At 49.5% G+C, this 59054-nt stretch overlaps 3 protein-coding genes across 3 annotated transcripts; 1 reads left to right on the top strand and 2 right to left on the bottom strand.

The window, feature by feature from the left end:
- Positions 1–293: 293 nt before the first annotated feature.
- Positions 294–16047, bottom strand: LOC149364770 (Na(+)/citrate cotransporter-like). Its single transcript, XM_089568753.1, has 14 exons — positions 15934–16047; positions 14727–14876; positions 13772–14044; positions 12881–12887; positions 12137–12382; positions 10278–10350; positions 8584–8703; positions 7422–7541; positions 6463–6543; positions 4988–5095; positions 4337–4538; positions 3181–3342; positions 2097–2234; positions 294–521 (listed from the first exon to the last, which is right to left on the bottom strand). Exons 1-14 carry the CDS (start codon positions 16045–16047, stop codon positions 294–296), a joined length of 2022 nt encoding a protein of 673 aa, XP_089424879.1.
- A 1122-nt stretch (positions 16048–17169) lies between these two features.
- LOC149364771 (uncharacterized) lies at positions 17170–24985 on the top strand. Its single transcript, XM_089570189.1, has 6 exons — positions 17170–17344; positions 19677–19912; positions 21400–21559; positions 22514–22633; positions 23923–24035; positions 24911–24985. Exons 1-6 carry the CDS (start codon positions 17170–17172, stop codon positions 24983–24985), a joined length of 879 nt encoding a protein of 292 aa, XP_089426315.1.
- A 1532-nt stretch (positions 24986–26517) lies between these two features.
- Positions 26518–47797, bottom strand: LOC149364772 (uncharacterized). The gene is made up of 4 exons (XM_089568754.1): positions 47569–47797; positions 40906–41049; positions 27453–28553; positions 26518–26708 (listed from the first exon to the last, which is right to left on the bottom strand). The coding sequence occupies exons 1-4, from the start codon at positions 47795–47797 to the stop codon at positions 26560–26562; spliced, it is 1623 nt and encodes a 540-aa protein (XP_089424880.1). The 3' UTR covers positions 26518–26559.
- Between the last annotated feature and the right edge of the window lie 11257 nt (positions 47798–59054).

Raw genomic sequence — 59054 nt, forward strand, 5'->3', positions numbered from 1 at the left:
CATGCATAAATCGAGAAAATCCAGGTTGCTTCTGCGAATGCGCAAGACCACGCCTAAAATGCATCACGAAATCATTTGGAACCCAGTGTCTAATCGACGCGCACTGGAAGTCCTTGGGTGATGCCGCAAGCACACGTAACCACAGGTCGCACTAGCGAAGGGGGATTTGCTCTGCTGAGACCACGTCATAAAGTTAGCATTCCACAGGTGGCACAGTGAAAGAATAAGATATAAAGCCTCTAGGAATAAGTGGCCTCGATGTCCGTGCCCCTGTCATGCGCCGCAGCGCAGAGTCACGCGCTCTTCTGGTCTAGCCGCGGCGGAGGGAGTGGAGACCGCGGACGTTCAGAGGAGCCGAAGAGCCGCGTCGCCTCCGCGACTGAGGAGGCGTTGGGCGCCGACTGGAGCTGCAGTGCCCAGCTGGGCAGCTCGCTCCACGAGAACATCGTCTCACCCAGCGTGTTCATTGTGAGGATGAGCGACGTCAGAGTGACCACCTTCACCAACGTGCCGTGGATGAGCTACGTACGGCAAAGAAAAAAAAAAGAGCGTCAGTGAAATGCCTCTAAACGAACGAGTTTCTTAGGAACAATCGTGCGAAAGGCCAGCTGTAGAGGTAGATATCACCATCCCCACCACCGTTACCTCCACCAGCATCATCATCAGCCGGATAACCGGATAACGTCCACTGCAGTAAACAAGACCTTTCCCAGTGCTCTCCAAGAGCATTCCGCTCCTGCGACAGGCGCAACCACTGTACATGCAAACTTCTCAATCTCACCCTTACCTCACTTTTGGCCGCCCTGGGTTACGTTTTCCTTTGGCTTGAATCAACTCTGTTTGCACTAACAGACCATCGGTTATTCGTTCGGCGCATTACATTTACAGCGAAGTTCTTAATGACCCACTTGGGGCCTGAGCGACGTTGTTGGCGTAACATATCACGTGGCGTCAGCGCCTCTTGAACTGGTCACGTGATGTCAGGTGACGTCATCGGCAGCGAGAAGCCGTCTGAGCGGGCTCCGCACCGATGTTGGCACAGTCTCTTCATTTTATTACCAACAGCAAAAGCCCGAACGGCATAGCTGGTCAAACACACAATCGCAGTCATTTTCTTTTTGCATAGTATGCTGGCGCTGCGATGTCCTCAGCCGCTTCCAAGCCGCTTCAAGCCGCTTCCTTATACTTAAGGATGTAAGGAAATAATGACGGACTAGGATCAGGATAAAATGATCAGCACTCGTCCCGATTTAATACGTGAATGGATCCTTGCGCCTCCCCCTCGAGCTTTCCACGTTCGCGTCCGCTATATAAGCTTCGCTGTTGCTACACGCATCCTCGTTCCTGTATAGATCCTCTGTCACTTGTCGATCGGAGCCAAGACCTGACATTCAGCATTCCCTATATGCATGATAGATGGCAGCACTATGATGGCCACAAAGAACTGACGGTTAGGTATTCTTAGACAACGCACCATTGCCTCGACAGACAACACAAATCTACAAACAGACATTCACGTTTCATAAGAACAGAGATGCTTGCGAGTTCGACGCTTCAAACGCCTCTAATACTCTTGGTCCGCGCCTATCAAGGGGTTACAAATAGAGAACTGGTGGGAAGCGCGTGATCGTAATACTTCTCCAAATGCTTCGAAACGATTTTCGGATGATCTGCGTACGACTGTGGTAGAGAATATAAGTAGTTACAGGGAAAGGAGCGATAGCAGTGCCTCTCAGCATTGCTTGGGAACACGGACCGCGCAGTGAAGGCAGGGATTATGGAAAGGATGACAGGGGTAGAGATAAAAAAAAATGCAGGTAACGCTTACGCTACTTCCTGCTAAGTTTCGCGACTTAGGCAGGAATTCGCGTTTTTCGAGAAAGTTGCGCAAGCTGTCTTCACACTGCATTTCTGCATCAGTATATAGCTTCAGCGATGCGAAGACTTTTTTTAATACATCTTGACCGCCGTGCTCTCGCTCTGTTATTCAGAAGACAGATAGGTCTGGTGAAAGAAAGACAGCTGTCGAACTAAGACGGAACACGCTGCGGCACACAAAGAGTACTCGTGGGCTGCGAGGCGAACCGGCGTCTTACCAACTTGCGCCGGCTCAGAGTGACAACGTCGTCAAGTATGGCGATCGGCATGGCCGCCGTGGGCAGGATGAGCGTCGTCGACGACGCCACTGTCACGGGAATGGCGAAGTAGAGGGGGTTGCACTGTATCTTCAGGGCCTGCGCATAAACAGTGGTCTTCAGGCAGGCGTCCAGAATATTTGATGTTTCTTGGCAGGCTTTACGCTCACATTGCGAGCATCCCTACAAAGAGTTTCCAAAGCGTATCTCTCACTTTCATGATTTACACTGCACAAGGGAAAGACCGATGGCACGAAAATGCGTGCTGTAAAAGTAAAAGCAGGTGTTTTAAAAAATAGACGAAAATAAGTCTGAGCCTTCCTATATTCGTGCCGACAGTAGACCACCGTTCCTGAAATTTTGCCCATTTATCTTGGTTCACTTTCCTCTTTCCCCATTTTTTTTATAATTACCCCTTCTGCTTTCCGAGGCCCATTTACCTCATATTTTTTATCTCTCGTTTCCTTTTCTCGTCTTTTCTTCCTTCCTACACATGCCCGCATCTTCCATCCTCCTGGCCACCAGCGAGCACGTCTGAAGCTATTGGGCACGCTGGACCCAACCGAGTTTCCATTCCTCCTCCTTAATTATTAAACCTTTTGGGGCTTCTCTGCACTACAAATCACCATTGCCCGGCTGTCATTTGTGCCTTTTTTATAACTGGTTTTTCTTAAGTTTTCTCCTGGGCGTTGGCCTCTTTTCTTTACTTTTCAACTGTTTTTGCCTGCGATAACCTCTGGTTTGGTGCGGGCTTCCTCTCACTTTTTTTTTGTTTTGTGCTTAAGGGGTAAGCCTCCTTACTGGTACACTTTGATGACCGGTAGAAGAGGTATATAGAAACAGGCCATGGAGTTTATCCAAGAGCTATCGTTCGCCTCTTGAGAAGAGGAAATCTACGCACTACGCGGTCCAGAGCGTGGCTGCGTCACGACTGGTACTGAGCGTTGCAGACGAAACGGGGTAAGCCGAAAAAAAACATTGAAAGAAACTGAAAGTAATTTAGAAGCACTGTACGCGCATATATATTCACGTGGAATGTACTTGCCAGGTCGACGACGATGGGTAGCAGCGTTGTGACGGTGACGTCTATGCTCACGAACTCGGTCAGCACCGAGGACAGCACGGTGAGGACGATCTGGATCGTGGTTGGAGCGAACGGCCTGAACTCGTTGAGCAGGGACTGGACCCAGAAAGTCACGCCGTTCACCTGCGCTTCGAGATGGCGCACCTCGGAGGAGCGTCTAACACAGCATGTGCGCCTATTCACCAGGGAGGACAATCGGTAAGAAAGAATCGAATCTCCCTGCTCGCGACAGAAAGGTAGACCTAGAAGAATAGCCGCGAAAACTAATCAGACTTTTCATTCCCAGAGAGAACATGTGAAGACGTTAGCTGTAGCGGTCCGGCAAGGTGCGATATCGGTAGGGTGTTTTTGAACGACACTAAGTAAGCCATTGAAAGCCCAGTCTCTTAAGAAAGATTTGCAACAAAGCCGCGTTATCATTAATGCTGTGAAATCTGCATCTGCAGCTGCCACCTAGCATAACGCTGGTGTAGTGTGCGTTACGTAATGTTAATAAATGCGTTAATTTCAGAAATGCTTCGCTTTTTCAAGCTCCGAATGCACTGAAATAGAAATGCCATTTAAGGTCCGCAGCACAGATTTGTCCTTGGAAGTGTGTTGCAATGTCACAGCTGTGCATAAATTTTCCTGAAACAGATTGATTGAGTGTAGACACAATGAAAACGAGATGCTAATTCCGTCTCAGCGCTTACGCCGTTTCGCCAGCTATGCGAGGCAATAGCGATTTGTGCTTGCTGGCTCGCACTCTCCTCCCTTGCTTTCCTCACCAATGCACTCTCTTCTCACTTGATTACCTAACTCCCTCATCACTCATTCATCACACTTGCACACCTCACTCGTCCTGCTCACTTACCGCACTCGATCACCTCACTCACTAGCCCGCACACCTCACTTGTGCTCCTCACTCACTCATCACACTCGCTCACCTCACCCACTCACCGCACTCGTTCCTCACTCACACACTCGCACACCTTAAATCATACCCTCCCGCTAACTCATCCTCACTCCTTAAGTTGATCCTTTTTCGTTAGCCACCACGTTTCTGCCACATATGTGAGTACTGGTAAGATAGCCTCACTCAGTCGAGCACGGCACCTTTACCGCTACCGCCACCCACCTGCATTGCGCGTGCGATGCAGGACACCGAGCCCTGGATCACGAGCGGTCCCCAGTGCATGTGGGGACACAGGGCGCGCCAGTCGACGAACGGCGGAGTGGACGACGGTGCCGCTCTGCCGGCGCTGCCCCCGTGCCAACCAGCAGCAGCGGACGAGAAAAAAACTACCAGCATGTAGTCCAGCACCACGAGCTGCTGCTCGCTGGGGGTGAGACAGGTTAGGTATACGTTATAACGCTAGCCACCTCGCACCGAGGCCGCGTTTACGCGGGCACTGCGGCGCTAAACGTCAACGCGCGCTGCAAAAGCCGTGCGGTAGAAGGCGGCACAGACAACGATGAGCAATCATTCCGTGCGCATGTCTCTCTCCTTGGCAACGCATTTCCTCTGGTCTAAGTTGGAGAAAATGAAAGGCCACAAAAAACAGAAAACTACAGCAAAACACCTCTCGTGGTCCAGCTGAGGCGCGGTGGACGCGGGTGAGGACGCGTAATAAGGCTGCTGAATTACCACAATAGTGAGTCTACGACGAAACATGGGAGGTAATACATATGACACCGCTGCCGAATAGAGTCTGGAAACTAACGAACGGTGAAAGCAAGAACTGGAACGGGCAGCGGCAGTGTAGGAGTGAGACGCGTGTGAACGAACCTGAGTCCCACGAAGCGGCCGCCGCTGGTGAACGAGAGCGCCGCGTTGATGACGACCCAGAGACCAGCGGCGACGACGGCCACGGTAAGAACGAAGCGCTCGGGATGCCTGCGAGGCGCAAAGGTGGCGAAAAGAAGAGGGTTCGTTAGCATGAAAAAATAAGTCCCATGCTATGTAAGGCACCCACTGTCTCCCTAGCGTGGTGAGAACATCGCAGGTTTGATGAACAAAAAACTTTTAAGAGATGCTCGCTGGATCGTTTGAATGCGTTAGAATTTTCTGTCCCTGCTGATTGTTGTCACTAACGCTATATCATATATGAGGAACTGGCCATTCTCTCCTTTACACTCATAGATCGCTGGGAGTCCTGATAACACTCCAGGCGCAGCGGTGCAGTGGTTAAGGGGGTTCGCCACTGCCCTGCGACGGCAGGTGCTGCCACCGGCGGGGTTTGCAAGACAGGTTGCTCTCCCCGAGCAACCTCTCGCGACCAATCGTTAGTTTTACTGCCACCCGCCATGGTAGGCAGGTTTCAATGACGTCATAACGCTCGCAGCACGTCACGCGTTACGGAGGTCGCCATTGCTGCTTGCCCCTATTCCTCTAATATTAACGAATTTATATGATGAACGAAAGGCACAATAAGCGCCTCTCTCTGTGGACACCTCAACGCCGCCGCGAGGGAAGCTATAAAGCGGAGGGCGAGAAGGGGAGTGAGAAAGTCGCCACAGTGGAGGGCTTCGGGAAAAAAAAATTGATCACCGGTCACTCGTGTCGCATTGATATCGCACCGATATAGACAGATTCGATCTCGCTACCGCATGTTCAGCAACCTAATGGCATGACTACAGAGCTACCGCAGTGGGTGACATTTGAATGAGGATTATGATCCTGGACAGGCCGAGAAATCACGTGAAGTGTAATACGCTGACAAAGCCGCAGCACAGGGGTTCTCAGTTAGGTTTCAGAAATTTCTTCAGCCGAAAAAAAAAATTGTGGGAGACGAGTGAACGGGGCTTAAAAATATGGTTGAATATTTCCGCGATACCGCGCGTACGAGTGAACTACTTAGTAAACTGTAAGATCTTAATTCGATCCATAGGTGTCAAACGTAGGGTGTTTATATGCACGAGGCAGCAATTGCACTGAAAAGGAAAACATTTTTCATGTTTGGTCTAAGAAGGTCCCTTTAGTGATGCGTTGCCAGAGTCGTGACTCATTGCGGCTAATTTGCACCCACAGGCGTGAATGTAAGTTTGAAGTTCTTTCCCAAGTGTGACGTAGTTCATAGCTTGCATGGCTGCTTAGCGTTCCCTTAACGATATAGCTATGCATGTTATATAGGAACGTTGCTGGCAAATAAAGAGCTCAACTGCTCAAAATTCATGCGCAGCTCAAGAATTGTCAGAATTTCTTCAAGCGACATGTAAACTGCACCAAGCTTAGCACCCGGATCACGACACGCGGCCACTCACGTTAGTGCTCCTAGGCCCTCGGTCTGCCTCTCGATGACCCTGAGGATCTCCAGGCGCGTGTTCTCGTCTTCCTCGGCGTCGCTGAATGCGCAGAAAAGTGATTGATGAGGGAATCCCGCTTGCATGTACACGCCTCTTCCCATAACCAATTAAAATGTACATTTCGGCTTGGCTGCGTATGTAACGTCTCAGCTTTGAGAAATACAGCTAGATTTTGCAAAGTCGTCATCACCATCAGCCTGACTACGCCCACTGCAGGGCAAATGCCTCTCCTGTGTCTTTCCAGTTAACCGTGTCCTTTGCCAGCTGCGGCCACCATGTCCTGTAAACTTCTTAATCTCATTCTTCCACCTAACTTTCTGCCGCCCCCTGCTACGCTTCCCTTCCCTTGGAATCCACGGTTATCTTGCGTTCGCATTACATGCCCTGCCCAAGCCCATTTCTTCATACGGTCTGCCAAACAAACCAGCTATGAAGCAAGGAAACGGTATCGCTAAATATAAGCGCGGAAGTGAATTAAGGAAGCAAGGTAAACTGCTATAGTATCATGGCTGAATGAACAGTGGCTCGCTAGTTGGCTTGCCAGGCTTCCTTGCAGGTACACACTGAAGCATGCTGCATTGTGTTCCAAGCCCCTGACGTCTTAACGTGTCAACCCTCTCTGAAGGAGACGACTGTGGTATATCAAATTAAGGCACGCGTACTTGCCTACTGTCCCTTGCTACAGCGTTATAAACGCTGGCCGAACGCTCGACTATGAGAACTGGAGCTACGTCTACTGACACGATGGCGATGACTGCAATCAATAATTAGCGCAAGGGCTAAGATGATGGCAGCTGTGCCTCGCCATCCTCATCAGGCTGCTGTTGACATTACACAGCTGAACCTTCTCCGGAGTCGCATAACGAAGTCGCAAGAAGCCTTACGGCAGATAGTAGGGAAAACCAAAGTGGGCTTACTACTGTCGCACCAGGTCGAAGTACATGATGGAGAAGCAGGCCAACAGTCCGCATCCGACCACGGGAAAGACGATCGTCACCCAGCTGGTGACGTGCAACGCGGCAGAACGGGCGAACCTCCTGCAAATGCATTGGCAGCCTCGTCGATAGGTCTACCCCCTACAGTATGCTCAGTTAACTCAGCATAGGCATCTACATTTGTTTCTGCTCTATTGAGAGTAGGTGTAGAGAAAGCAATGTGGTTGCGAGAAGTCAGATACAAACCAGCTTCGTTTTCACATGCTCCCGGCAACCAACACGTTCACCCAGAGGGTGATGTCAAATGCTTTTCGCAAGCTGCAGGAGCTCATAGGGGGCTGCTGCAGGTGCACCGTGGACGGCAACGCATGAAGAAGCGTGATAAAAATGGGAGTAGACAAAGAAGCATGTCCATAATGGCGCACGCCTGCGGAACGCCGACTCGGTCGCCCAAGTAAAGGTATGTGAGCCGCTTTTTAACAGTAGCTGGCTCTATACGTGAATACAGGCTTTCCACCGTCGCTGAGGCCGGCGATAGTCCGATAAGCCCCCGATACGCCGAACTGCCATCGGTAACCGCTTTTCTAATGTTTTCTAATTTCGAATTTTTATTGCATCCTATAGATTTTCTACGGCCGTCGGAAATAACTGGCGTGAGCGCAGGAAGCATTTAATAGACAAGACATTACGTCTAGGAGTAACAGTCGGCCATGGTAATCATGTTCGCGCAGAATCCCTCGCGACACACTAGTTTTCTCAAAATCAGAGGTTAAATTATCCCCATCCCATTAGTTAATCGCTGTTCCTTTTTACTGGCGTCCAACATATAGTGCTAGTTTGTAATGTCCAGGAATGCTTGACATGTGTCGTAGTGATTCAGCGGTTGTGACGCTTTGATGTTCGTAAAGAGGTCGTTTATCCCGAGTTTGACCGCGTATGAAGCATTTCTACGGAGATAAGTGCAATAAAGTCGCTCTCACGAGTTTCCAGTGAATGTTAATGGCCTCCATGAGGCCGAAATAAATCCTAAAATCCTCGTCATGGAGGTCCTATACAGCACAGACGAAGTGCCACGATTGACTCCTTTAACTATAGTGTACAGACCCGACCCACCAAAGTGCAGTGGCAGTGCAAGCGCACTCACATGCGTAGGTAGCTGAAGAGGAAGACGTTGGCCATGTTTCCTCGCGTGCTGACTATGGAGCCGATGACCGCCACCATGACTGCACCCTGGAGGAGGTCCCGCTGTATGGACAAGCAGCGCCTGCGAGGCACGCGCGGCGATTAGCCATCGCTGTATCCTCGTGCCTTGTTGCTCGGACCGCGGTTGAGGCACACAGACTGATACATCGATGAGTCTACGCTTCATTTGCTGGAGGCAGTCCTCACTGGGACAACACTTGACCCTTAAGGAAAGGACAGAGGACTTGTCCGCTTTGTTTTAGGCGGTGACAGTCTTAAAATGACACTGAGTCCAAAAATAAGTAGGCCTGTAACGATGGCATGCCGCGTTCTAATAACAAAGAGAGCACTCTCACCAAAAACGGGTCTTTGATAGGCAAGAAAAGAGCAGAAAACAAAATACAGGTGTCGCCATCATCGGCTGATTTCGGAAGTAAAGTGCTTGCGTCGACGCCGATTTTATTCGCGGATCTCAGAGGCTACGCTACACCACCATTCGCTTCAAAACAGTGGCAATTGTTCTTTTTCGGTAAGAACGTCATGAGTTTGAGTTGACTGGTCGAAAGATTTTTGAAGTCTATTTTCTCGCCTATAAATGCGTCTTTTGCTGCCAGACAACCGTCAACGTACATACCAGATAGCCAGCGAATCACATTTTACTGAGAACAAAAATTGTATATTATTGTCCTAATACTTGTATGGAGGGGACGCTCATGACGAACTGAAGTTTGCCTGTATCAATAATTACCGCATTCTAATGACAAAGACGCTGCTTTCATAGGAAATAGAGCTTTTGTAAGGTAGAAAACGCCAAAAATGATATTACAGATGTCGCCATCACCGCCAGATTTCTCAAGTAAACTGCGGTGCGTCGACAGTTTTCGCGTGGATACTAGAGGTTACGCTACGCCGCCATTCACTTAAAAACGGTGATCACGGAGCCCTTTTAATGCGTTAGCAGTAGAACCCCCATTTTGGAAAAATGTGCCCGTTCGTCCGAAGCCTCGGTTGGCAGGTGGCATAGTAGAAAGTGAGGAGTTCTACTTTCCGCTTGCAGATGTGACAGGGGGATTGAGGAAAAAGGGGGAAAGGGAACACGAGGAGGAACACTGATGCGAACGTATTCTCTGCCGAATCAATTGTATTGATAGTCTAATGTTTTTGATGTTGGCGTCATGAGTTTGATTCGAGTGATCGGAAATTCTTAAGTGCAATTTTCTCGGCAATAAGTGTACCTCTTGCTGCCGGGCAATTGACATAGCCAGAATGAGTCACAGAATCGATTTTTAATGGGAAGAAAAATTGTATCGAGATGTACTCGTTGTCCGTTTAACTATTGTTTTCTGCAGTTTACATCAGTGCGTTACTTGGAAATGGTCAGGAACACTAACAAAGAACACATGAAGTTTGGTGAGAGCAACTTCGCCAGCAAAAACATTTTTTTCGCGTTGTGACGAATGAAAAGGTGAGCAGGTCATTCGAAACAACACGACTGTTGCAATGACGTCATATAGGTCCCATCCATAGGTCTCATAAACGTCTCACGTCAGTTCCGTCAGGCGTCATGCAGAAACAGCAAAACCGACTATAGGCAGCGCACTTTCGCCGAAAGACATTCTGCATCAACCACTGCGTGTAGAACGAAGGTAGACCTACTCTTTTTCCCAGGAGGCGAGTTCCTTGAGCCCGACAGTGTCCAAGGCTGAAGTCATCAGTGTCATGCGTCGTGCTGCCAGCCGAAAAAAAAAAAGTAGTAGGGGTTTAACGTAGTTAAGCCCGGTAAACGTGCGAAAGCATGTGCTAATTCTTCGCCTCTTCTTCTTCTCCATCCATTGGCTACATCTGGCGCGACGTTCCTCCTAACTTTCTCGAGGTTCCTTCTATTAGCTACAGCTGGCGCGACGAACCTCCGAACTTTCCCGAACTTCCTGCCATTGGCTACAGCTGGCGCGACGCTCCACCGAACTTTCCCGAACTTCCTGCCATTGGCTACAGCTGGCGCGACGCTCCACCGAACTTTCCCGAGCTTCCTACCATTGGCTGCAGCTTACGCGATGCTTTTCCGAACTAACCCGAGCTTACTCGACAAGACAAGACAAGATTCTTGCTCGGGGTTGGTAGTACGTCTGGAGTAGCGCTTTCGCGCTAAAATGAAAACTGTATTCCCCCTTTATTTTCTTTCTTTTAGAGGGCACACACGAGTAACACCGCATCTAGGTTGTGCGTAACCATTTTCGGGCCGATGGTTCCTCGGGAAGTAAAGAACAACTGGGATCTTAATAAAAAATTTTAAAATGCATCACGCGGAAATGGGGATTCGGATGCCATACATCGCTCTGTAGTGTTTTGGAGTTATGTGAATTTTTGCCGGCAGGGTAATTAGAGCGCCGGATATCCGGGTCTTCATTTGCTTGCTCGGGTCTCGTTACACCCGAAGAAGGGATTTTGTGCACGAAAATAAGCGGTCATTTACTCAACTGAGACACATACAGAAGAAATCTACCAGCGCCAATACAGGATCCCGGACAAGCCGGGCGCATGTGAGCATGCGCAGCGGCAGGTGCGCGTCACCACCCGACAGAAGCGCACGCGCAGAATGACACCCGGCTTGTCCGGTATACGTCTACGCTTGCTATCTCTGTACGAAGAACGTAAGCACTCGGAACCCTCACCTCCTGTAGCGCCAAAAGAGGCTGTCGTGATGCTCGGGGCGCGTTTCTTCGGCGGCGTGGGAGAAGAGATACCTGGCAGCACGACAATACCACGGTCGATTATCGATATCCTCCGGGGCTCGGCGTTGTTGCCGTGCAGCCGGGACTGTGCAGTGATACCAGAAGAGACATGCATCGATTATCAGCGCCAAAACCGTGAAAATAAGGACCTAATCACGCCCTCTCCTGACCATTCTTTAACCATAGTGGATCTAATGAGAGATGTTAACCAGAGAGGTTGGATACTGGATCGGCAAGCTTCAATGTTAAGCGATATAATTCCTCGGCATGGCAGAAAGCACACACCTAAATACTGAGAGACGTTGTAGACTGTAAAAGCAATGAATGCAAACAAAGCTATTTGCTTGGGCGCGAATTGAAGGAACCGCAAGAAGCGGCACCTGTGGTGTTCGACGCGTTATCCCACTTAGGCCTAACGCTCTGCACAGATGCTGAAAGTAGGCGGCTTCTTGGTGCATCCTCGCGTCCGCATTAAAAGCAGGGCATCATTCCCTCTAGGGATTATCCTCTAGATTTTAATGCTAAAATCGGTAATCTCGGTAATCGGCAATCGGTAATCGGTAAAACCGGTAATAAATAGGTAACTGGGGTTCACCACGATGACCGTTTATCCTGCAGTGAACAAATGCGTATTTAATTATTATCTGACGTACGACTGTTTTGAGTGCACTCATATTCATCTGTCTGCTCAGTCTGTGCACTGTCCTCGCTGTCCGCATCTGTCCTCATCGAAGGCGTCGAAACTCCTCCACAAACAGCAAGCTCCGGGGCTACGCCTCTCACCTTGGACGCGCACTGCAACGATGACTTGCGCGCTATCCTTGAGATCTGAGGTGGCGAAGCGCACTGTTTGACGGGCTGCTCGGGCATTTCCGAGAGAGCCTCGGCCTCGTCGTCGATGGCCACCGCGGCAGGCGATTCCGGCTGGCGAAGCGGCTGCTGAGACGAATGACAGTCGGTTTGCTCCGTGTCTCTGAGCAGCAGGTCCTCGAGCGTCTTGCGCCGGTGACGGGAGAATCCACGCGTAGCCTGCGGTTACAAAGTGCAGAACGCATGAGAAGGACTCAAGGAATGCCGGAGAAGGCCTTCGCACACCAATTACGGCCACCATCAAGAAAGGAATATCCTGCTTCGTGAGGATATGGGCACCATAGTTTGCCAAAGTTTAACTTCTCCCTCTGCACTCCAACGTTACGATTTATACGAGTGACATGCTGTCGCCTTATACGAATGGCATGCTTTCGGCTGTCTGAACATTGGTTCGGTGTGTTGTCATCGCCATGGTGAAAACCTCGTCTATGATACACCTCGCACCTCGTCTATGCTACAGTTCCTTCTATATGTCACGTTTGTATTCAGATTAAAGTAACCACGCACAGGTCCCTCCTATGTGAAAATGTACAACCAGTTTGTACAATAAGAGTGATTTTTCCCATCGCCATTCTACGCCTATTAGCCCCACTGCCCCTCCTGAGAGGTATCCAGTTTAAAATAAAGAGATTTTGCCTATCGCTTTAGAGCACATACCTTTGAGCTAGTGGGCGCATAGCAGACACGCTTGTACGTGCCTGCTCTCGCTTTCGCCTCGTGTCAGCAACAGAAGGGCTTTGTTCCTATTAAAAATGGCCGTTAAATTGGTTGAGCGGCTAAAACTTGGGCTGCGCTTTCGGAAACACTTGCTGCCCAGTGAACCACAGATAGCGCCTGATAAGGCGCCGCCCGCCAGGTTTTCAGTGAATTAGAGCCGAATAAGGCCGACATTCTGCTACTATCGGAAGACGAAAGTGAGGGAAAGCGTTCAAATCAAACTCTATTTCAAACTTCTTTATTTTTGCCTTGCAGAGGATGTACAGAGGATGTTGAAAGCTCCGCATCGTGCTAGTTTCAGACGCAAACATGTTTTTACTGGGTGGTTTAACGGATCATAGGTGCGATACGTATGCTGTATTCCATTAGTGTGTAGGCTCTATGTGCCTTGCCTTCAGGCACTACGAAGCGTAGAGACAAGTCAAGGATGTAGCCAGTTACAGATGAATGCTCTGAGGACTGCAGTCCTTTGTTCCCAAGCAGCGTCACAGATACCGAAACGTGCATAACCTAAGGGCTTCCCACATAAGTAAGTAGCCAGTGCCCCTAAAGTACGCCAGAGACATCCGGTCCGGCCCGCTGAGTGTTTCAGAAGATCTGATCAACACCGCAGACGGCAGGGGCTGATGTTGTGGTGTTGGTTTTGTTTTGGTTTTCTTAGGTTGGGATTTATTAACAAAAATATAAAATAAAGCTTGCCTGCCCGTGCCACTTTAGTATAGGGGGCTTAAACCAATCAAAAATAAAGGAAAGGCGATGTCTTCAAAAAAGAATTTCTCACAGCAGACAATCGGAATAAAGCAAATTAGTAAATAAAAGGGAATAGCTTGCCTTGTTGAAGAGCGCCTTCTTCTGCTGCGTCTGGATGGTGTTGTCCTGGAGCGCCCTGGTGGCTCGCTCGATGAGCGCCGCCATGAGCATCGTGGTGACGCCATTGTCCAGGAACAGCGTGGCCAGCAGCGACAGCGCCGCGAAGCCCAGCACGAGCGAGCGCACGCGCGCCCCCTGGCTGCGGATGACCACCATGGCGGCGCGGTCGAACAGGCTCAGCGAGTGCGCCAGCCGGATGAGCAACATGGCGGCCACCGCGTGCAGCACGTACGGCTGGCAGGCAGAGGTAGGCACGAACAGAGGTATTAATGCGGCAGCATTAGAACCCTCACCGAACGAAAAAAACGCTGGAGGGAAGTGACGTCACCAGACCGGAAGCAAATTCACTTCCTGTAAAGGCCTCAAAAGCTTCAAATGCTATCGCATTGCCAACACACAAGGAGTCCCTGTGAAATTTTTAGTTGACTTGGGGAGAAGAGTTACTGCGGAGGTGACGTCAGTTGTGAACCTGTTCGCTTCTGTAGCCCACGGAAATGTATATCCGGCGAAAGTCGGCTTCGATGCACAGCGAAACGGTGCATTGAAGGCGACTGTATGTGGTTGCATATCGAGGTATTATAAGGAACTACTTTAAGCAATATTGGTTCATTAATTCAGTTCGAACGTCCCATAGCTTCACTTGGTGGAAGCTGGAGCAGCGTTTCTTGGAAACTATATGAACAAACAAGGGAGAAAGGACTGGACTTGCACCAGTTTTAGAAACCAGCAACGAATGCATATAAGCGACGAACGTTCGATCGATATTGCTGGAACTACATGTCACAAACTGCGCAGATTATCAATTCGCAGCTGTAGGAAGGGCAAATAAGCTCGTCTTTTAAAACGAGAGCCACAGAGCCTCTCCGTTGATGTTGCCCGCCCCGAGGACACCGAGCGGGCGAAGCGTTCGTCGTACCGACGTGTAACCAGCGAAGGCGTCGTCTTCGCCGATGGTGTCCGACGCGGCCAGCACGAGCGGAGGGAACATGCAAGCCACGGGCACCGGCAGCACTTGCATCAGTGTCCACACCACCAGCACCAGCAGGCAGTACGCACAGCGGGCCTCCTGCGTCGCGCAGGTGTGACTCGACCGTTTCTCTGCAGGCCGGCTCGCAAGTCACACAAAAGAACATCCTCAGCATAATCGCGCAAGTACTTTCCCTTTCCTTAATATCACCGTCACAGAAAAGAACATCCTCAGCATAATCGCACATATACTTTCCTTTTTCTTAATATCACAGTGTAGGCACAATGCAGGAATCGGAAAAAGAAAGGCGAACACAACACACTCTCGCGAGTCCTGTATAGTCTCTACAGTGCAGCTTGCCCAAGGTGAGCCTGCATGAGATCTGTACAGCTGAATGGAGAAAGCTTTGAACAGGACGTAAGAAAGGCTAAAGACAGGACCCTTCCCTCATTTGAGCAAGTGTGAAAAACTGACCCGCAGCTCCACTGTTCTAAAAATCTGCGGTTTTGTACAAGGCAGCACTCCAAGCGGGCTGGGTGTAATGTTTAGTTCGTCAAGAGAGAGTGAGAAGCGGGCAAGGGTGGTACTGCAGTTCATAACGACAGTCGTTCGGGAGAAAACGCTCGCAAACCATAACGGTCTGTAAGACGGCTCGAATGTGATACACCGAGCAAAGGTTCAGAGAAGCTTTTTATTTTTCAACCCAACAGCGTTACTTTGGCAGAAACTCTGGTTATGTGAGACCGAAATTCCCATTAGTCGATCACGATGTGACGTCATAAACTGATGATCTAGAGCGGGCAGCACTCCAACAACCCCACAACGGTTACAAAGTACAACATTGAAGGCGTCACTACACAATTCGTGATTGGCCTACAGGGTCCTGACGTCATTCCACCGTAGAACATCTAAGGAAAAAAAACCAGTTACGCTGAAAAGAAGGAGTTCGAGCCCCGGTCGAACCGGGGCTCGAACCCCTGCTCCTTCGGTTGACCACTCAACCACAGAAAGCTTGGGTTGAGTACGTTACAGAGCGGCCAACAACGTCTAGTTAATTAAGATGACCAATTAACCTTACCAATTAAAAAGGCGTACTCGTACGAGCAACCGAAATCCGCTTTACGCGTCATAAGATAGCAATAAATGTGGCGCTCACTGGATAACGGCTGCTGTAAACGGGTAGAGCGTACAACGGTGCCGTGTAACCGAGCAGCACGATGGCCGCCGACAGTGCCTGGCTTCGCAGCGGAGCGGCAGACGTCGACTCCATGCGTCTCAACGTCGATGCGCCGCGCGGAGTAGGAGACAGCGCCTCTAGCCACGCTGACGACCTTATTTATAGCAGGCCTGGAAAAGAAAAAAGGAACTACTCGTATCCTCAGGCAAATTATTTAGTTACTTCGCGCTAAAGTGCCGGGAAAGCTGAGCGCATACGTGCGGCTCGAACTCTCCCCTCAGCGGAACCGAAACTCGCCTTGCAGCTAGCCAAGTTGCTAGGAACAGCCTGACGGTGTACTCAGCACGATGGCTTTGACGAAAAGACGCAACTAGCAAAAAGCCTGACCACGAATCTGGGCGTTTACGGACGATCAGGCTGGAGGAACGAACGCTCGAGAATACTGTGCGACTTCTTCTTCCCGTTCGCGAGATGATAAAGGCGCGAGGCAAGTGCAGGGGACGCCCCCTTCCTCATATACAAGAGAAAAAGACATACCCAACAATTATGAACGCCATTGTTTAATGCATTGTGAGATTTCACTAAAGCAATCAATATATCCGCAGATATCACGTCGGCAGGCTTGCATTTTTTTTTTCTTGCTGCTAAACGTTTTGCTATCGGCAAAAGCGTTCCCCATTCGTTATATATGACAGACTTAACTGCTAGATGGGAGCGGTGAAAAACAAAAATTATAAGAAAGATTTTGGTACACATCGGAAGAATGGACCAAAACCTTAAATATTTCCACAACAGTACTTTACAATTTTCCAATATTCAGCATTTTTGTCCAAGAATGTTGGACGTGAAAGTTACAATAAAAACGTATCAAACTCCTGATGGCCTGAAAAAAATCATGCAGCAAAACTGCAACTGTTCTACTGCACGGCTACAATCTGTCCCGATGGGTTTCCCGCGCTTAGCTGCAAGTAAAGAAATACCATCCACGTCATATTTTTCGACACCATAGGGGCTGTGGGACGAAGTCAAAAGCCACCAGTTTGGTCTTTCACTGTCTTGTTTAGCTTGAAGATGTTGATATAAATTCGAATCTATAGGTCAAGATGATGTCATAGTATGCTGGTGTTTTATCGGTGTTGCTGATGGCGCTGTGGTCGCGACATCATCATGATCATGTGGACCAGTGTTTTGTAAATAGCCTGCCGGGCACCAAGCATGGAGTCCGGGCGGCTCCGGGCGACCCTACCGGCATGCGTCGCATGGTGCTTGCTGGCGACCGCGGTCGGTCTGCCCGGACGCCTGCCCGGAGACTTCCTCGGCCAGGTACACCGCAATGGTTCCCAGCGGAACGCCGCCCAGAAGCCAACGTACACGCTGTCCTACCGCGAATGTGGGTACCGCTTTGCCTGCATCTACTGGACAGACAGTCTTTTGTGGTGATTGACGACTCCCTGTCACTGCGCCGTTGGTAGTGCTTACTGTATCCTGTGATGAGAGAGATAGCGATCAGAGTTTCGTTAAATCTTGTCAGTCAGAGCTTGACACACTGCAGTGCGGTGTATGCAAGTGTCACTGCAGTGTGGTTCTGCAAAGCTACGTCAGCAGATACCATGTAGGCGTATTGTAGGTGTGTAATAAGAGAGTAATTACTCGTTAGCGAACACCCAAGCACAGCCATACAGCTACAAAGGAAAGCTAAATAGGTTACACACAAACTTCGTAGATTACTGCTTTAACACAAACTTTGTAGTTGAAGAAAAAATTGTCTTGGTCCGGGTTTCGAACCCGGGCCAACCAGCTACCCGAGCTGAGCAGGACGGCTGGCAGATCAGATGGTAAGGTTGGTTCGAATTCCTACTCTAAATGGGAACGGTGCTGGTCCAGTGATTAGAATCCCACAAGGTGGAGTAGATTTGTAACAGCGGAGTAATTGCTCATTCAGTAATTACCCCTTATTTGGAAACCTACTTCACTTTGCGGGGCTGCGCTAAATGTTGAATCAATAGTTGATGTGGGTGGTAACGTAACCGGTAGATTTGCAATAAATGTGGTCAAAGTCACTCTGCGGTCGTGCTTCACGAGTACACATCGCACTCCGGTACTATGACAGTTTCTTGAGGACACAGGCCTGTATGCAACGGAATAATTATAATTTACATCCACCAGAACGCAGCCTAGGCTACAAAGGACAGCCTACCTACACTATGCATGTTTCACGCGCACAGCTACCGTCAGTAGTAGCTCTGCAAGACGAACATATGTACCTTCCTTTCCTAGTGGCTCTCCGTGCTACAGAAAACTGGGGTTACCGACCTAAAATGTCACGGTACGCTTCTAACGCACCAAAACACGGATTGGGAAAGCATGGATGCCAACAAAATTTCGCCTCAGTCATCCTAATGGCCTTTCAGAAACAGTCCCGATAAAATAAGAGCTCCCTATTTATTGCCAGTAAAGCGACGATCCAAAGTTGCGAGATCTACCTCATTACAAATTATACATGTTTTTAGCGCAACCATGACAGGAACACAAAAAACGAAAGACAAACACGAGCGCTAACTTGCAACTGATTTATTGGGGGAAACACGACGGCATATATATCCACAGGCCTGCGCGGGCGCAGTCTAAAAGTCACTTGAAAACAGCCAGAGACAAATGTAATCGCACTAGACGTGATAGAAAATTCACCTCAGCTTTGTACATGACAACTGAAGCGTCACTCACACAATCTGACCTTGATTTCCTTATGGAAAATGCCTCCAAGGTTTCACGAGCGGTTTTTTCATTACTTCTGCCTAGGACTGACACGCAACGGAAACGCGGTTCACAAGCTCTGCAAGCAATGCAGTGATCAACAATATTCGTGCGCTCCCTATTAGCCAGGTCTTGCTTTTCATGCTACCTGAGTCGGTCGTTAACGCAACGCCCCCGTCTACCAGGTAATGGATTGCTTCTACCGCAACAAATACCAACTGAAGTTCATTCTTATCAGTACCCTTAGATACTATTGTCATCAATGACACCAGAAGTTTTGTCAAAAAAATCCAAACCGTCACGCCGAAGGCGCTTCTCTCATCAAGAAAATACATGTCTGAACAAGCATGAGAGGCAATGAGTTGCAATGAGCAGCTCCACCTTCTGATAGAAAATCAAGTAATCCCAAAACCGTTTTCAGTGCCTCTATAAAAGCATAAAGTGGGGGCCGCCGAATACCATAATTAGTGACAAATACACAAGGCGAGCCCGGTCCCTCACTCTAAGCACGAAATTCCCTATAAGGGAGTAAACAGGGAGCACGCGGTTCTCTAGCGCGCTCCCTAGTGGTGAAGAATATGCTGGTCAAGCCCCGGGGTAGATTTGCATCACTGAAAATATACTTATAGGTTGGCAATGGAAACATACTCCCTTTTCAAAACATGCAAAGCTCTTGCAGGTACCAAGGTTTTAACTGAGGTTTCAATTTCCTGTAGCTACTAACCTCAAAAACTTCGGTTCCACGTTTAAAAGACACCTTCCATTGCAGACTTTATCAAGTTACTATGGTTTCCAGCTTGGAATTCGCCTCCGTTGCTGACAGTAAGCATAGTGATCGAAATTTTCCGGGGTAATTTGGCAGCACACCCTGTCCTTTAAAGAGAGTGCTCTAAAGGGCTGTTACTCCCTTTTTACTCTCTTATAGGGTAATCCACGTTTATATCGCAATGTTCCCGCTCTGCGCGCAGTGTACCTGGAAGAGGCGTGCGGCGGCTTGACGTCCAAGGTGCAGCGCTCGCACTACTTGAGCCTGCGCGACCAGAAGGCCAGCATGGCCATCTACTCGCACCGCTCGGGGGTGCTGCCTCGCAGCGTGAGCAAGTGCCGGATCCAGATACAGACCGAGTCGCACGCGCGGCTCACCATCTCCTTCATAAAGCTGGACACCGTCGAGCAGCCCTTCATATGCTACATGTACCTCAAGGTATCTTCTACACGCATGGCGCGCCAAGCAGACTTTCAGTAAGGTTCAATTGGGAACATAAAAAAAAAACACTTTTGCACGAAATTGCGGGCCACATGAATAAAGAAACTGGTAGAATGTGAGCAGCTTGACGAGATTGCAAACAGTTGCACTCTAAACACAAAATGAACCCATATGGGACTATAAAGGAATTAAGCTGTCCTCTAGTCGACTTTCTTAGGGGCAGGGTATGCTGTCCTAGTCTCGGAATAGATTTCGATCACTAAACATAAAAAATGCTTGCTCTTGGCAACGGAGATACATTGTCACTACAACGCATAGTAACTTGATGCAGTTAGCAATGACAGGAAGCTTTTAAACGCGGCACCGGAGATACTGCGGCTCTCAAATAGAGATGGTTGAAAACTTGCTTAAAATCTTCGCAACTGCAAAAATTTGGCATGCTTTGCCTCTCCCAATTGAAGAGACTTGGGAGAGGTCTTTGCCCTGTGCGTAGTTAGGCTGATGATGGTGATGATGAAATCTTCCCCAGGGCTTGGGGTAGATTTCATCTCTAGAGCACTCTACAAGATGTTTAAGGGAGGCGTAGCGCGAAAAAAGACAGGGACGAGAGAGACACAAGACACAGGACCAGCGCTACAGGACCAGGTAGCGCTGGTCCTGTGTCTTGTGTCTCTCTTGTCCCTGTCTTTTTTCGCGCTTCGCCTCCCTTAAACATGCTTTACCAACTGGCTCAGAACACCACCATGCTCAAACTCTACAAGAGAGTGCTCTAGAGGACAGCCTATACCCCTTTTTACTCCTATAGAGGCTAATCGGTTTTTAGAGTGCACGACTTGTGTAAGGTGTGTAGCCACTTGCAAGCTCATGAAAACAGATCTGGTCAGTCGTCATGAAGGGTACGTCGGCAGAGATTCCCGCGGTTACTTTTCGCTCTCGACTTCAGAAACTTTTCGGTCAGAGGCCCTTCCTGTCAACCACAGGGCCAGCACTCTAAGTACTAAATACTCGGATTCGGTGCTCCACACGCTTCGAAGACAGTTGTTAACAATACTAAACCGAAAGTTGGTAGTCGATGGAAAATTAGCCCTGAAAATCGCTTCTAGATTAGCCGAGCATATAAGCAGATAAGGTATGTTTATGATTCGGCCTCATTTTAATACTTTTGCACATTCATCGGGTGTCGGAAATTGTGGTGGTATGTGGTACGAGTTGTTTAACTAACCATAACGACACATGAGCTACGAGTGACGCCGTAGTAAGCGGCTCTGGATTAATTTCGACCATTTGGGGCTCTTTAACGTAACGCTGAACAGTGTCCAGGCACCTTGCATTTTGCCTCCATCAAAACCCGGCCACCGCGGTCGGGGTTGAACCCACGTTTCCGAGATACCGGGAACAGTGCACATATTAAACAATCTAAAGGCTAGCCGCTGATAGGAGCACATTGCTGGTCCTTTTATACATCTCCCACCTGTGCCTCGCAGATTTACATGACCGAAAAGCCGGACCTGGTGTGCGGCAAACAGGCTTCGGGCAAGAGCATCAGCACGACCACATCGCAGATGACCCTCGAGTGGGTCATCAACGACGGGGGCGAGAAGCCCGGAAAGATAGAAATGGTGCTCACCAGCTACAAGGACAGCGGTGAGCTGAGGCGCTTTTGTACAGGCGGCCATCATCTTGGCTGTCGCACATGCTGAAGAGAGATAGACGCCCTTTTACAGAGACCATAGTCAGCGAAGCATCACTCTCTTTGAACTGCGAAACTGTCACTCGATCACCATCAGACTTCCTCGCCCCAATGAAAAGTTTTGCGAGACTGCGGCGAGTATCGCCTCTACAGGAACATCTTATCTGTGGTATTGCGGTCGAACAGAGACACTCAGGCACGACTCTTTGCTGGCGCATGAATTATGAGTGGAGAAGAAACGATCAGGAGTACGCATTGCCACCTTGTGGCAGGGCGCGAGCAGCCATTGTGCAATGAAGAATTCATCTCGGATGAAGGTTAATACTTTTCCGGACGCTTTCTTGTAACAAAGTTCAGTGTCTCTTTAGATGGAGTATGTTGCACATACGGAAGCTGTCAGAAAGAAAAAAGGCAGGAGAACAGCTTTATTGAAGGCTAGTATACCTAGGCTTTGTGAAAACGAGCGCTTGCTGCGCTAAGACCCCTTGGTGATCGCGAGTCCGGAAGGAGCAAAACCCTATAGATTAAGGAGAGCTTATGGGATACAGTGAGAGGTAATGACGTGGTTTCTACAAGCAAGGTAAGTGACAATGATAGCGACATTTTTTTTGTTCTTACTGATACTGCATGCGTAAATACTTGAAGCAATAATACAACTTGATTTCAAGAGTTCTTACGCGCATCTCTTAACAACATACGCCGTTCCAAAGTATTGCGGACTTCCTGTGTCTGCATCCAGTCTAGGGAATACGTTGAATTTATGTCAATTCAGGGTAACTTGTAATGAGGGCGATGATTTTTTGGGTGCGGTCTTGAGTGAAGGCCGCACTCAACTACCTGTGTCCAGAATTGTCTGCGAGCTCCGCGTTTTGGTTTGTTTCCATCGCTTGTCACTACTCTTGCTGCAGATCTGTCTGGAAACTGCGAATCCGGCATGTACGCCTGCAGCAACCGCCACTGCATCTGGTCGGGATTCGTTTGCGACGGCATCAACAACTGCGGCGACGGCAGCGACGAGCGCCTGTGCAGTGAGTTTTATCCGCGCCCCATCGGGGACGCCATTAGAGACATTTAGAATTATGCCCCTCGGGTTACCTTTTCGCGCATGCGCAATGGCGCCTCGCTATTCCCGTATCTCCCAAATCGATAGGTCCTCCTATTCCAAATGCCCCTATTAAATCCACGTTTACTGGATATACGCAGTACTTGTGCGGCGATACTTGTGAGACCCGCGATCGATTGGTGGAACAGGTTGAGGCAACTTATGAGCTATCCCGGCCGCGGCGGCCGCATTTTGGTGGAGGTGAAATGAAAAGACTCCCGTGTGCTGTGCCATGCCAGTACATTTCGGGTAGTCAGAAGTCCTCTATTGTGCATTTCTGAAAGACCATGTGCAGCTTTAAGACATTAAACCCCATAAGCCTCCATACCACCAGTTAATAAAGCTACTTGCGGTCACTACTTAAGTGCATGCATGCGCAGCCAGGCACGAAAAAAAAAGAAGTGCAGAAACTGAGCGATTGAGCGACAGAACTTGAGTCCCAAAATTATCCTAATACTCCACTCCTTTTAAATGCGTGCGTTTGTATCCGCTATGCACCCTGGCCAATCCCCCGCCGTGGGTATGTGCCATTAAACCTGGGGATATCATCATCAACTTGAGGCTTTAACGGTAGGTTTTTAACATTTCGGCTTTTCCATTCCCGTAGCACCGCGGTGGCTTAACAGCGCCGAATTTCTTCTACTGAGCGGAATGTAGCAGGGTTGATTTCCAGTCATATATTCAGAGGTGCAGCTCGTACTGTGCAAGGAATCCACAGCCCCCTCTACAGCGAGCCTCATAGTGAATACATCGACTTTGACCCATAAAACCGGATTAATTAGTATCTTACATATTTCCAGTCTTTCCTGCAACTCGATTTTAGCTTATTCGGACATCTTCACCCATCACCCTGAGATGTGCTACATCCCCTAATATTTATTTTTTAGATAGTGGACATTCACCGCTTCCACAAGCATGAAAACAGCCACGCACTGACAGGCCAGGCATCAACCATCGCCAACACTCGTGTACTACTCAGCGACTCACTTCTTCGTCCCTAGATGGCGACACAATATGTAGCACACCAAAATCCTTGACTAACGAGCGCCCTGGTTGTTGGCCCTTGTGCAGCTAATTGCGCTAGTGAAACAATGAAGGAAATTATAATCTTTGCGATGTAGCCCTATATGGCGGCTCTAATGTGTGCATCACACGGAATTCCTGCGGTAGTAGTGGTGAACATGGTGCAGTACTTTCTCGTTGCGCACCTCGCAGTCGGAGGCCGCCAGGACCATACTCTCATCTTGGCCATCGTGGTACTGGTGGCGCTGTTCGCTGTCGGCACTGGTATCGTCTTCCAGATCGCCTACAACCGCTACAGCGGCAGAGTAAGTGCTCAAGCAGAGCAAGCTTGAAGCCTTGTGAGGCCTTAACTTGCTCACCAGTCCTATTGGTCAACCCTCAACCTTGTTTCTGAAGTAAGAGACGAAGAGATTCGCTTTTGATAGCGTGAAACTTCTGTTACACACGCCAGCTCTGAACTGCTAGCAGCCACAAAGTACGAGCTTGTATCACGGTGAAATTTTTTGCTGCGTTAACATTATGGGCGACATTCTCCGAAAGCGGCGACATTCGAAGCCTTGGTAGCTTCTCGGTGACGTTCGAAGCCTTGGCGAGTGAAGCTTCTTTATGCCTTTCAAAAGCCTCACCCACCTCCATACACCACACTCCTATCTAGGGGGATGCCCACCTATTCGCATACACCATCCATAAGCGTCGCTACCCCACCCACCCACCTGCTCACCCAGTGTTCAGTTCATTATATTTGCTCAGTGTAGACAGAGGTATAGTTTCAGGGGCAGATGTTGTAGATTTCAGATGTGATTTCACCGCATTGGCTCCAAGAAATCAGCCTACTCTAACGCCATCGCCTATGAATAAACAGTGTTGTAGTTACTGCTGACGTTTCTGTACTTCGCGTGCTGATTTCAGAAGTTCATCATTCTGTTTCTGTTCTAGAACTTTGCCACACCAATGCGCACGAGCGTACTTAGTTAATACTTCTGTTTCAGTTGACTACGTACTATAGTATATGAAACGAGACATTAACGTGTTCTGAGCCAGTATATTTTTTCTTTATCGTTACCGAAATCTTGTGTCCCTTGGGTCGTTTTTTTCTCTCTTAAAGCTCGCAAAACTCCTCGACATGCTTTTATAAGAATCTTAATTGAGCAATGCGTTTCGTTTGCCTTGCTTTGTGCAGGACATCCAAACACAGTATGTCGTGGGCCCCAACGTGGACCAAGCTGGTGTGGTGCAAGTGCCGAAGCCTCGGTGACGTCACAATTGTGCAGTCAACGTGACGTGGATTTCACTGCCGTGGACACCGGTGGCAGGCGTCATTTGTCACATGAGAATGCGGTTATCATTGCTTTTTTTCTTTCCTTGTTTTAAGAAGTGTCAGCGCAATATGAAATGACACATCTTTGCCGGGGGTCTAAACTGGAAGAAAGAGAGCTGACATACAGCTCGTTGCGGCCACGCAAGTACGTGAGGATAACAAAAACAACAACAACAACAACAACAAAAAAAAAAAACCGGGACAAGTACGCATATAGGCTGACTGACTCATGCTGCTTGGTATTGGGCGCTGTGCACGGTGCTGTTAGAGAACTCATACAGTGAGAAATTCGGTTTGCATGAAGAGCGAATTTCTTTTTTTTGTTATACCCCTCATAGCGCACTGTTTCGCGCGCTCGGAAGCTGTAATGAAAAACTTAATCGTCGTATAATGTACGGCTCTTCATCAATGCGTTCCGTGGCACTATATGGAACATTGTTTTGAACAGTGCACAAGTAAGCTGGTCATAGGTAAATTTAATAAGTGCTAATGAAGATATTGACGACGTTCAGGTAGGGGTAAGGCGAAGGCTGTCATAATAGTGTTTTTGGCACAACAGCCGAGAGACCAACACCTAGTTTTAACTCCGGAAGTTCCTGGCGATGTGTGCCAGATGAATTCTCGCGCACTTCTAGCAAAATAAATGGACGAAGAGCTGAAGAGAGATATTACTCTTTCTAAGTAAACAGTACTCTCAATATTGATAGTCGTTTGTTATAACAGATATTTTAATAAAATCAAGTGATAATGGGCGTTCGTGGATAATGAAGCATGCACGTTACTACTTCGTCTACGTCATGTTTCTGCTCATTTAATTGCAGTACGTTAGTTTCTTCCTCATAGGTGAATATGGATAAGATACATCTGTTATATATTTGTCTCTTGAGAGATATTGGTAAACTGCCATTCATGACCTGAAAGAACCTGCCAAGTGCTCTCCACCCCATTCTTCTAGTTATTTCCCTCTCGTGATCCGAATCAGCAGTCACTACCCGCCCTGTGCTCACACATGGGGAAGAAACGCGGAGACTAACGAAAAGGGTTCAGCTTAAGTTAAGGACAACACAGAGTTATGGAAAGAAAAATAGGAAGGTGTAACGTTAAGAGATCGAAAGCGGGCGGAGTGGGTGAAAAACAAACGCAGGTTTATGATATCATAGTCGAAATCAAGAGGAAAAAATGAGCTTGGGCAGGGCATGTAATGCGAAAGTAAGATAGCCGCTGGTCCTTAAGGGAAACGGAGTGGATTCCAAGAGAAGGCAAGCGTAGCAGAAGGCGGCAGAAATTTAGATGGGCGGATGAGATTAAGTTTGCGAGTACAGGGTGGCCGCAGCTGGCAAAGGATAGGGTAAATTGGGGAGATATGGGAGAGGCCTATGTCCTGCAGTGGGCGGAGTCAGGCTAATGATTATGATGACGACGTTATTTAGTGGAACTTTGTACAGTTTTTCTGAATAGTGCAGTTCAGGTCACCGAGCTGGCATTGAGGGACGTTAATTCACGTTTGTACGCTATTTGTGCCGGGAGGCATTTAAGCATTGTTTATTCCTGTGCAGTGAATGTACCACCCTGAACATCCATATGGCAGCTAGAAGAGCATTGAGAGACGCGAAGATGTGTTGAATGCCAGCATAGGAGCCCAGCACGTCCTTGAAATAACCTGCAGTGGAGAAAAAAAAGAAAGAAAAGATGTTTAGCTCAGTGAGGAAAGCTTCAGGCGACTAAGATAAAAGTGAGCAGGAAGCCTCGTAAGCCATAAAACCGACCACCCTCAGATTTTTGCCTGCCTACAGTTAATGACCAGGGGGTAGGCATGTGATATTTCACACGAGGGGTTTAACGTCTCGCAATGCGTGAGAGACATCCTAAATTGGAAGGCTCCGGATTAATTTAGATTATGCGCGGCTTTATAACATACTCTGCATCGCATAACAGACAGGAGCTTTTGGATTTTGCCTTCATACAAATGCGGTCCACGTGGTTGGGATTCTATCTTGCCATTTTGTCTCAGTAGTCACAGTCCACAACCACTGAGCCATCGCGGCGGGTGCGCAGGGTGTATAGAAAAGCCATGGCCAGAAAAAAATAAAAAGTATATTTGAAAACACAAAATGAAAGGAAAGAAGAGTAAACTTGCGCAATAAATGCAATGTGGAGAAGATAAACAGCCAGTTCGTGATAAAAAAAGTTCAGGTTAGGCGAACACCAGGCTTGTCATCGTAACTGTGGATACAGTTATGTTAGTTCATAATACGAATAACTCAAAATGCACTTTTTTGAGCAAAAATTTTGCTGGAGCCTTGTGCACATAATTAGTGTGTGACGGTCGTTAAGTTGGTTGCGTAATGGGTCGACATTTTAGAAGCACAGTGAAACAGAGAGTTATTAGTGAATAAAAAGTTACCTATGAGTGGAGGTCTGACGAGTAAAGAGGCGCCCATTACAGTGTGGCACCCACCCAACACGAGGCCGAGGCTTTCGTGGCCTAGGTCCTTGATGATCATGGGGCAGAGCAGGGGGGCCATTACTCCGCAGCTCAGGCCTTGAACGACGGCAGTTGCCAAGAGCTGGGCGCCGGATTCGGACCACACAAGACCTTCGCATGCTGCTGCGTTGCCGCAGAAGCCCAGCGTCATTGTGGCTTTCGCGGACAGCCAGCGCCGATCCACCACGTATCCGATGGCGAGGCACCCCAGCACGACGCTAACGTTGAAGGCGAGCAGAAGGTAGGCCGCAAAGCTGCCATCTATGCCCCGCTCTAGCGTCACGTCCAAATGGAGAAGAATGAAGTTTGCTAGAACGTAGTTTTGAATTGAGAACGATAGAGAATTCAAGAAGAAGAGCGGATTTAGGAAGACCTTCCAGTTTACTTTGGAAAAAGATGTGGCGGTCATTCTCAGGAACTCGAAAGCTTTGTACTGACGCACTTGGGATTTCGAAGAGCTGGCAGTGATAACTCTAACTGTAGTATGATGCGACTTATCATTAGTAAAAATGTTACGAGGAAATTTGGCTGCGCACACTAGGTTTTGCTCTTGAAGAGAGTTCTCCGATTCACCAGCATCCCGTGCTTCTTTTGATACAATGTCCTCCGATACCTCTGGCAATAAGGATTCGCTGACGCTTGCTACGTCAGCGTCTGCGGAGTTGTCAGAACTCTTCTTTACAGACCCTATCTTCTCGCTGTGGGCGCGTCTTGAAGGGTGCTGTTGGGGTCGTCCCAGCTTGGAGCCAGAGTCACCGCCCTCTTTATTCCTGGGATGCAACAACCAGGGTGGTATCTCCACAAGAAGCGCGGCGACGAGTCCGTTGAGGGCCAGAGCGCCCATAAGGAGGAAGATCTCCGGCGTGCCGTACTCGACGCGAATGTAGTTGGCCAGGAACGGAGTTAAGAAGTGCGAGCTCTTGGCCGCACTGGAGCTGGCACATGCCGTGGCGCGCCAGCGGACGAAGTACGCGCAGAGCAACACGGACGTCACCACGAAAACACCACTGGAGGCCATTCCTGTAGGGAACAAACAAACCGCCAAATGGCTGCCATTGGTTGGCTCAGAGGACTTGAAGAATGTTCATGAACTGCAGCAGCGCGGACTACCTGAGCGCGAACTACCAAACATGGTGTGTCCTGGAAAGTCACGTTCTGTGTGAGTAGCGAAATGTAGCCAGCAAAATATTTTTCGCCTGTTTGAAACATTTACAAGTCGCACAAAATGTAAATGAAACAAGGAGTGAGGTTAAAGAACGCTGATATGAGAACTTGTTTTAAGAGAACACAAACCAAAGTGCACAAGGAAGAGGGGAGCTTCAGGGTGCTTAGCTCAGCACCTTGAGGCTCCCCCTTCCCATGTACTCTGTTCTGTATTACAAGGAAACCAGTCTTCTTGCCCTCTCTCCACTACGGATTTTTATTATGAAGTGTACACTACCTCCACGTTTGTTTTGCAGTGGTTCATTCGCGGACTCAGTGATTTCCCTAATTATAAACGTAGTTTGACACACAACGCCACCTAATTCCGAGTTCCCTCCACCTCATGACCGTTAAATTTAGTTTGGTTCTGACTGTACTGGCACGAACACAATGAGCGTTATTCTGATTTTAGTTCTGTCATCCATCGGCCATGATGGCTCCCTGGCTATATGACTTTTTGCCACTGCGCGAGAATCTGCTGGTTGGATTCCCAACAGCGACAGGAACATCTCACTGGGAGTACAGTGTGTACTTTAGACTTAGATTTCGGTGCGCAGCAAAGGAAGCCACGTTATTGGAATCATTGCTTGGCCTTTCCCAAAGGCATGCCTGACAGCCGTGGTACAACTTCGGCACACAGAATTTATCATTCTAGTCTCTATAGCTGCCTAGCCTCTTTTTTGACGACAGACACCGTGTACACTCTACTAAAGGCCGCACTTTTTGATCGCGATTTTGGCCGGGTGAGGTCCTTGCACGAGAGCAGCAATATTCAGTTCAATTTTTCGTATATATGGCGAAACTACTTTATTTTATTTTACAGTCGCAACTGGCAAAGGACAGGGTTAATTGGAAAGACATGGGAGAGGCCTTTGCCCTGCGGTGGGCGTAGTCAGGCTGGTGATGATGATGGTGATGATGATGATGACGACTATCATGATGATGATGACAGTCGCACGTTATAACCGGAGCCTTGTTGCATGGTCCTTTAAGATTCTTGATCGAAACAGGTGTCACCGCTGCTCTGGCCCGGTCCCTCACCACCTTAGAGAGTGAAGTAATATTTGATTCCATGCATTGTACTCATGGAATCAATGCAACTTTAAACTTTTACGCCCAATGTCTGGGCGCACTTCACGCAACGAATTCAGAATCGATGAGCAGACGAGAGGAAGTGATACATTAGCTACGTCGCCGCGGTGGTTCAGTGGTAACGGTGCTCGGCTGCTGACCCGCAAGACGCGGGTTCGGTACCGGACGCGGCGGCCGCATTTCGATGGAAGCGAAATACTAGATGCCGTTGTACTGTCTGATGTCAGTGCATATTGATACATGCATTCGAAGAAGAGACAGAAGTAGTGCATGCGCTAGAAGAGGAAGAAGTTAGTTGGCTCTCTCGCACGTGCTCGAACCACTGGGTGTCCGCCGCAGGTTTTTCGTCTCTGCGCGGGTGTTCTTTTTGGCGTTGCACGCTACAGTTTGGTGGAGGTGCTGGGTACGCTTCCCGACCTGAAAACTCCGTAGAGCGTCACTACGGACCTCACACCGGTTCACCAGCGACCCAGCCGCCGTCTCCGCGGAGAGTCGCCTGAATTTGGGCCCCTTCCCCCGCCAACAAGGACGACGCAGCCTCGACCGCCGAGTCCAACCGACATGGCCACTGACACCAGGACCCAGCCGCCGATCCAGCCTCTACCGTCGAGTCCAACTGCCATGGCCGCTGACACCAGGCCCCTGGCGCCGATCCTTTGCCACCCACCGCGAACACCGCCATATTTTCACGGTGACGTGTTCGAAGACGCTGAGGACTGGCTGGAGACGTTCGAGCGGGTCGCACGCTACAACGGCTGGTGCGACGAGCGCAAGCTGAATAACGTCTACTTTGCCCTGGAAGAGTCTGCTCGGACGTGGTTTGAAAACCACGAGGCTACACTTCCCACCTGGGAGACGTTTTGCCGGAGTCTCCTGGCTACGTTCCCCAACGCTGACCGCCGGGAGAAGGCTGAAGCTGCGCTGCACTCCCGAAATCAGCGCACGAACGAAAGCGTGCGCATGTACACCGAAGACATGTCCCGTCTTTTCAAGCGCGCCGACCCCAACATGACAGAGGAGAAGAAGCTGCGCCATCTCATGCGTGGGGTTAAGCAGGAGCTGTTCGCGGGCCTCGTGCGCAGCCCACCCCGCACGGTGGCGGAATTTCTAACCGAGGCGACCACGATGGAGACGACGCTGCAACAACGGGCCCGCCAGTACAGCCGGGACATCAACTGCATGGTGCCCGAAGGCTTTTCGTCGTGTCTCGGCGGCAGTGCAGACACCTTGCGTGAACTAATTCGCTCCGTTGTCCGGGAGGAACTGCAACGGAGCCGTCTGCCTCAGGTTGCACCTGCGCCGCTGGCAGCGCTGTCCGAAGTTGTCAGGGACGAGGTGCGACAGGCTGCGCAGGCACCTCCTGTCCCCGAAGCGCCATCCCGGTTCGATGACCGACCCACGTACGCATCTGTTGTACGTCGCACGACAGGCTACGGTCCCATTACCCCAACGCCTGGAGTGATCAGGTTGCCGAGATGCTTGCAGACGATGTCATTCAGCCGTCCACCAGTCCGTGGGCATCGCCTGTGGTTCTTGTCAAAAAGAAGGACAATACTCTGCGTTTCTGCGTGGACTACAGGAAACTTAACAGCGTGACCAAAAAGGACGTTTACCCGCTGCCCAGGATAGATGACGCGCTCGACCGATTGCGGAACGCCAGATACTTCTCGTCATTGGATCTTAAAAGCGGGTACTGGCAAATCGAAGTGGACGAGAGAGACCGGGAGAAGACGGCTTTCGTGACGCCTGACGGCCTCTATGAGTTTAAAGTGCTCCCATTTGGTCTGTGCTCAGCACCGGCCACTTTTCAACGCATGATGGACACTGTCCTCTCCGGCTTGAAATGGCAGTCCTGCCTGGTGTACCTGGACGATGTCGTTATATTTTCGCCCACCTTTGACCAACACTTGGAGCGGTTGCGCATTGTGCTGCAAGCGCTCAAATCCGCGCAACTCACCATCAAAGCCGAGAAATGCCATTTTGGCTTTGAGGAACTTCGCTTTCTTGGTCACGTTGTCAGCGCACAAGGTGTTCGCCCGGACCCTGACAAGACCGCTGCCGTCTCAGGTTTTCCACGCCCAACTGACAAGAAGGCCGTTCGCCGGTTTTTAGGCCTGTGCTCCTATTATAGGCGCTTTATTCAAGATTTCTCGAAAATCGCGGAACCGCTGAACGCACTGACCCGTGACGACACGCCCTTCCTGTGGGGGACCGACGAAGAGGCTGCATTTGTCGAGCTTCGCAGCCGTCTGCAAAGCACTCCGATACTCGGCCATTTCGACGAGCATGCTGCCACGGACATCCACACTGACGCCAGCAATGTTGGCCTTGGTGCAGTACTGATCCAGTGGCAAGACGGTGCAGAACGGGTCATCAGTTATGCTAGTCGAACACTTACGCGCTCCGAGACCAATTATTCTACGACGGAGAAAGAATGTCTTGCAGTGATATGGGCCATCTGCAAGTTCCGACCGTACCTCTACAGACAACCCTTCCGTGTGGTAAGCGACCACCACTCCTTATGCTGGCTGGCGAGCCTCAAAGACCCCTCAGGACGCTTGGCTAGATGGAGCTTACGCTTGCAAGAATACGACTTAACAGTAGTTTACAAGTCTGGCCGCAAGCATCAGGATGCGGATTGTCTGTCGCGCGCGCCTATCCCAATCAGTACCGAAGAAACCACCGATGATTTTCTTTTCCTGGGCTCTGTTAGTACCACCCAAATGGCGCAGCTTCAGAGGGCGGACACGGAGTTGGCGCCGCTCATCGATTACCTCGAAGGCAGTGAAGCTCCCATTCCGCGTGTTTTTCTTCGAGGGCTTCACACCTTCACTTTACGGTCTGGTGTTCTCTACAAGCGCAACTTTGCCAACAGCGAAGAAGTGTTCCTACTTGTCGTACCATCACAGCTGCGGTCTGAGATCTTGAGTGCCTGTCATGATGCACCATCCGCCGGCCACCTTGGAGTCAGCCGTACACTCGCGCGGATTAGACAAAAGTATTATTGGCCCAGGTTACTCCCATCGGTGCGGGCCTACGTCAAAACATGCCGTGAATGCCAACGTCGGAAGACTCCTCCATTGAAACCGGCCGGATTTCTTCACCCCGTCGATCCACCGAAGACCCCTTTCCATCAAGTGGGCATGGACCTCCTTGGCCCATTTCCGAAGTCTTCGTCTGGAAAGCGTTGGATAGTCGTTGCGACTGACTACCTCACACGGTACGCTGAGACCACGTCTGTTGCCAAAGGCACTGCTGCTGAAGTGGCGCAGTTCTTCATCCATAACATTGTCTTGCGTCATGGAGCACCCGCCGTTGTTGTTACTGACCGGGGAACTGCTTTCACGGACCGCTTAACCCAGTCCGTGATGACTCTGACGCACACAAGCCACCGACGTGCTACGGCGTATCACCCGCAGACAAACGGGTTGGTAGAGCGACTCAACCGCACACTAGCCGACATGCTATCAATGTACGTTGACGTCGAGCATCGAACTTGGGACGCCATTCTGCCGTACGTAACGTTTGCGTACAACACCGCCCTGCAGGAAACAACCCGACTGACCCCCTTTCAGCTTGTCTTCGGTCGCCAGGTGACCACTCCGTTGGATGCTATGTTGCCCGTCGACCCTTACTGCGACTCTGACGCTGACATCGACGTAGATACCTTCGTTCAGCGTGCTGAGGAAGCGCGTCAACTGGCCCGCCTGCGCATCCACCGTCAACAGGAGGCTGACGCCACTAAGTACAACTGTGGACGCCGTTTCGTCAGTTATGCTCCCGGCGACCTTGTGTGGATTTGGATACCTGTTCGTCGCCGCGGGCTCTCTGAAAAGCTGCTGCGCCGATACTTCGGCCCTTACGAAGTAGTGCGCCGCATCAGTGATGTGACTTATGCAGTTGCTCCCGCCCCGACAGCTTGTTCATCGCGCCGGTCGCACCGAACTGAAGTCGTACACGTTGTTCGCATGAAGCCTTACCACGACCGGCTACCTGACTGAACTGCGGTCCACTGCAGCTGTGTTCTACCCTTTCGCTGACTTTTCTCTCCTAGCCGCATCGTGTCGATGCTGCAGAAGAGGGGGGCAGTGATACATGCATTCGAAGAAGAGACAGAAGTAGTGCATGCGCTAGAAGAGGAAGAAGTTAGTTGGCTCTCTCGCACGTGCTCGAACCACTGGGTGTCCGCCGCAGGTTTTTCGTCTCTGCGCGGGTGTTCTTTTTGGCGTTGCACGCTACAATATTAATGAACCTCCGTGTGGTTGAAATTATCCGGAGCCCTAAATTATGGCGTCTCTCATAACTCGAGTCACTTTTGGACGTTAAACCTTATGAAACCAAGCCATAAAACCAAACATTTTTCGGCCATCCTGTCAGCATCACTTTGTGCTCGGGAGTTGCCATGCAATGCGATCCGAAAACAAGCACTTTTATTGGGCTTTAAAATGACACACAGCTGCCCAGGAGAGCATGTTTGGATATGATGATGATGATTATATAAGGTGGCTGTCGTGATGTGGCAGGTCGCCGGGGGTCATGGCGCGCAAGGAAATTTACACTTGCGTGAAAAGGAGTTGCTGTTCGAGGTTTTTTTGCCGCTCATCGGCTCCCAAGAAGAGGGGAATGGGCCAGAAACGAGCGCGGCCCTTACTCGAGTGTATACGGTATGTCAGGGAGGTTTTTAGTTTTCATGGTGATGGGCACAAAGGGAACTCAGTAGTGCCCTCAGTGCGAAATAAACGTCGGCCGAAGCGAATGTCTTGTGCTTGCGAAGAGTGTTGTGCCTGTCTGCCTCCACGTATGCGAAATGTCACGTCATGTATGGCGAGTTACTTGATCACAGCGCACCATGTATATATGAACGACACGATGCGATATGAAAGAAACAGCAAATTAAAAAGCTGCTTAAAACAAAAGTTTGGAGCAATTTCTTCTCTATTGGCCCCACCGCTATAGGTATATCGCTCCCTCTCGAACGTGCGACAAGATGGACATGTCTTAAAACTTCTGAGAGGAACGCACATTCATATTGTCACGACCAGAAGAGCCGTGAAGGTAGACGTCGGGAAGAACCCAAGACCGGGAGCCTTCTTTTAATTATGGAGCCAGCTTCCACGACACAGAACAGAACCGCGCGCCCCGAGAGCCTACCGCCGCTTCGTCGTCGTCTTCGACTCAGCGCGGAGGCCGCGCGGCGCGTTAGGCGCGTGGCATTATTCCCCCCCGCGAAAGCAAACATCGTCTCGATGTGGAATGGGGTATGTACAGTGAGGGGAGGAGGAACAAAAAAAAAAGACTGGGGGTGAGGTGAACTATACAGTGCGCGCTAGATGACATGCAGGGAGAGTCAAGTTCACACGTGGGGTAAGGGGAAAAGGTACGAAACAGCGTGAACACAGCGCTCAGTCACGCGAAAAGTACGGCTTTAAGCGCACTACATGCACGATTTCAGACGGTTGACGCTGAGGGCCTGCGACCACAGTTCCATGGGGGACAACCTCGTAGTTGACGCTGTTGAGGCGGCGCAGGACTCTGTACGGGCCAAAATACCTATTTAAAAGCTTTTCGCACAATCCCTTGTGGCGCACTGGTGTCCACACCCACACGTGGTCGCCCGGCTCGTAGTGCACGTCCCTGTGCCGAAGGTTATAGTGTCGGGCATCGGCGGATTGCTGGTCCTTGATGTGCGAGCGGGCCAGCTGACGGGCCTGCTCTGCTTGCTCCACGAAGTGGCCAGCTTCAGGGGGAAGCTCTGCGTCGCCGTACGGCAGCATGGCGTCTAGCATCATGCGGACCTCTCTGCCATACACGAGACGGAACGGGGTGAACTGGGTGGTTTCCTGCGTCGCGGTATTATATGCGAAGGTGACGTACGGCAAGACCTCATCCCAGGTTTTGTGTTCAACGTCGACGTACATCGAGATCATGTCCGCCAATGTTTTGTTGAGCCGTTCCGTTAGACCATTGGTTTGGGGATGATAAGCTGTTGTTGGTCGATGAGCAGTATGGCTAAGCGCTAAGATGTCACGTAGGAGTCGGGCTGTAAACGCCTTGCCTCGGTCAGTAATGATGGCCGATGGGGCGCCGTGTCTAAGCACGATGTCGTGCATAAAGAAGTGGGCAACTTCGGCGGCAGTACCTCGCGCAAGGGCCTTCGTTTCAGCGTAGCGGGTCAAGTAGTCTGTGGCGACTACGATCCACTTGTGGCCGGACGACGAGAGAGGAAATGGCCCCAGAAGGTCCATGCCGACTTTGTCGAATGGTATTTGTGGCGGCTCGATGCACTGAAGCAGTCCAGGAGGCTTGAGCGCGGGTTTTTTCCGCCGCTGGCATGGCCGGCATGTCCGGACATAATGCTTGACACTTGAAGTTAGGTTGGGCCAGTAATAGTTCTGCCGGATTCGGGGTAAGGTGCGGGTAACTCCAAGGTGGCCGGAAGTCGGTTCATCATGGCAGGCAAGGAGGACTTCATCCCGCAGATCAGATGGTATGACGAGCAGGTAAGTTGTCGGACTTGAAGTAGAGTTCTTCTTATAAAGCACCCCTCTCCGCAGGCAGAACGACGATAGTCCACGAGCTAGGTTTCGTGGTATTTCAGGGCACCCACCTTCGAGATGTTCGATGAGCAGACGGAGCTCGGCGTCGGCACGCTGTCTGGAAACGAGCTCAGATGTGCTGACCGCTCCAAGGAAGCTATCATCGTCGGTGGTGTCTTGCGGAGGAGGTTCGACGGGAGCGCGTGACAAGGTATCAGCGTCGGTGTGTTTCCGGCCTGACTTGTAGGTGACGGTGAAATCGAATTCCTGCAGGCGTAATGCCCAACGTGCTAGGCGGCCGCAAGGGTCCTTTAAATTTTTCAGCCAGCACAGCGAGTGGTGGTCGGTGACGATACGAAACGGTCTGCCATAGAGGTATGGGCGGAACTTGGCGGCGGCCCAGACTACTGCTAAACATTCTTTTTCCGTGGTAGAGTAGTTCAACTCAGCACGCGACAGTGCGCGGCTGGCGTAGGCAATTACTTTGTCGACACCGTTTTGCCGCTGAACTAGAACGGCGCCAAGACCGACGTTGCTCGCATCCGTGTGCACCTCCGTATCGGCATCTTCGTCGAAATGTGCCAGGATGGGCGGTGATTGGAGTAGGCGTCGTAACTCGTCGAAGGCAGTCTGTTGTTCGTTGCCCCAGGAAAATGACGTGTCATCACGGGTTAGGAGCGTCAGAGGGCTGGCGAGCTGGGCGAAGTTTCTAATGAAGCGGCGATAATAGGAGCACAGGCCCAGAAAACGTCGGACTGCTTTTTTGTGGGAGGGGACCGGAAAGGCAGCAACGGCAGCAAGCTTCTCTGGGTCAGCGCGGATTCCGTCAGCACTAATGACGTGCCCGAGGAACTTCAATTCGGTGAACCCAAAGTGGCATTTTTCTGGTTTGAGGGAGAGGTTGGCGGATCGAACGGCTTTGAGGACAGTCCTGAGGCGGTGCAGATGTTCCGTGAACGTTGCGGAAAAAATGATGACATCGTCAAGATAAACAAGACAGGTCTGCCACTTCAAACCGGTGAGAACGGTGTCCATCATTCTTTGGAACGTGGCAGGAGCACAGCAGAGCCCGAATGGGAGGACGCGAAATTCATACAGCCCGTCTGGTGTAATGAAGGCGGTTTTCTCACGGTCCCTCTCATCAACTTCTATCTGCCAATAACCACTTCTGAGGTCGACCGAAGAGAAGTACTTGGCTTGACGAAGTCGGTCGAGGGAGTCGTCGATACGCGGGAGCGGGTACACGTCTTTCTTGGTCACACTGTTCAGCTTCCTGTAGTCGACGCAGAACCGTAGCGTCCCGTCTTTCTTTTTCACGAGGACGACAGGAGACGACCACGGACTGCTTGACGGTTGGATGACGCCGTCTGTGAGCATCTCTTCGACCTGTGTTTGAATAGCATCTCGCTCACGAGGGGACACACGATAGGGCTGCTGATGGATTGGTCGGGCTCCTTCATGCGTGATAATGCGGTGTTTAACTATCGACGTTTGGCGCAATTTGGACGACGACGTGAAACACGCACCAAACTCCCGCAAGAGGTCCTGGAGTTGCCTCTTTTCAGTGGGTGGAAGGCCAGGATTTATGTCTACGCTGGTGACCGCTTCGGCGTCAGCTCCAGGTGTGTCCTCCGCACAAGCAAAGCATTCGGCCACTTCCTGAACATGGTCGACGTAAGCGATGGCTGTGCCACGGAACAGATGTCGATGTTCGTTGCAGAAGTTGGTGACAAGGACCTCTGTACAACCGTCATGAAAGGATCCAAGGCCCCGTGCCACCGCAACCCCCTTAGTGAGTACGAGGGAGACATTAGGCTCGACAACCCGGAGTCCCCTATGTGGCTCGTCGCAGGTAACTCTCGTGAGAATGCTGGCACGTGGTGGCACCGTAACGTTATCGTCGGCGACTCGCAGGGCGGACGAGAACCCTGGTGCGCAGGCTCTTCTGTGGCCATTGCGGTAGAAAACGTCACCAAGCGGTTCGGGAGGTCTATGATCGCACCGTGCTCGTGAAGAAAGTCGATGCCAAGGATGACATCGCGAGAACATTCGCGGAGAACGAGAAAAGTGGCAAAGAATGTGCAGCCTCGAACCGTAACCCGGGCCGCACACATGCCGAGTGGTGCGACAAGATGTCCGCCTGCCGTGCGTATGTCGGGACCGTCCCAGGGTGTCGTCACTTTTTTCAGGGCCGTCGCAAGCCGTCCGCTAAGGATAGAGTAATCTGCGCCCGTATCAACCAACGCGCTGACCTCCTTTGTGTCGACGAGAACAGGGATATCCAAGGAGACCTTGCCTTCAGCACGGCCCGTCGATGGCTGTTGTGGAGGATTCAGTCGGTGCGGCGGCGGAACCTGGTCGGCGACTGGGGTTGCGCTGTCGGAGCGATTCAAGCGGCGCGTTGGGGGAAACTCTTCGGCGATACGGCGTTCGGCGTCGGGGCGATTGGGTCGGTGCGGCGGCGGAAGCGGGTCGGCGATTGGGGTTGCGGCATCGCGGCGATACGAAAGGCGCGTCGGGGAAAACTGTGCAGCGATGCAGCGTGCGACGTCGGGGCGATTCAGTTGCTGCGGCGGTGGAAGCTTTGCGTCGGAACGGCGTTCGGCGGCCTCGCCTCCAAAGGCCGCCGGAGCTAGTTTTCCCGACGAGGGCTCGAGGAACCACGTTGTCCCGAGGCGAAACGGGACCCAGAGGGCGAAGACCGGCGTGGAGAGGGCGATCGCGACTCGCGGCGCGGAGGAGATGGTGAACTACGCTGGCGGGTGACATACTCGGCGATGTCTTGAGGGCGCTCTCCAGGGCGTGGACGGGGGCTGTCGACAGAAAAACCACGTAGTCCCATTTCGCGATAGGGGCACCGCCGGTAGAGATGGCCGGCCTCACCACAGTGGTAGCAGAGCGGGCGTTGATCCGGAGTGCGCCAGAGGTCAGTCTTCCGCGGTGCCTGGCGCCGATCCGCCCAGTAAGGAGTCGGCTGGGCAGAGTGCACCGCGACCAATGGTGCGGTGTAAGGCGAAGGCCCAGGAGATGGGGCCGCGCGGCGCACGACGTCCGCGTACGTGACTGGCTGGACAGGAGTCGCGTACGGCGCGGGATCGTATGGGGTCGGTTGCGGCGCCGGCACAGCTGCAGCGTCTTGTGCCCTGAGTGCCTGTCGGACTTCCTCGCGGATGACGCTGGCGACGGAATCGACGCGAGGGGCAAAGGTGGCTTGAAGGTGCTGCAGCTCCTCGCGGACCACGGAACGGATGAGTTCGCGAAGGGAGCCCGGATTCGTCCTGGGATCATGGTCGAACCGGTCCAACGCTGATAGAGTCGACGTTTGGCGCAGTTCCCGGTCGTACTGATGGGATCTTTGCCGCAGCAATTTCTCCATGTGCACGGCGTCGGCCAGGAACTCCGCGACGGTGTTGGGCGGGTTCCGCACGAGGCCGGAAAAGAGCTGGTCTTTTACGCCGCGCATCAGGTGCCGCAACTTTTTTTCTTCAGGCATGGCCGGATCGGCGCGATCGCAAAGACGCTTCACATCCTCGACGTACATGGCAACACCCTCATTGGGAAGCTGAATTCGAGAGGACAGTGCACGCTCTGCGCTCTCCCGGCGGTCGCTGTTGGCGTACGTACTCAGGAGCTGACGTCGGAAGTCCGGCCACGTAGAGAAAGTAGTCTCATGGTTTTCGAACCACGTTCGTGCAGAGTCTTCAAGGCTGAAGTAAACGTTACGCAGCTTTGTAGCGTCGTCCCAGCAGTTAAAGGTCGCGACCCGTTCGTATTGAGCCAACCAGTCTTCGGCATCTTCAAACAGGTCGCCGTGAAAGGGCTTAGGCGTGCGTGGAGTCTGAAGGGTGAGATAGGTGGGGCTGGCTGCAGGGACAGTCGTAGGCAGGGCGGGCAGTGGCGTCGCCATGAGGGGAGTGGTAGTTGAAGGCGCGTTGACAATAGGAAGGGCCTCGGGGGACAGGCCGCGGATCCTCCGGCTGGCACGATGGACAGGGGTGGTCACAAGAGGCGGACGCGTCGAGTCGTCCTCAGGAGTAGGGAGCATCGGCCGCACCTCCACCAGTGTCACGACCAGAAGAGCCGTGAAGGTAGACGTCGGGAAGAACCCAAGACCGGGAGCCTTCTTTTAATTATGGAGCCAGCTTCCACGACACAGAACAGAACCGCGCGCCCCGAGAGCCTACCGCCGCTTCGTCGTCGTCTTCGACTCAGCGCGGAGGCCGCGCGGCGCGTTAGGCGCGTGGCAATATTATGGATAAACTACAAAACATTTCGGATCTGTTGTGCCAAATCTATTCCTCTAGAAAAGAAAACGGGTGTCCTAAATAAAACAATGCGCTCGCTCGTGCAGTTGTCTTTGATGCAAGGAGCGTTGCCTTTTTATGATAGCTGACGGTCACAAGCATGCGTAAGTCTCCTTTCCCCACCACGTTGTCTACTTCAGAGCAACGAACATTCACCAAAACTTAACTCGACAGCCACTTAGCTCAGTGCAACAGGTGGGACATGAGTCAGGGAAATGCCAACTTTAGGCGCCTCACCGTGGACAGCTCCGAAGAAGAGCGATATGAAGGACACGCTTGGGGCGAAGTAGCACAGGATGAGTCCCAGAGCAGTCAGCAGGGAGCAGCCCAGTGACATGAACCGCAGAGGAACCACTTCGCAGAGGAAGCCAGAGATGATTCCTGCAATAGCCGAGAGTGCAAGTGTGACAGGAAGACCAGGTACGTTGGATGCTGCTCATTGCCACACAGCGCTGCGCGAGTGACCCCGAATACGCCCTATATGGCAGTAAAAAGGGAATAAGCTGTCCTCTAGCGCACTCTCGTTTAGAAAAAAGAGTGCTCTAGAGGCGAGCTTACTCCCTTTGTACTCTTTTCTGTATAGAGTAATAAATTTAAAAATGTCTGTCGCCCTTTTACTTGTGCGTAGAATAAGGCTTTTTAGTTTGATTTAGGTAATGAATGCTTTTATTACTAAACATGACCTAATGAGTGTTAATCAGTACGGTTTTGTCAGCGGGTCAGGAACACAGGTGCTACTGGAAAATCTCTCCGATTTGCTGCATCAAAGCCTGGAGAACAATGAGGTAGCATTCGCACTTTTTTTGGACGTAAAAAAAGCTTTCAACACGGTAAATCATCAAATTTTGTGTTATAAACTGTACTCGCATGGATTTAGGGGTCCTTTTTTGTCTTTAATTGAAAACTATCTTTACAATCGTTCTCAAGCAGTCATGTTTGGGCCTATCTGCAGTGACGCTGTAAAAGTGCTGTGTGGTGTCCCGCAAGGGTCCATTTTATCTCCTTTGTTGTTTAACTTATATGTGAATGACATATGTGACCATGTGAAATCATCCACCATATTCCTTTACGCCGATGACACTTTACTAGTCTCAAGCAACCCTGATTTTTCATATGCCCTGGCTAACCTTCAGGAGGACGCTATTAAAGTTAGTGATTGGTTTGCCTCAAATTTAATACAAATAAATAACACCAAATCCAGACTTGTCTGTTTTCGTAACCCGCATAAAGATGTACCAAGTGCAGGTTCCATATATTTACACACCTCATACTGCTCTTCGTGTTCTTGTGAACCTATAATTAGCGTCCCGTCGGTTAAGTATCTTGGTATATACATAGACAGTGATTTGGCATGGAATACTCACATGACTCACATTTGTAAGAAACTCAGAAGTGTTGCATGCTTGTTGTTTAATTTGCGAACTATGATGCCATTTTCTGTGAGAAAATTAGTCGCCCAGGCTCTGGGGTATAGTGTCTTGAGATACGGTATGTGTTGTTTTTTTGACTGCTCTTTCACATGGAAATGTCGTGTTAATAGGATTTTGAAAAACATTGCTACAAGCGTTCTCTACTTGCCGCAGGAAAATCTGCCCAACAGTGTCTTTACCGCAGCCGGTTTGCCTTCTTTTGACAATCTTTTTAAACAAATTGTAGTACTGAAATATTTTTGGAATAGCGCATACAGACACATAAATACGAAACCGGTACCGTTGAGACATGTTCCTCGCTATCATAAACCGAGAGTGCGCACTCACTACGGCAAAACAACTAGAAAATATTACGTGCCAGCTATCTTTAACGAATTACCGGATGATTTATTTTCTTTAACCACCCGCAAAAAACTGCGTGTTGCAGTTCAAGCGTTAGAGAATCTTTAACATGTACTAAAATCTTATCAGTGCTTTTTCATTCTTTCCGTGCCAAAATTTTTGTGTTCTTCATGTTTACGTCTTTTAATTTTCTTTTGCCTCTGATGGAGCTCTGATGTAGCGCGAAGATTGCCGCGGCTGCCGGTTGTCGCCGCACAAGCCCACTTGTGGCTTCGGTGCTTCCGTTTCTTTGTATGTTCAGATTATGCTGAATAAAGATTATTATTATTATTATTATTATTATTATTATTATTATTATTATTATTATTATTATTATTATTATTATTATTATTATTATCGACACCCGCTACGCCTATGCATTGCGAGTTAGTTCCCATTGCCATCTTCAAATCTGAAAAATAATTACCGCAGCACTCTCGGGGTGGCACCATTACCAAGAAACATAGACCCTAACCACCACAAAGACCGCAGAGAGGCAAGGGCCGACCTCTTACAGAAAACACGCGCATCCCAGGATACAACAGTGTATGTGGACGCTGCCACATACGCCATGACATGGGGACAAGGCGCCAACAACGCAGTGGAAACTGTAGTCAACTCGGAATTACACGAGATTACCAGCGCCTTACTGCAAGACTGCACTATAGCTGAGGCTGAACAAGCAGCCGTCGCTCTAGCGGCAGCGGAGGGCTATCGGATTGGGCGGTCACTGACAATTCTTACTGACTCACAAGAAGCCTGCCGCAACTATCTTTGCGGCAGAGTCGGTCACGGAGCGCTCCGCATACTCCGCTTTGTAGACTGCAAGACGCAACAAACACATGCAGAACCACACAAGCCGATCAAATATATTATCATCTGGGTACCGGGGCACACGGGGATGGCAGGAAACCAAGAGGCGGACAGGATAGCTCGAGGATATGCAAACTACCGAGCATCCAACGTCAACGACCTTGAGGAATCCGTGCCAGTACCTCAGGAATACTCGGCCATACTCAACAACTACAAAGGCAGCAGGATGCGGTACCCATCACCGCACAAATCCTTAAACAAAGAAGAGGCTGCCACATGGAGACAACTTCAAACGGGGTCATATCCAAATCTAAACACACTAAGTAAAATTCACCCCAAACTTTACGCACACAATTGTCCGTGGTACCATGAAAAACCTACACTGTATCACATAACATGGGCATGTCAAAAAGTCGACGTCGTCATACGAGGGGGTACCCAAAAGAAACCGGACTTATTTTTGTTTGAACTTATTTGTTCACATTTTAAGCACAAACCTTCAATCTCCATCAAAGTATTCCCCACTTGCAATGATACGCTTGTCGAATCTTCCATTCCATTTTTCAAAACATTGTTTAAATTAATCTTTTGTGATGGTTGACAGTGCCTCCGTCGTTTTTTTTTCCCCTCAGCAACATCAGCGAAACGCTTTCCAATCACCTATTTTTTCATTCTAGGAAACAAAGAAAGTAGCACGGTGCAAGGTCGGGAGAGTATGAGGGTTGAGGAATAGGGGTCATGCCAATTTTGGTCCAAAATTGTCGTAGAGAGAGCGCTGTGTGAGCAGGGGCATTGCCATGATGGAAAAACCAGTAACCCGACCGCCACAAATCTGGCCGCTTTCACCACACACTGTTGCCCAATCTTTTCAAAACATCCAAGTAGAAAGCCTGGCTAACTGTCCGATCCTGCGGAACAAATTCTCAATGAACGACTCCTCTCAGGACGAAAAAACAAATCAGCAATGTTTCGAGGTTTGGTTTCACCTGACGAGCTTTCTTGAGACCAGGTGAATTTGAAGTTCTGCATTGGCATGATTTTTGCCTTGATTCAGGATTCGATTCAGGAACACTTGAGTTGTCCCCATAGCGTCGTCCTTGTACGTCTTTCTTAATATTTCAAGACTTTCCATTCAACTTTTTCCGAGCAAAAATCAGAATTTCACCGGCGCACGCTGTTCAGGAAAATCAGCCATTGCAAAAACGACATTCACACAAAACAGTCGTCACTCTAAAACTCTGCCTAAACTAGTCAGACCACCTTCAGCGACGGCACTCGGCTTACTGACTCTGGAATGTTCGTTCTATGCGCTCCTAGTGGCAAAACGCGGTACCACAGAAACTTTACCGACCAAAAAATTTAGTCCGGTTTCTTTTGGGTACCCCCTCGTAGTTATACAAAACCCAAGTGCGGAGCAATGGGAGGGCCTGCTCTCCAGTGACTGCCGCGATGACCAGATCGGTTTGATACTGCGAGCTCAGCTGACGGCAGCATCCAGCGGTGTCCTGGAATAGGGGCAACCGACCGATGCTTATGGACTCACCTGACCGCATAAAAGCACTTGCGCTAGAGCTAAATAAAGCTATCCTATCCTATCCTATCCTATCCTATCCTATCCTATCCTATCCTATCCTATCCTATCCTATCCTATCCTATCCTATCCTATCCTATCCTATCCTATCCTATCCTATCCTATCCTATCCTATCGCAAACATTCTACTGAGCGCATCTGCGCAGCTATACAAACAAGCTGCACAGCTGTAGTGTCACGCAGCATTTACCGCTATTTTTGGCGGCATGCAGTTGCGACATTTAAAGCGCGGTACCGTTATTTTTAACATACTCTCAGCGGTTGGCGGAACTGTGCGCGATTTCAGAAGCGAAATGCGCTTTATCAAAGTACCAGGTATAAACAAAGGATAAAGGACATAAAAAAATAAAACAAGAGCACAAAGCTTAAGAGGTGAACGCTGCAAATTGAGGTAACAGATAAAAAAGAGGTGTGGTGCGCGCGATTCCAACGACATTAGCTGCTCCCAGGGCATGCTAAGGATCACCTTTAGTAAAGGCCTGTGCGAGCGCCTTGCGAAAAAAAGCTCTAATTCGCTAGGGCGCATTGGAGCACTCCATAGAAGGACCTCTTGGAGTGCATGGTTTCAATCAGGCTCTGCGTATGCTGACGCTTATAGGCACACGTCTCATTCAGTGTAGTCAATAGCGAGCAGTAGAATATGGACGGCGCTTCGAAAGTATGTATGGATTTCGAAAGTATGGGCAGATTTCAGTTAACCGCGACTGGCACTCCTACATACCAAGTCATCACAATGCGCTGGGGGCAAAACGCCCACCATGCTCATCTGTATAATATTCCTCGGAATATAACAGTTTTGGTGATAAAAAAAGACCCCTGAAGCCTGCGTAAAGATAGAACAAACTAAACGAAAGCAAAGCTACAAACACGGCTAGTTGGTCGTGCACTTTAAAAGTATCGGCGCGCTGTACTTAAGCAAAGGGACAGGGGAAGGAACAAGAGGTGACGCAGGTAACGCGTGATAATTCATCTGGCTTCACTTTTCCCCATCTGCCGCTATTACATTGCGTGTATTTTTTTTGTCGACATTTGTTTTTGATGAGCGCATACGTAAAGAAAAACCATGGGGGGCGCTGCAAGCAGCCGTCTTGACTAGCCGCACGCTCGCATCGCTCCGACTGTTTGAAACGTTTTGGCCCGGACGCTTTCGGGCTAGGCTCCAAAAAATGAATGGGCCGCCACCATAGTGTTCTTTGCCAGCTGTGGACACCGGTTTCAAAGCTTCCACGTCGAAAACCACCCAGGAAACCATCCCGATACATCGGATATGCCTACCGCCGATGGCACCGGCATGGCTCCCGGACAGCCTCGGCAAGACGCCGCGGCAACATCGCTTCTCAACAGCACAGATAACGTGGCGCAATCTATCGCTATGCTTGACGCCGTCGCAAGCATGACGGACGAGGATTTCAGCGAAGTGCTGGTGGCGATACCTGTCTCCAATCATCTCTCCGTTCTTTCCACGGAAACATGCCTGGAGCTAACTCTTCTCAGGTAATTTTCGAAATTTGGCAAGCAACCTTGGATGGGGTTAGGCACTTCGCAGATACCTCAAGAAAACCGGCGTTCACTTGATCTCTGAGTTCTTTTAGGCGCAAACATCACGAGTTTGAATGAAGTGGAGAAAGAATTTTGAAGTGCAGTTTTCTCAGCAGTGAATGCATCTTTTAGTGCGGGGCAAACATCAACATGTCCAGAATGAGTCACGGAGTTGATTTTTGCTATGAACAAAAATTCGACGCTTTTGTAGAGGATTAGGGTACCTCTTTCTTGAGGTTAGTAAGACTGGTGGGCCAAGGTTCCATGGCGAGTTTATCTGCTTTATAAGAAAGGAAAGTCGGACAACAAACAGACTGCCTTCAGGGATTGTAAAAACGTTAAATTAAATGCGTTTGTTGCTAAATATGCTGCACGCGCATTACACAATTGGATTTCTAAGGTGGCCACTTGACTACGATGAACGTTTTTCGACGCGACAGCGTTAAGGCGCCGGTTCTGCAGAAAATCCGCCGTCGTCATCATCGTTGGTGTTGTGAGCGAAAAAGCAGGTGACCAACCCACCCACCTAGGTCACGTGACCTCGTGACGTCGTCATAACGTGCCCATATATGGTTTGAGCAAACTGCCCACCGTGGCAGGTGATCATGGAGGCGGCAATGCGCTCGAGGTCATTCCCAATGGAAATAAGTTTCTTTTTTAACTATCGCAATAAATACTTCTCCTGTCGAACTAATGGTCAACTCAGAAACAAAGAGCCAGGCAATCTACTTTTACTAAGAACATAAACTGGATGCATTGACCTCAGTGTCCTTTTATGCGAAGCATACTAGCCGCACACCCGAGCTCTTCCTTGCTGCGCCGCGCACGGCCGCGTAGCTACCACTTGACCTACATCGGCGCACCACGTGATATGACGTCACAACAGCTGTGAGAGCTGGGGCTCAACTCGTGCGCTCGCTTGCGGACGCGCAGCCTCCACCGGCGGCCTAACTCCCGCTCCTTCCGCTAGGGGCGCTGACGTCACAACAGCTGTGAAAGCTGGGGCTCAACTCGTGCGCTCGCTTGCGGACGAGCAGCCTCCGCCGGCGGTATGCTTCGCATCCTAGGCTTAACCATAAGCTAAGCCAGTCCATTTTTTCAGTGTCCTTTGAATTCATCTCATAAGCGATTAAATTTCTTTTTTACCTCCGCCCAGACACAAGGAAGTGTGCAGGGATGGCGGGAACGATGCCTCGCTGTGGCTGACGCCGAAGTATTCCCGGATGCCGACGTACATGGCGCCCTGCGAACGGCTCCCCAGCGTGGCCGCGTGTAGCATCACAGCGCACATGGCCAAGGTGAACCAGCTTCGGCGACTGTCCTGCAGGCGGAGACGCGCGATCCCTTCTCTGGTTCCGGTGGCGGCGTCAGTCATTCCGCACTTGAGGGTTGCACGTCGTCCTGTGGCGGTATCAGAGGAAAGCAGAGAAAGATCGCGCGTGTACGTAGGTGAGAAAGGGAAGAAAAAGAGAGAGAAGAGGTCTAGATTATTACTTTAATGGCCAAATTAAGAAGGCATCAAAGAAAGAGATCAATACCTGTACATAATGCCAACTAATGTACCCACGTTAAAGAGTCAATATCAAAACGTTGTTAGCTGCCATAAAACTTGAGAAATCAGTAGGTCACCAATTAGCATCAATTAGCATTTGGTTCATATTGATGTTGTTGTTAGTGACTATTTATTATTATAAAAGAAAAATGGAAGGAAAAGATATTGCTAGCTGCGGCATCTACCATTCAAAACTTGAAGCACCTGAGCTGCGGCTAGCAGGAATAAAAAGACAGGGAGAGGGAAATAAAGGAGGGAGCGATAGAAGAAAGGACAGGGGTAGCGCTGCAATATGCACTGTGCACAATATATAGGACATTGAAACAGAAATACATGTGAGGTGCTGCGCCGCGCATGGTTGTCAAAAATGCCATATTGCGCAGCTAGTACGAGTTTTGCGAAATACTGTTTGAATGCCTCGAACTACATTAAGGCCCGGAGGCAGTAAACATTTTTTTTGTCTTACTAATGGCTTCCTACTTTTCGCGCAACAGATACCACAGAATGAGAGACGAATAATTTTTGGGCGCTGGCTGGAAGTCGCAAGTTCGCGCGCCCTTTTTGAAGCGAAAAGCTTCACTAGGTTAGTCAACACCAGGTCTGGCGTATGCTCCGTGATGAGAATTAGCCACAGCTGCGCGTGCGCAAAACCGAGTGACGTCACAGAAGAGGCGCACATGGTCGGAGCGGCCGTCGCCGCAACCGCCGCCGCGACTCCGCCGCCTGACCTTTCGGCGCAGCCGCGCGCTACTTCGCTTGTGCGCCGCCTCCTCACCGCCGCTACTACTGCGCGCTCGCCTCCTCGCCACCGTTTGACGTTTGACCTTTCGTTGCAGCCGCGTGTTTACCACAGTTACTACGCATGCGGAAGGAGGGCTGTATAACGCGCTTGCCTACACCATTATCGTGGTTCTCCCAGTGCATTGTGCGCGAACTGCGACAACCATGATGTCAAGCAAAGCGTAACTGCAGCTTTTCGCTTGTATATCTAGGCTGAACCAGAGGTGAGCCACTGCCAATTTTTTCTTCTCTCGGCTTACTCACAGTGACGCCAAACATGTCGACATCAGGCTTGGTATGCAAGCTCCATGAAGAAATGAGTATACGGCGTGCCAGGGTATGTTGCGAATTCGCGGCATTAGGCACTCTAGAGGGGCCCGAAACACCTCCTGAGGAGATTCATAAACCCGCTCAATCACTACAAAGCGTTGTCATGAACACCTGAACCAAATAATACATCTTCTCTACAGGAAGCAGAGAACCCGCAATCGCGCGCGAAAATTAGCGAGCCCTTTCCGGCGTCCTTTTCATACTCGTGCTCTCCTCCATTTCACGCTCCTCCGTATGTCTGTTAAGACATGGCTATCAGTTAGAGTCTTTCAGACGTCACGCGGCTACCATGGCCGCAGCCAGTCAGCCGCGTCGTTCCGGCGCGTCGGAAAGCTTCGCTCCCAGGAGAATTCCCGCGCGCTTTGGCAGCCGGCGGTGGGGCCGAGTGAGTATAAGGTTGGAAGAGGTACGTCTTCATTTCAGCTTGCTAAAAGTGACAAGAGAAGAAAAAGCAGAAGACGCTGAAAGTCAAAATATGAGTATAACCCAGCCTTTTAAAAACGCATTAAACAAAATTCTTGCTCGAGTATATACAGGCAGTGGCCTACCACAACTTTAATGATAGCCCCTTTCAGAGCCTCTTTAAAGGTTTAAATGGGCAACAAAGAAAACGAGAACCCATTAGGGGATCAAGCAGCGGAACATGGATAGGCAAAGAACAAAGCAGAGAGTGGGAGGCTGAAGTAAAAATATTGCCGCGTTTGATAATATTTTGATTTTTTTTTGCAGGGCTATAGCGGCATCGCTAAGAGTACTAGGGAAAAGCATAAATCAATTACAAGTCATAATTGTTACTATTGTTACTAAAAGTATTATGTGACGTCTCATTTTAATGGTGGTCGTTCCAAGCAATCTGTGTTCATGTTGACTCGCTTCAGTCAACTCACAAACGACGGACGACCGCGGCTTTCACGGGCTATAGGGGGCGCCACTGGGAATCTAATATGGCGGCCGAAAGATGATACGGCAGCCGCGCTAGCCTTGTATTGAGCTTCGCTCCGCTGTTGTGCTTCGCTGCCTGAAGCTGCATTAAAATATTCTTAGGTGAAGAAGCTCTCAAAGCCGGCCACGTTGTGTTCTGCGGCGCAAACATATGCACGGTGTTGTCTGTCACCGCAGAAGCCTTCTGTGTGCAGGCATCGCAGGTGCGATGGACACAAGGCGACGCAGATTTGGGTATTATCATATGCAAAACATTCGGCTGCTGTCGACGTGGAACGACAGTTGCGACTCGTGCAGAGGCGGCTCTAATCTTACCAACAAAAGCTGTCCGGAAACGCTTGACATGTGCACGAAGAGCATACACGGATGCCGACAAAATTTTCATCTATTGTCCGAATCACTGGCACTCGCCGCGGACTCCGTCATTTCAAGATGTCGCAGTGCGCCTTCACGCAACTGTTTTCCGCCTTACTTGAGCACATACGAGGTCGCGTCTGGATATAGACAAGCAAAACACGAAGAATCGCGGTCTAGGAGCAACAGCAATGCAAGAATATTAAGTACAAATGACAGGATCTGTAGTGCGCATTTTAGCACCGCTGATTTCTTTTTGAACACTAACGGTGACGTCAATCTGTAACAAGCCCTGACTGAAAAATTTTTTTTTGGCAGCGATCACTTGAAAAGCGAGGCAGATTAAATCGGGACCTCAAATGTTACTAGATGCTGGTACCGGCAGCGGATGTAGCTACTGCTCTGTAAAGTTCAATGCACACTCCGAATTTAGTGCGCATCCGGAGACTGCTGATTTAAAGCATTGCATGCGTTGGTCGCACCGGAAACAGGTGCTTTTTTTTTTAATTTCACAAAATACACCTAAACGGTCAAGTGGTACCACTGCTGAAAAAACGGCTGGTTTATAATTTACGTCACTCAGGATCGCTTCTTATCAGTTAGCGGTGTTCCAGAAGGAATTATTGGGACAGAAATGTGCACTGCAAAGCGTCTTAGTCTTGGTGACATGTTTAATTTTTAATGGAAATCTTGGTTATGGTAAAAAAATTAGGCAGTGGCTTAGCTCTGGTTAAGCCTGGATATACAAGCGAAAGGGTTCAGTTACGTTTGGTTTCACATCATCGCTGTCGCAGTTCGCGCACAATGCACTGGGAGCACCACGATAACGGTGGAGGCGTTCGGCCTTTCACACACTGCCTGTGCGGAGGCGGAGCAGGAGACTGAAATCGGCGCGGTTAAAATTCAGGGGCAATTTGGCTCTCTAAAGTGCTGCAAGGCAAAAGCGTTTCGGTGCACTGTTTGTCTTTTATTTGTTTTTTTATATATTATTCATATTTTAGTTCTTTCATCGCATTTTTTATTTTTGTTTCTTTTCTTACTTTGTTGTTTTTTATTTTTCTTTACTTTTTCTTGTTTTGTTTTTCTTATCACTTATTGTTTTTTATTTTAAAATTTTCCATATTTCATTTTTTTCATTATGTTTTTGTTTTCCTTTCTTTTCTTAGTTGTCTCTCCTTTCTTTATATTACATTTCTTTCATTTCATTCTTTATTTCTGTTCATTTCTTTTTATTTTTTATTTTTTATTCCTTTTATTTTATTTATGAAAGCCATGCATTAACTAGATGCGCCTTTATTCATGCTCAATCCTTGAGCATTCGTGGCGGAGTGGTAGTGTCTCCGTGATGACACTCGGTTTCGCGCATGCGCAGAACTCGCCATTCGTTTTCACGGCATACGCGAGTAGCTCGGCTCCGACCCTCGTAGTGAAGTTTTTCGATTCAAAACGTGAAATAAAAAAGCAGCAGCGCAGAAAAATGAGGACAATGAAGACACGCAGAAACAATGCGACAACCTAGTGCTGTGGAGCTAGTGCTGTGGTTGTCGTATTGTTTCTCTGTGTCTTCATTGTCCTCGTTCCGGTTGCGTTTTGCCGTGCTCCTCATGTAATCACACGGCATTAAAGTTTTCACGATGATTTATCGACTTGCGCACACCAAGATTTTAATTGACTTGATTACCCACTCCTTCTTCGGCTTCGAATTGATAGACAACTTATCCAGGTTTTATCGTGCCTTTGACTGCACAGTTCGGTCACTGCGGTAGAGAGAAAATGCGATTGCTTTTGTGTTTTGTCGCCATACCGTGCGGTTTGCAGGTGCACATGTATATCATAAAACGGAACCCATAACAGAATAACACGCTATGAACACAGTTCGGCTGAACGAAGAGTTCCGAAGTTGGGCGGGAGATGCCGGACGAAGCTCGACGCCTTTCGCCGGTATCATCCCTCGGACGGTACCGGAGGCGGCCGCGTGGGGGCGACACCGTACGTGTAAACTGCGAATAGCTGCGCGAATGAAGTGCGCTACGGCATCGGGTGAGGGTGCTGCGTATTTGGAATTCATTAGGAATTCATGATCATTAACAGCGCCGCTAACGATGGAGCGTTGAGAAGAAGCCGCTGCTCTTTTGTTTAATCACCACTAATGAGTTGAAGCTCGTTTCGTTTCAAGTTGCAAGATTCGAAAATCTTCAAAAAAACTGAAAGCCGGAGTGCAGCGAGCCATTTTACATTTACATTTTACTATGTAGTGCACAGTGAGTTCCTTTTAAGCCAGCACATCGTATAGAAAGGTATACTTGGTGTTCCAAAGACCACGTTAAGTAATTTTCAAAAATAGGCTTTCTGGGTAAAAATATGGCTTTTGCGGAATAGTATTACCAGTGCTGGCGGACACTGAAAAGCCGGTGAATTGTCTTAAGTAGTAAACTGGTTAATTAATTTCTGATAATTAACTTTTGACTATCACAGCTTGGCAACTGATTACAATTAGAGATTTGTAGTCGGTCGTTAGTGACAGCCATATCAGTTTTTAGAATTTCGAAAACGCGATTATCCTCTGCACTGTGGCTACACAAAATTTGGCTACATCGTGCCAAAATAAATGCGCTTTCAGAAGCTATGCAGGCAAAGCAACCTTTCTAGTTCACGTAACTAGTCAAAAAAGCCACATTTTGTAGAGCCACAGCGCTAATCTCGTTTTCTAAATTCTGAAAACTGACTATTACTAATGACCGGCTACAAATCTCTAATTACATACAACTAGGCGACGAACTCTAATAGTTAAAAAGTTAATTATTAAAGATTACTTAACCACCTTACTACGTAAAACGATTCACCGGTTTTCTGGTGTCCGCCAACACCGGTAATACTATATGCCGAAAAAGCCATATTTTCACCTAAAACACCTATTTTTGCGAATTACTTAGTCTTCCCTGAAACACCTGGTATTTGCGCTTTCCTGCAACTGCGTATATCGTGCGCGTATGTTTTGTGCCTCGTCACATTCGTTGTTTCGGTACGGCGCGTCTCAGCTCAAGGTTCTTGGTGCGCGCTGTGGCGAGGTCGAGGTGAAATGTTTTTTTTTTTGAACGCTTAATTTCCTGGAAAGCTGCTCGCAACCACCTGACTGGGACCGAAAGGATGAATCCAGGGCCCCGAACCAACTCGGAGGCCCAGAAACGGCAAAATATTTCTTGTCCCAGTAATGTCTTCGTATTATATCAACAATATACGCAACCTATCCCAATTACAGGACCGAACTCCAAGTTACCTCACAAGACACTTCGAGGATTGGTCAGTACCGATGTTACGTTCAAGTTACGGGAAACAGTGCCTTAAGTACACAATACCAACGCTTTTGAATTATTATAATTCTGTCCGTTTTGACCTCTTCACGGCAACCTACAAGGACCTCCGGCAGATGTATTTGGCTTCTATGTAATGTTATCTAGCCTTGCTGTTGTTTCCTTTTGGATTTGTATAAGTGAGTTCCGCTGTTGTTTTCTGTTGTTTTAGTTTACTACGAGTACTAAGTCCGTATCATATTAAATATGTATGTATATGTTTGCATATTCAAGAATATGTTACGTGATGCCGCCACTCTGCCATATTAAGGGATTGTGGAGCCGTCAAGCTGTCCGAGGACAGCTTTTTTTCTACAATCCCCCCATCTGTATTTGATGGCAAATAAAAGATTTCATAAAAAGATTTCACATTTGTCAGGAAGAGAGAGACAAGGAATTGTAGAACGCTGTCTGGAAGTCACACATTGGCGCTCTCTTTTTTGTTCGCACAGGCCACTCACAGTGACGCCAAACGTTTCGATCGGAAAGCGCTGGCTAATGAGAACATATTGACATCAGACTTCGTAAACAAGCTCCACGTAGTACTTGGTGATTACTTTGATGCTTTGACTTAACTTTTTCTCTACGTCGAGGCTTCATACATTCGAAAGAACTTTTCTAGAGCGTGAAGGTGGGCTGTAGGTGGGTGGCGCTTCTGAAGGGTGGAGCCGGGGCTTGGCAAGATGGCGGGGAGGGGGGGGGGAGGCCAGCTGGCTTTAGCATTGCATCTTTTAATTAGACTTCAGCGTCGCTAGTGGGTGGGCACTCGCTCGGGCTGGAGGCTTCACTTAACAGACATCTTAATACAGTCGAACTGCTTTCGTAGTGTAAAAAACGAGCGTGAGATGAAATAACGGGGCTAAAAAGAAGAACTCAAAAACAAAAGTAATTGCTTTCTGGCTTACTCACCACTTCCTTTCTTCCTGGCTGTCCTCGGTCTCCGCAAGCAGATGCGATCAGCTTCCGGTTCTGGATGTATAGTATATGCTCACATTTACTTGCTCGTTTAGCATATGGGGAAGGCATGAACTGCTGCCTGTGTGACGGGGTGCGCAATGAGTCGACTGAGCTCGTATAGCAACGGCAGCTGGCTTCTCTATCTCTCCACATGGATAGAAATGCATTGTACTCGTCTGCTTGGTTTCCTGCTTCGGCGGATGTTATTCTTTTGGGAAACAGCTGTCGTGCTTTCAGCGCGGCGACCCGGCCATGGCACCCGAGCGCTTGAGCCGCATGGCAACCTCTTCAATATCTGGATTCTGGAATGCCCGAGTCTCTCTATTCGCGACGTCAACGATTCCACCTAGGACTGAGAGTTAAGCTTTGAAAGTTGCCGAGTCACCTTCTTTGGGAACAGTGTGGGACAGGCGGCAGCCTGTCACCATGCATCACCGCCGGGGGGAGTAGGCACACAGACCATTCTCGCACTGTGAGGGGAGGGTCAGCATATGGAACGCGCCTAGGGGGAGTCAGATGTGGCGAGGTAGAGGTAAGGACTGGTAATAACGCGGACGATGCGAGAGGATGAACTGTAAAGCCACAGACCTCGTTGCAATACGGTCATATGAGTCGTGTTCCCGCCGACGAAGGCTCCAGGCTTGCTCTGACACAGTTTAAGGGACGCTAACGACAACTGAATCCAGTGATTGTTCTTAGTAAAAATTTATTCTCTGTGTCTTCCTGGGTACGTTAAAGTTCGCCCGGCAGCAAAAAAATTTGATGGCTCAGTAAATTGAGCTTGCATATTTCCTCGCAACTCCTTTCAAACTCGTGATGTCTACAATGATAGGAGCTGGTTGCCGCCGTTTTGAAGTGAATGGCGGTGTTGCATATCCTCAGGGATCCGCGAAAAAATTCGATGTCGACGCATACAGTTTACAGTTTGTAAAATCGGCCCGTGATGGCGACACGCGTGTTTCATTTTCTGGTCCCTTCTAACCTAAAAAACTCCGTTTCCTACTACAGTGAACGCTCTCTCATTGGAACGCCGTAGTCCTTCGATAAAGGCCAACTTAATTTTTTTCTCAGTAGCCCTTTAACATTTCAATGAGAGAGTTGGTTCCTTATGCCAGTTACGAATGCATGTAGCGCGACAGAAAAGAAGCTCTTATTTCGTCTGTCTTCCATTTCCTGTCCTCTCCGTCACGCTACATGCATTCTTAACTAAGCGTTAACATTTGGTAAAAAATAAAACTTACCGCGCAACTAATCCTGGTTGTCTCTGCGAACAAAGGCTCTGTGCATTTTTACCACAGTCGAACCCCGATATATAAAACTGGGAGGGAATCGCGAAACAGTTGGATGTATCTATAATTCAAATTAAAACAAAATTTTGATATTAAGCCTTTCAAGGATACATTGCACCTAAGCTTGTGACGCGCTTGTTGCAGTGAGGTGCCCGCGCCGGTGTGGTGGCAGCGCACCACTCGCTAGACATTTCTAGGCCTAACCTGCTTCGCATCAAAGCCGCACGGACGGTGCTTTGAAACTAGCCATCTGCCTGCAACGCCTTCTGTAATGAAGCGAGCTAATAGGCTTTAGCTAGTTAGGCTGCTGCACTGCATGACAGCGATGTGACGTGAAAAATGAGAAAAAAAGAGGTCAAAGACCACTCTCTCGCAGACCCTATATGTTCACCTTGTCCCGCGGTTTCACAGCTCTAGCGCTGCAAGCAGGTTCCCAAGGCAGTGCATCCGACCCGTCTCTAATCCCGTTGAGCGGAGAATCCGCCGTGCGTTGGCGTTGACATGTCGATAAAATCTGGATTGGTCGAGAGTATTTTGATTTTACAACTACATGAGCTCACGCAGGTAATTGTTTGGTTTGGTTTATTGGGGTTTAACGTCCCGAAGCAACTCAAGCTATGAGGGACGCCGTAGTGAAGGGCTCCGGAAATTTCGACCACCTGGGGTTCTTTAACGTGCACTGACATCGCACAGCACCCGGGCCTCTAGAATTTCGCCTTCATTGAAATTCGACCGCCGCGGCCGGGATCGAACCCGCGTCTTTCGGGTCAGCAGCCGAGCGCTATAACCACTGGGCCACCGCGGCGGGTGGCAGGTAATTGTAACACCCCACAAGATCAAACAGTACAAAAGTGATGGCGTCACCACACAATTCCTCATTGGTATGCATGGTCGTGACGTCATTCCACCATCTTTACGTTGTGCTTCTGAAGAAAGAAAAACAATTCTGCTGAAAAGAAAAATGATAGTTGCCCCTCGACCACAGAGGAGCATTCGTTTTACTTGGTTATATGAAGGCCTTGCGTGACTTGTGGTAAACAATAATAAAAATGAGAACAAAATAAAGAACAGAGTCCGTGTCTGCGATGTGATGTGTAAAGAGGACCCTGGGCCGCTGGAGAGGCACATTAACGATAAGACATTATATATTTAAGGTGGAGGTTGTGTGTCCCCAGAATTTTCTTTTTCTTTTCTTTTTATCTATACCCAATGTTTCATTGTGCTTTGGAAACCTTTACAGCCTTTTTTTTTTTCTGGCGCTCGTTGTCCTGAGCTGCTATACTACGCAGACGCAGCAAAATCCTGCCATGAACGTGAGGTTGGTCTTTACTTTCATCATCATTTGGTTGTCTTGGGCGTTCTCGCGATATGTGCGAACGAATGGGCGCAGTTCTAAGGTAAGAGGTCTTTGTATTGCTGACTTGTTGCAGTTGTTTTGAGAAGAATTAGCACCTTTACCTAAACTCAAAGTGGCAGAACCTATATCGTGCTTGCGTTTTGTTTAACACGCGCTCATTTTGAGAATTCATCATTTAGTATTTAATAGAAAGTGCTGAGCAAGGTGAGTTGTCTGTTGAGATAGAAAAAAATTTGACAGTGATTACGATTCACGGTGACACAAATTGGTTTGGTTTGGTTTATGGGGTTTAACGTCCCAAAGCAACGGAGGCTATGAGAGACGCCGTATTGGAGGGCTCCGGAAATTTCGACCACCTGAGGTTATTTAGCGTGCACTGACATCGCACAGTACACGGGCCTCTAGAATTTCTCCTCCAAAGAAATGCAACTGCCGCGGCCGGGATCGAACCCGCGTCTTTCGGGTCAGCAGCCGAGCACCATAACCACTGAGCCACCGCGGCGGCGCGACACAAATTGAAAGCTCAACTGAGTGGGGATATTGCGTTCCGACAGGTGCGGTGTGTTGCCTTTGTTCACCGACTGTAAGCACGACGCACCCGGGCGGATATGGCTCAAGGCAGCAGTCCCAAATGCGCCATCTGTCTAGTCGAAACCGCTCCCCCTCGCGCTTCATCTTTCCTCCTCTTCTTTCTCCTCCTTGCCCTCTCATGAACGTATGTCCCCACTCACCCATAGAACGGGTTATAAACTGCTGCGCTGCAAAAGCACTGGCGGCTAGAACTTCAAGCGCACTGCGTGCATTCGGGTTTGTGGAGGTCATGTGGCCGGTCCTCTTCATATTCGCGCCGACGCGCATTTGAAATGTTGGCCATTTGTTTTCGTCACCGCTCGTTTCACAGATCTAAACGTCTCTCAGTAATGAGCAATAACTGTCATGCGAAGGCAAGATGACCGCTGGTCCTTAGGGATAACGGAGTGGATTCCAAGAGAACGCAAGCGCAGCAGGGGGCGGCAGAAAGTTAAGTGGGCGAATGAGATTAAGAAATTTGCGGGGATACGGTGGCCGCAACTGGCACAGGTCCGGGTTGATTGGAGGTATATGGGAGAGGCCTTTGCCCTGCAGTGGGTGGAGTCAGGCTGATTATGATGATGATGATGAGTTCGGCGTGGTCCCGCCGTTGGTGCCCCAATATGGAGGTTTGCATAAGCACAACCGCAATAAACTGTGGTATGTGTCAGGTACGGGTCCCATCTTATCCGATGCCAAAGAAGGTTACACGAGGTACAGTCTTTGTCAAAATTAACCAGGTTGCACGGTTTGCTTCTCATTAGTTAGTAGACCCCTAACGAATTCCTTAAAGACCAAAAAACCTCTTTGAAAGTGAGGACAGGATTTCTCCTTACCATACAGAAATTTGGAGCTTTAGGGCTGGCATAATAGCTTTACTATACGACTGAGAAGTAAACCGTGCAGCCTGGTTACTTTTTAAAAAGTCTGTACATGCTTCGCGCACGATATGGCCGCTTCATCGCTGTCCTATGCCTCAAATCGGAGCCGCTCCACATCGGGCCACCTCTGTCACCCACCAATCAGAGCTCTCATTCCACACTCACTCCTTTGGTTTCTCCGCTTTCCTCTTGGAGCTGATTTTACGGTTACGCCTTCGGAACCCAACGTTGGCCAACCCAAGAATGGGTGTGTAATAGCCGTGCCTTAAA

The sequence above is a fragment of the Amblyomma mixtum genome, chromosome 2, assembly GCF_055824585.1.
Source record: "Amblyomma mixtum isolate Tamu chromosome 2, ASM5582458v1, whole genome shotgun sequence".
Classification (NCBI taxonomy): domain Eukaryota; kingdom Metazoa; phylum Arthropoda; class Arachnida; order Ixodida; family Ixodidae; genus Amblyomma; species Amblyomma mixtum.

Excerpts from the sequence above, each read along its gene's own strand:
- LOC149364770 (XM_089568753.1), bottom strand. The coding sequence starts at position 16,047 with ATGGAGTCGACGTCTGCCGCTCCGCTGCGAAGCCAGGCACTGTCGGCG. Across the intron at positions 7,542-8,583 it reads CTCTTCAGCTACCTACGCAT|GAGGTTCGCCCGTTCTGCCG; the intron begins GTGAGTGCGCTT and ends ATGCATTTGCAG. Across the intron at positions 522-2,096 it reads CTCTGAGCCGGCGCAAGTTG|CTCATCCACGGCACGTTGGT; the intron begins GTAAGACGCCGG and ends TGCCGTACGTAG.
- LOC149364771 (XM_089570189.1), top strand. The coding sequence starts at position 17,170 with ATGGAGTCCGGGCGGCTCCGGGCGACCCTACCGGCATGCGTCGCATGG. Across the intron at positions 21,560-22,513 it reads CACCAGCTACAAGGACAGCG|ATCTGTCTGGAAACTGCGAA; the intron begins GTGAGCTGAGGC and ends CTCTTGCTGCAG. Across the intron at positions 24,036-24,910 it reads ACAACCGCTACAGCGGCAGA|GACATCCAAACACAGTATGT; the intron begins GTAAGTGCTCAA and ends TGCTTTGTGCAG.
- LOC149364772 (XM_089568754.1), bottom strand. The coding sequence starts at position 47,797 with ATGACTGACGCCGCCACCGGAACCAGAGAAGGGATCGCGCGTCTCCGC. Across the intron at positions 28,554-40,905 it reads CTTCTTCGGAGCTGTCCACG|GAATGGCCTCCAGTGGTGTT; the intron begins GTGAGGCGCCTA and ends TGTTCCCTACAG. Across the intron at positions 26,709-27,452 it reads CGTCAGACCTCCACTCATAG|GTTATTTCAAGGACGTGCTG; the intron begins GTAACTTTTTAT and ends TCTCCACTGCAG.